Source organism: Haemorhous mexicanus, chromosome 7 (genome assembly GCF_027477595.1).
Source record: "Haemorhous mexicanus isolate bHaeMex1 chromosome 7, bHaeMex1.pri, whole genome shotgun sequence".
Lineage (NCBI taxonomy): Eukaryota > Metazoa > Chordata > Aves > Passeriformes > Fringillidae > Haemorhous > Haemorhous mexicanus.
In genome coordinates, this window is record NC_082347.1 from 38521837 (window position 1) to 38579628 (window position 57792).

General features: G+C 48.9%; 2 protein-coding genes across 38 annotated transcripts; both read left to right on the forward strand.

Annotated features, from left to right (window-relative positions):
• Positions 1–801: 801 nt before the first annotated feature.
• On the forward strand, positions 802–20191 carry LOC132330216 (deleted in malignant brain tumors 1 protein-like). Its single transcript, XM_059852296.1, has 36 exons — positions 802–960; positions 3224–3268; positions 3681–3728; positions 3966–4277; positions 4526–4573; positions 4813–5124; positions 6089–6403; positions 6652–6699; positions 6939–7250; positions 7499–7546; positions 7786–8097; positions 8346–8393; positions 8633–8944; positions 9193–9240; positions 9480–9791; positions 10040–10159; positions 10327–10638; positions 10887–10934; positions 11182–11493; positions 11742–11789; positions 12029–12340; positions 12589–12708; positions 12876–13187; positions 13436–13483; positions 13731–14042; positions 14291–14338; positions 14578–14889; positions 15138–15185; positions 15425–15736; positions 15985–16032; positions 16449–16484; positions 17024–17171; positions 17381–17589; positions 18234–18406; positions 18760–19148; positions 20056–20191. Exons 1-36 carry the CDS (start codon positions 861–863, stop codon positions 20168–20170), a joined length of 6402 nt encoding a protein of 2133 aa, XP_059708279.1. The 5' UTR covers positions 802–860; the 3' UTR covers positions 20171–20191.
• Positions 20192–25263: 5072 nt separating this feature from the next.
• LOC132330144 (deleted in malignant brain tumors 1 protein-like) lies at positions 25264–52456 on the forward strand. 37 transcript variants are annotated; one of them, XM_059852118.1, is made up of 41 exons: positions 25264–25425; positions 27450–27761; positions 28875–29318; positions 29453–29749; positions 30180–30350; positions 30567–30602; positions 30725–31036; positions 31558–31599; positions 32353–32664; positions 33100–33141; positions 33637–33948; positions 34308–34430; positions 35020–35055; positions 35178–35489; positions 35873–35914; positions 36355–36666; positions 37019–37060; positions 37504–37815; positions 38251–38292; positions 38750–39061; positions 39421–39543; positions 40132–40167; positions 40290–40601; positions 40954–40995; positions 41439–41750; positions 42131–42253; positions 42843–42878; positions 43001–43312; positions 43665–43706; positions 44150–44461; positions 44814–44855; positions 45299–45610; positions 45963–46004; positions 46432–46743; positions 47119–47241; positions 47800–47829; positions 48595–48745; positions 49057–49268; positions 49496–49668; positions 50314–50702; positions 51340–52456. In XM_059852118.1, exons 1-41 carry the CDS (start codon positions 25371–25373, stop codon positions 51623–51625), a joined length of 7590 nt encoding a protein of 2529 aa, XP_059708101.1. In that variant the 5' UTR covers positions 25264–25370; the 3' UTR covers positions 51626–52456. The 37 variants fall into 37 exon arrangements, with proteins under 37 accessions (XP_059708101.1, XP_059708102.1, XP_059708104.1 ...); XM_059852119.1 differs by having other exon boundaries at positions 30183–30350; XM_059852121.1 differs by having other exon boundaries at positions 29498–29749.
• The last annotated feature ends 5336 nt before the right edge of the window (positions 52457–57792 follow it).

Sequence of the window (57792 nt, forward strand, 5' to 3'; positions counted from 1 at the left end):
ATGCAATAAAATGACCCCAGCAGACAGGACTTGTCGTGCCCCCAAGTCATCCTAAACTCCATTAAGACTTCACACAGACCAGCCAAGGAAACCAGTTCAACAGGACTTTTGATTTCAGTTCATCCTTCTTTTCTGTTTTATAAACTTTGTGATTGAAGGGATTGAAGGGAGTCCTGCTGGCAGATGCATCTGAGCACCCCAGGTGTAGATTGAGGGAAGACCCTGGTAAAGCAGAGCAAGCTCAACAGAGGCCTGCAGGTGAGGTCCACTTAGGGTGTGTTACAAAAAATGCCATGAATTTACTTTTTATTCCTGACTTAATCCCATTTATGATGTGGGGGTTTTTTGTGGACAAACAGCAGGGAAACAAACCTACAGTTTCAAATGGAGAACTAAAATATAATCATTTATGAGACCAGCACTCTCTGCTGATGAATTTATCAGAAAATCTGCTGTGAATTTGCTGCTTCATCCTGCAATACCTTACAGTCTGCATAATCTAGCAATTACCTATTAAGAATAAATAAATAAAAAAAATTGGGATGGTTGAGGAAAAGAAACACATATATTCACCAGTCTGGATCCAAAGGTAACTCTGGGCCAGCACAATCAGTTGAAGATATTGCATAATAAAGGTCTGGGCTGGCATAGAGTTTCTTTTCTTCCTAGTAACACAAATTATCTAGGAAATGGAAACTTTATCACTCCTATGTAATACTTCTGTAATGAACAGTTAAGCATAAAAAATATTGCATAATAAATCAGACACAGCATGGGCCAGGCTGACCTTGGGACCCCCAGTTTTTAGCAGGGAAGACTATAAAATGTAATGCTCAGTTTTACTGGGATCCCTTGGCAAGATGGGTGCCACCAGGGACTTGCTGTGGTTGTTCCTGCTAAATGCAGCACTCCTGGATGCCATCTCACCTAATCCACACAAAAATTATTCTTCCCAAAAAGGTAGGAAAAAGGGTGTCTTACTTTGCTACTCTGGGTCTATACATGGCACTCACAGGCCAGTTTAACCAACCCTTTGGAAAGATTAGAAAACAGATTGAAATTAGATAACATCAGATTATTTTATTAAAAATATGAACCAATCAATAGCACAATTAAGTATTATTTTTGTTGAAGTGAATTTAGTGTGATGAAATTATCATTTTTTTGCAGTAGTGCCTTTTAGCTAAGTTTGAACTAAACTTAAACTGAAATCTGACAAGAAAGACTGAGAGACCTTGTTCTTATAAATCTATGGCTTCCAGTATGGAATTATGAGGGATTATAGTTTCTTTGGCTGTAATGCATTTCTGCTTTGCAATACTTCAAATTCTACCTTGCAAATGCACATGGAACCACCCAATACTTATTTAGCTTTATATAATTTAATGGGAAATACTAATTTAGTTTTATATAATTTAATGGGACTGCAACAGAAAGACACAGTTGCTGTGCTGTAGGGTGTCAGGAAGCCCCAGGCGTGTGCATTTTACTAACTTGGGACTTTCAGGCAGGTGGAATAAAAATCTGGAGACTGTAACAATCCAGCCTGCATGTGTACAAATACGAAACAGTGTGGGGTTTCCTCAGAAACCAATATTTAGTATTGCCTAGGACTTCTAAGCACTATCAGTATTTTTAAAAAGCTAAAACAACAAAACCCCAACAAATTAATAAAAAACGTATGAGTCTCACTCCTCTTTCACACAAGATATCTGAAGTTCTGTGCTCCTGCTAATAATTTCTTCTTAGACACCTCTTTGTTCACTGTTTTTTGCAGCTATAAATAAGATGAAAACACCAATTATATCCATGGGAATATTGGTGATAGAGTGTGCATTGCTAATTTTGCCCACTGCTTTTCAAAAGACAGTTCAAAATGCTTGAATTATACAAAGAGAAACAGAGAAATGAAAACTAATCCAAGGAAATCAGAATTATCAGTAAGACTTTAATGCTTGGTTTATTGACCTCCCAGCAAATTCTGTCTATTCCTAGCAAATACACATTAACAATTGAAACTAAAAAGTTAAAATATTAGTCAAAAATCCAAATTATTCTCTTTAGTCTGACCAAATATTAATCCAAACATACATGTATGAAAAATAGGTTTGTTAATTGGCAGATTTTACTTCAGTTGTCTTTGTTCACATACTTTCATTAATTGAAAAGATTATTTTGGGAGGCTACCATGCTCTTGTGGAATATGACATTACTAATTATTTCTTATTTCACAGAGACCAGAGTTTTGTCCTGCATCCCAGAAGATGCAGCTCTCTAGGGAAAACATACCTGATATGAATTTGTTTATCAGATGTATTGTCAATTAAGTCACAGAAAGCAGCCATGTACAATAAGAATCTGAAAGTAATGGACTCATGGAGTCACAGAATTATAGAATGATTTGGGTTACTAAGCAATTTTAATAATCTTCTGGCTTAAATCTCCCAAAAGAAGCAGAGACAGTTTAAAACATATGCTCAGAGCCATGTCTGACCTGGAAAGTGGCCAGTGAAGGGAAATCCACAACATCTCCGGGCGACCAAAAGAAAATAGGACTCATTTCATAGGGAAAAAAGTGTTTTGAATACTTGTTCAAAAATTCTTGGTTTCCTTACTCCTTCCACAAAAGATCAGCCTTGAGATTGACACATTGCTCTCCATCTCCAATTGGACAGGGTTGGACCAACATCCCCACCACTGGAAGGAACTTGATCTTGATTCTTCACCCGCCAGGGACTCACCTGCTTCATCTTCCATCTTTCCACATGCCACAACCACTGATACATCCATGTTAATGCCTTTCATTCCTCCAGGTGGATCTGAATCTCTCTGAAATTTCTGGCCAGTGCTTTTGAGGAACCAGTAATTTCTGCAGAGTTTGGGGTTTGGTTACCTCCATGGGACAGCAGAGCCCAGGAAAAGCACGTCATAACTGAAGCCAAGGGTGGCACTCCTGGTGGCCTGAAACTTGTAGACCCATGCCAAGGTGCCAACAAGGGAAGGTGTCTGCTGGTGGTCTTTGCTGGCTGGAATTTGGTGTGTGTTGGTGATGAGAGTTATGTTTCTGGTTGATCCAACCATGAAAAACCACCCTGCTGACATCCCCAAGCTCTCCATCTGCCATGTGACAGGGTGACAGCACCATGCCCAGCACTGGGAGAAACCTTTCCATCCTATTCATCCAACAGGGCCCTAACTGCTTCTTTCCTTTCTTCCCCTGCAGATATCACCAGTGCCACATCCAGCCTCACTGTCTCTGCTCCTTCAGGTGAGTCTGAGTTCTCCCGGGTTTTCTGGCCACTGTTTTCTGCAGAAACAATTAGTGCCTCAGAGTTTGGGGGTTAGTCTTCTCCAAGGCAGAGCCTGGGAAAAGCACAGCAGAATGCAGTTGAGACTGGAAGCTTTGGTAGCTTGAAATTCATAGAGCATTGCCCAGGCCCTGGCAAGGAAAGGCACCTGCTTGTGGTTTTTGTTGGGTGGAATTTGGTGTGTGATGGGAATGAGTGTGGGATTATGGTTTTGGTTGATCCCACAACGAAAGACCACCATGCTGACATCCTCAAGCTCTCCATCTCCCATGTTACACGGTGGCACCAACATCCCCAGTCTTGGGAGTAATCGTGCCATGCTCCTTCATCCACCAGGACCTCACTTGCTACTTCTTCTTTCTTCCCTTACAGATGCCACAGCCAAAGATCCACCCAAGTACAGGATGGCCACTCCTTCAGGTGAGTCTCAAATTGTCCACATTTTTCTGGCAACATCTCTTGGCTGAATAGTCAGTGGAGCAGAGGTTTGTGTTTAGCCTTCTCCCTGAGAGAGAACCCAGGAGAGCAGATTAACACAGCCAAGACTGGGAGACTTGGTGGCCTGAAATTTATAGTCTGATTCCAAGGACCTGGCAAGAGAAAATGCCTTTGTGCTAGAGACTCTTCCCAAGTTTTCCACACCTCCTTCTTTCCCAGATGCCACCATCAGCCTGGTGAACGGCAGGAACCGCTGCGAGGGTCGCGTGGAGATTTCCCACTCTGGGGGCCGGGGCACTGTCTGTGACGATGGCTGGGACCTGAGTGATGCCCAGGTGGTGTGCAGGCAGCTGGGATGTGGAGCTGCTGTTTCTGCAACATCAGAGGCCTCCTTTGGACAAGGCAATGGCAGCATCTACCTGGACGATGTGAACTGTGCGGGATCAGAATCGTCCCTCTTCCAGTGCGGCCACAATGGCTGGGGCAGCCACAATTGTGGCCACCATGAAGATGCTGGTGTTGTGTGCTCAGGTACCACTGCTTTGACTGCTTGCATGCTGGGACTCTTTCAGGAAGTGTCTCCTCTTGGCTGGACATGGGTGTGTGTTGGGGATTATGTTTTCGGTTGGTCCCACCATGAGAGACCATTCTGCTGACACCCCCAGGCTCTCACTGCCCATGTGCCAAGCTGGCAGCAACGTGCCCAGCACTGGGAGAAAGGCAGGCATGGATCTTCATCCAGCAGGCCTCACCTGCCTCTTTCCTTTCCTCCCCTACAGGTGCCACAAGCACAACTACAGACAGCCCCATCGGCTCCGTTCCTTCAGGTGAGTCTGAGTTTCTCCTGGGTTTTCTGGCAACTGCTTTCTACAGAAACAATTCATGCCTCAGAGTTTGGTGTCTGGTTTTCTCCATATGAGAGGAGAAGCCAGGAAAAGCAGTTTAATACAGCCAAGACTGGGAGTTGTGGTGGCTTGAAATTCATAGAGTGATTTCTCTCTGGCAAGAGAAAATGCCTTTGTGCTAGAAGCTCTTCCCAAGTTTTCCACACCTCCTTCTTTCCCAGATGCCACCATCAGCCTGGTGAACGGCAGGAACCGCTGCGAGGGTCGTGTGGAGATTTCCCACTCTGGGGGCCAGGGCACTGTCTGTGACGATGGCTGGGACCTGAGTGATGCCCAGGTGGTGTGCAGGCAGCTGGGATGTGGACCTGCAGTTTCTGCAACATCAAGGGCCTCCTTTGGACAAGGCAATGGCAGCATCTACCTGGACGATGTGAACTGTGCAGGATGGGAGTTGTCCCTCTTCCAGTGCAGCCACCGTGGCTGGGGCAGCCACAATTGCGGCCACCATGAAGATGCTGGTGTTGTGTGCTCAGGTACCACTGCTTTGACTGCCTGCATGCTGGGACTTTTCCAGAAGGTGGTCTCAGTTAGTTGGAATTAGATGATTTGTTGGGGATGACTGCACGGTCATGTTTTTAGTTGGTCCCACCATGAGAGACCATTCTGCTGACACCCCCAGGCTCTCACTGCCCATGTGCCAAGCTGGCAGCAACGTGCCCAGCACTGGGAGAAAGGCAGGCATGGATCTTCATCCAGCAGGCCTCACCTGCCTCTTTCCTTTCCTCTCCTAGAGCTGCCACAAGTACAGGCACAACCACTCCCAGAAACACCTTCTCTGCTCCTACAGTGGGTCTAAATTTCTCTCGGGTTTTCTGGCCACAGCTTTTTGCAGAAAGAATTAGTGCCTCAGAATTTGCTGTTTGGTTTTCTCCCTGGGAGAGAAGAATCCACGAAAAAGCAGTTTAGGACAGCCAAGACTGGGAATTGTGATGGCCTGAAAATCATAGGATTATTCCAAGGCCCCAATTTCATCCTGGCTTTTGTCTTTTTCCCCTTTATATATTCTCTGCATGCTTTACACACGTATTCGTAGCTTTGTAGCTTCTTGTTGTAATTAGCTATAGCATTTTCCTAGGCAGGAAGTCAAAACTCATTCCATGATCCCTATGCTATCATGGTTCTTCCTGGCTAAATAGTCTGAAAAATGGCACTTCAGACATATTTCATGAACAAAGTACAGTCCCATCTGAAGGCAGAGAGGACTTTGAAGGGACTAGGATGGGGGGGACTTGCACCACCACTTGTGGATATTTGGTGGCTTTTGTGGCAATTTTTCCATACCTGCCCTAAAGGCCTGCAATGAAGATCCACTTTTATATTACTTACTATACAAAAATTTACCCAAGAGCTGTATTATTTCATTTCTAGGCTAACAAAGGCACCACCCTGTCAATAAGAGGTGCCTTTGCGCTAGAGAATCTGTATCTCCTTTCCCAGATGCCTCCACCATCAGCCTGGTGAACGGCAGGAACCGCTGCGAGGGTCGCGTGGAGATTTCCCACTCTGGGGGCCGGGGCACTGTCTGTGACGATGGCTGGGACCTGAGTGATGCCCAGGTGGTGTGCAGGCAGCTGGGATGTGGAGCTGCTGTTTCTGCAACATCAGGGGCCTCCTTTGGACAAGGCAATGGCAGCATCTACCTGGACGATGTGAACTGTGCAGGATCAGAATCGTCCCTCTTCCAGTGCGGCCACAATGGCTGGGGCAGCCACAATTGTGGCCACCATGAAGATGCTGGTGTTGTGTGCTCAGGTACCACTGCTTTGACTGCTTGCATGCTGAGACTCTTTCAGGAAGTGTCTCCTCTTGGCTGGACATGGGTGTGTGTTGGGGATTATGTTTTCGGTTGGTCCCACCATGAGAGACCATTCTGCTGACACCCCCAGGCTCTCACTGCCCATGTGCCAAGCTGGCAGCAACGTGCCCAGCACTGGGAGAAAGGCAGGCATGGATCTTCATCCAGCAGGCCTCACCTGCCTCTTTCCTTTCCTCCCCTACAGGTGCCACAAGCACAACTACAGACAGCCCCATCGGCTCCGTTCCTTCAGGTGAGTCTGAGTTTCTCCTGGGTTTTCTGGCAACTGCTTTCTACAGAAACAATTCATGCCTCAGAGTTTGGTGTCTGGTTTTCTCCATATGAGAGGAGAAGCCAGGAAAAGCAGTTTAATACATCCAAGACTGGGAGTTGTGGTGACCTGAAATTCATAGAGTGATTTCTCTCTGGCAAGAGAAAATGCCTTTGTGCTAGAGGCTCTTCCCAAGTTTTCCACACCTCCTTCTTTCCCAGATGCCACCATCAGCCTGGTGAACGGCAGGAACCGCTGCGAGGGTCGCGTGGAGATTTCCCACTCTGGGGGCCAGGGCACTGTCTGTGACGATGGCTGGGACCTGAGTGATGCCCAGGTGGTGTGCAGGCAGCTGGGATGTGGAGCTGCTGTTTCTGCAACATCAGGGGCCTCCTTTGGACAAGGCAATGGCAGCATCTACCTGGACGATGTGAACTGTGCGGGATCAGAATCGTCCCTCTTCCAGTGCGGCCACCGTGGCTGGGGCAGCCACAATTGTGGCCACCATGAAGATGCTGGTGTTGTGTGCTCAGGTACCACTGCTTTGACTGCTTGCATGCTGGGACTCTTTCAGGAAGTGTCTCCTCTTGGCTGGACATGGGTGTGTGTTGGGGATTATGTTTTCGGTTGATCCCACCATGAGAGACCATTCTGCTGACACCCCCAGGCTCTCACTGCCCATGTGCCAAGCTGGCAGCAACGTGCCCAGCACTGGGAGAGAGGCAGGCATGGATCTTCATCCAGCAGGCCTCACCTGCCTCTTTCCTTTCCTCCCCTACAGGTGCCACAAGCACAACTACAGACAGCCCCATCGGCTCCGTTCCTTCAGGTGAGTCTGAGTTTCTCCTGGGTTTTCTGGCCACTGCTTTCTACAGAGACAATTCATGCCTCAGAGTTTGGTGTCTGGGTTTCTCCATATGAGAGCAGAAGCCAGGAAAAGCAGTTTAATAGAGCCAAGAGTGGGAGTTGTGGTGGCCTGAAATTCATAGAGTGATTTCTCTCTGGCAAGAGAAAATGCCTTTGTGCTAGAGGCTCTTCCCAAGTTTTCCACACCTCCTTCTTTCCCAGATGCCACCATCAGCCTGGTGAACGGCAGGAACCGCTGCGAGGGTCGCGTGGAGATTTCCCACTCTGGGGGCCGGGGCACTGTCTGTGACGATGGCTGGGACCTGAGCGATGCCCAGGTGGTGTGCAGGCAGCTGGGATGTGGAGCTGCTGTTTCTGCAACATCAGGGGCCTCCTTTGGACAAGGCAATGGCAGCATCTACCTGGACGATGTGAACTGTGCGGGATCAGAATCGTCCCTCTTCCAGTGCGGCCACCGTGGCTGGGGCAGCCACAATTGTGGCCACCATGAAGATGCTGGTGTTGTGTGCTCAGGTACCACTGCTTTGACTGCTTGCATGCTGGGACTCTTTCAGGAAGTGTCTCCTCTTGGCTGGACATGGGTGTGTGTTGGGGATTATGTTTTCGGTTGGTCCCACCATGAGAGACCATTCTGCTGACACCCCCAGGCTCTCACTGCCCATGTGCCAAGCTGGCAGCAACGTGCCCAGCACTGGGAGAGAGGCAGGCATGGATCTTCATCCAGCAGGCCTCACCTGCCTCTTTCCTTTCCTCCCCTACAGGTGCCACAAGCACAACTACAGACAGCCCCATCGGCTCCGTTCCTTCAGGTGAGTCTGAGTTTCTCCTGGGTTTTCTTGCCACTGCTTTCTACAGAGACAATTCATGCCTCAGAGTTTGGTGTCTGGGTTTCTCCATATGAGAGGAGAAGCCAGGAAAAGCAGTTTAATAGAGCCAAGAGTGGGAGTTGTGGTGGCCTGAAATTCATAGAGTGATTTCTCTCTGGCAAGAGAAAATGCCTTTGTGCTAGAGGCTCTTCCCAAGTTTTCCACACCTCCTTCTTTCCCAGATGCCACCATCAGCCTGGTGAACGGCAGGAACCGCTGCGAGGGTCGCGTGGAGATTTCCCACTCTGGGGGCCGGGGCACTGTCTGTGACGATGGCTGGGACCTGAGTGATGCCCAGGTGGTGTGCAGGCAGCTGGGATGTGGAGCTGCTGTTTCTGCAACATCAGGGGCCTCCTTTGGACAAGGCAATGGCAGCATCTACCTGGACGATGTGAACTGTGCAGGATCAGAATCGTCCCTCTTCCAGTGCAGCCACCGTGGCTGGGGCAGCCACAATTGTGGCCACCATGAAGATGCTGGTGTTGTGTGCTCAGGTACCACTGCTTTGACTGCTTGCATGCTGGGACTCTTTCAGGAAGTGTCTCCTCTTGGCTGGACATGGGTGTGTGTTGGGGATTATGTTTTCGGTTGGTCCCACCATGAGAGACCATTCTGCTGACACCCCCAGGCTCTCACTGCCCATGTGCCAAGCTGGCAGCAACGTGCCCAGCACTGGGAGAAAGGCAGGCATGGATCTTCATCCAGCAGGCCTCACCTGCCTCTTTCCTTTCCTCCCCTACAGGTGCCACAAGCACAACTACAGACAGCCCCATCGGCTCCATTCCTTCAGGTGAGTCTGAGTTTCTCCTGGGTTTTCTGGCCACTGCTTTCTACAGAGACAATTCATGCCTCAGAGTTTGGTGTCTGGGTTTCTCCATATGAGAGGAGAAGCCAGGAAAAGCAGTTTAATACAGCCAAGACTGGGAGTTGTGGTGGCCTGAAATTCATAGAGTGATTTCTCTCTGGCAAGAGAAAATGCCTTTGTGCTAGAGGCTCTTCCCAAGTTTTCCACACCTCCTTCTTTCCCAGATGCCACCATCAGCCTGGCGAACGGCAGGAACCGCTGCGAGGGTCGCGTGGAGATTTCCCACTCTGGGGGCCGGGGCACTGTCTGTGACGATGGCTGGGACCTGAGTGATGCCCAGGTGGTGTGCAGGCAGCTGGGATGTGGAGCTGCTGTTTCTGCAACATCAGGGGCCTCCTTTGGACAAGGCAATGGCAGCATCTACCTGGACGATGTGAACTGTGCAGGATCAGAATCGTCCCTCTTCCAGTGCGGCCACAATGGCTGGGGCAGCCACAATTGTGGCCACCATGAAGATGCTGGTGTTGTGTGCTCAGGTACCACTGCTTTGACTGCTTGCATGCTGGGACTCTTTCAGGAAGTGTCTCCTCTTGGCTGGACATGGGTGTGTGTTGGGGATTATGTTTTCGGTTGGTCCCACCATGAGAGACCATTCTGCTGACACCCCCATGCTCTCACTGCCCATGTGCCAAGCTGGCAGCAACGTGCCCAGCACTGGGAGAGAGGCAGGCACAGATCTTCATCCAGCAGGCCTCACCTGCCTCTTTCCTTTCCTCCCCTACAGGTGCCACAAGCACAACTACAGACAGCCCCATTGGCTCCGTTCCTTCAGGTGAGTCTGAGTTTCTCCTGGGTTTTCTGGCCACTGCTTTCTACAGAGACAATTCATGCCTCAGAGTTTGGTGTCTGGTTTTCTCCATATGAGAGGAGAAGCCAGGAAAAGCAGTTTAATAGAGCCAAGACTGGGAGTTGTGGTGGCCTGAAATTCATAGAGTGATTTCTCTCTGGCAAGAGAAAATGCCTTTGTGCTAGAGGCTCTTCCCAAGTTTTCCACACCTCCTTCTTTCCCAGATGCCACCATCAGCCTGGCGAACGGCAGGAACCGCTGCGAGGGTCGCGTGGAGATTTCCCACTCTGGGGGCCGGGGCACTGTCTGTGACGATGGCTGGGACCTGAGCGATGCCCAGGTGGTGTGCAGGCAGCTGGGATGTGGAGCTGCTGTTTCTGCAACATCAGGGGCCTCCTTTGGACAAGGCAATGGCAGCATCTACCTGGACGATGTGAACTGTGCAGGATCAGAATCGTCCCTCTTCCAGTGCGGCCACCGTGGCTGGGGCAGCCACAATTGTGGCCACCATGAAGATGCTGGTGTTGTGTGCTCAGGTACCACTGCTTTGACTGCTTGCATGCTGGGACTCTTTCAGGAAGTGTCTCCTCTTGGCAGGACACTGGTGTGTGTTGAGGATTATGTTTTCGGTTGGTCCCACCATGAGAGACCATTCTGCTGACACCCCCAGGCTCTCACTGCCCATGTGCCAAGCTGGCAGCAACGTGCCCAGCACTGGGAGAAAGGCAGGCATGGATCTTCATCCAGCAGGCCTCACCTGCCTCTTTCCTTTCCTCCCCTACAGGTGCCACAAGCACAACTACAGACAGCCCCATCGGCTCCGTTCCTTCAGGTGAGTCTGAGTTTCTCCTGGGTTTTCGTGCCACTGCTTTCTACAGAGACAATTCATGCCTCAGAGTTTGGTGTCTGGTTTTCTCCATATGAGAGGAGAAGCCAGGAAAAGCAGTTTAGCAGTTTAATAGAGCCAAGACTGGGAGTTGTGGTGGCCTGAAATTCATAGAGTGATTTCTCTCTGGCAAGAGAAAATGCCTTTGTGCTAGAGGCTCTTCCCAAGTTTTCCACACCTCCTTCTTTCCCAGATGCCACCATCAGCCTGGTGAACGGCAGGAACCGCTGCGAGGGTCGCGTGGAGATTTCCCACTCTGGGGGCCGGGGCACTGTCTGTGACGATGGCTGGGACCTGAGTGATGCCCAGGTGGTGTGCAGGCAGCTGGGATGTGGAGCTGCTGTTTCTGCAACATCAGGGGCCTCCTTTGGACAAGGCAATGGCAGCATCTACCTGGACGATGTGAACTGTGCGGGATCAGAATCGTCCCTCTTCCAGTGCGGCCACCGTGGCTGGGGCAGCCACAATTGTGGCCACCATGAAGATGCTGGTGTTGTGTGCTCAGGTACCACTGCTTTGACTGCTTGCATGCTGGGACTCTTTCAGGAAGTGTCTCCTCTTGGCTGGACATGGGTGTGTGTTGGGGATTATGTTTTCGGTTGGTCCCACCATGAGAGACCATTCTGCTGACACCCCCAGGCTCCCACTGCCCATGTGCCAAGCTGGCAGCAACGTGCCCAGCACTGGGAGAGAGGCAGGCACAGATCTTCATCCAGCAGGCCTCACCTGCCTCTTTCCTTTCCTCCCCTACAGGTGCCACAAGCACAACTACAGACAGCCCCATCGGCTCCGTTCCTTCAGGTGAGTCTGAGTTTCTCCTGGGTTTTCGCGCCACTGCTTTCTACAGAGACAATTCATGCCTCAGAGTTTGGTGTCTGGTTTTCTCCATATGAGAGGAGAAGCCAGGAAAAGCAGTTTAATAGAGCCAAGACTGGGAGTTGTGGTGGCCTGAAATTCATAGAGTGATTTCTCTCTGGCAAGAGAAAATGCCTTTGTGCTAGAGGCTCTTCCCAAGTTTTCCACACCTCCTTCTTTCCCAGATGCCACCATCAGCCTGGCGAACGGCAGGAACCGCTGCGAGGGTCGCGTGGAGATTTCCCACTCTGGGGGCCGGGGCACTGTCTGTGACGATGGCTGGGACCTGAGCGATGCCCAGGTGGTGTGCAGGCAGCTGGGATGTGGAGCTGCTGTTTCTGCAACATCAGGGGCCTCCTTTGGACAAGGCAATGGCAGCATCTACCTGGACGATGTGAACTGTGCGGGATCAGAATCGTCCCTCTTCCAGTGCGGCCACCGTGGCTGGGGCAGCCACAATTGTGGCCACCATGAAGATGCTGGTGTTGTGTGCTCAGGTACCACTGCTTTGACTGCTTGCATGCTGGGACTCTTTCAGGAAGTGTCTCCTCTTGGCTGGACATGGGTGTGTGTTGGGGATTATGTTTTCGGTTGGTCCCACCATGAGAGACCATTCTGCTGACACCCCCAGGCTCTCACTGCCCATGTGCCAAGCTGGCAGCAACGTGCCCAGCACTGGGAGAGAGGCAGGCACAGATCTTCATCCAGCAGGCCTCACCTGCCTCTTTCCTTTCCTCCCCTACAGGTGCCACAAGCACAACTACAGACAGCCCCATTGGCTCCGTTCCTTCAGGTGAGTCTGAGTTTCTCCTGGGTTTTCTGGCCACTGCTTTCTACAGAGACAATTCATGCCTCAGAGTTTGGTGTCTGGTTTTCTCCATATGAGAGGAGAAGCCAGGAAAAGCAGTTTAATAGAGCCAAGACTGGGAGTTGTGGTGGCCTGAAATTCATAGAGTGATTTCTCTCTGGCAAGAGAAAATGCCTTTGTGCTAGAGGCTCTTCCCAAGTTTTCCACACCTCCTTCTTTCCCAGATGCCACCATCAGCCTGGCGAACGGCAGGAACCGCTGCGAGGGTCGCGTGGAGATTTCCCACTCTGGGGGCCGGGGCACTGTCTGTGACGATGGCTGGGACCTGAGCGATGCCCAGGTGGTGTGCAGGCAGCTGGGATGTGGAGCTGCTGTTTCTGCAACATCAGGGGCCTCCTTTGGACAAGGCAATGGCAGCATCTACCTGGACGATGTGAACTGTGCAGGATCAGAATCGTCCCTCTTCCAGTGCGGCCACCGTGGCTGGGGCAGCCACAATTGTGGCCACCATGAAGATGCTGGTGTTGTGTGCTCAGGTACCACTGCTTTGACTGCTTGCATGCTGGGACTCTTTCAGGAAGTGTCTCCTCTTGGCAGGACACTGGTGTGTGTTGAGGATTATGTTTTCGGTTGGTCCCACCATGAGAGACCATTCTGCTGACACCCCCAGGCTCTCACTGCCCATGTGCCAAGCTGGCAGCAACGTGCCCAGCACTGGGAGAAAGGCAGGCATGGATCTTCATCCAGCAGGCCTCACCTGCCTCTTTCCTTTCCTCCCCTACAGGTGCCACAAGCACAACTACAGACAGCCCCATCGGCTCCGTTCCTTCAGGTGAGTCTGAGTTTCTCCTGGGTTTTCGTGCCACTGCTTTCTACAGAGACAATTCATGCCTCAGAGTTTGGTGTCTGGTTTTCTCCATATGAGAGGAGAAGCCAGGAAAAGCAGTTTAGCAGTTTAATAGAGCCAAGACTGGGAGTTGTGGTGGCCTGAAATTCATAGAGTGATTTCTCTCTGGCAAGAGAAAATGCCTTTGTGCTAGAGGCTCTTCCCAAGTTTTCCACACCTCCTTCTTTCCCAGATGCCACCATCAGCCTGGTGAACGGCAGGAACCGCTGCGAGGGTCGCGTGGAGATTTCCCACTCTGGGGGCCGGGGCACTGTCTGTGACGATGGCTGGGACCTGAGTGATGCCCAGGTGGTGTGCAGGCAGCTGGGATGTGGAGCTGCTGTTTCTGCAACATCAGGGGCCTCCTTTGGACAAGGCAATGGCAGCATCTACCTGGACGATGTGAACTGTGCGGGATCAGAATCGTCCCTCTTCCAGTGCGGCCACCGTGGCTGGGGCAGCCACAATTGTGGCCACCATGAAGATGCTGGTGTTGTGTGCTCAGGTACCACTGCTTTGACTGCTTGCATGCTGGGACTCTTTCAGGAAGTGTCTCCTCTTGGCTGGACATGGGTGTGTGTTGGGGATTATGTTTTCGGTTGGTCCCACCATGAGAGACCATTCTGCTGACACCCCCAGGCTCCCACTGCCCATGTGCCAAGCTGGCAGCAACGTGCCCAGCACTGGGAGAGAGGCAGGCATGGATCTTCATCCAGCAGGCCTCACCTGCCTCTTTCCTTTCCTCCCCTACAGGTGCCACAAGCACAACTACAGACAGCCCCATCGGCTCCGTTCCTTCAGGTGAGTCTGAGTTTCTCCTGGGTTTTCGCGCCACTGCTTTCTACAGAGACAATTCATGCCTCAGAGTTTGGTGTCTGGTTTTCTCCATATGAGAGGAGAAGCCAGGAAAAGCAGTTTAATAGAGCCAAGACTGGGAGTTGTGGTGGCCTGAAATTCATAGAGTGATTTCTCTCTGGCAAGAGAAAATGCCTTTGTGCTAGAGGCTCTTCCCAAGTTTTCCACACCTCCTTCTTTCCCAGATGCCACCATCAGCCTGGCGAACGGCAGGAACCGCTGCGAGGGTCGCGTGGAGATTTCCCACTCTGGGGGCCGGGGCACTGTCTGTGACGATGGCTGGGACCTGAGCGATGCCCAGGTGGTGTGCAGGCAGCTGGGATGTGGAGCTGCTGTTTCTGCAACATCAGGGGCCTCCTTTGGACAAGGCAATGGCAGCATCTACCTGGACGATGTGAACTGTGCGGGATCAGAATCGTCCCTCTTCCAGTGCGGCCACAATGGCTGGGGCAGCCACAATTGTGGCCACCATGAAGATGCTGGTGTTGTGTGCTCAGGTACCACTGCTTTGACTGCTTGCATGCTGGGACTCTTTCAGGAAGTGTCTCCTCTTGGCTGGACATGGGTGTGTGTTGGGGATTATGTTTTCGGTTGGTCCCACCATGAGAGACCATTCTGCTGACACCCCCAGGCTCTCACTGCCCATGTGCCAAGCTGGCAGCAACGTGCCCAGCACTGGGAGAGAGGCAGGCATGGATCTTCATCCAGCAGGCCTCACCTGCCTCTTTCCTTTCCTCCCCTACAGGTGCCACAAGCACAACTACAGACAGCCCCATCGGCTCCGTTCCTTCAGGTGAGTCTGAGTTTCTCCTGGGTTTTCTGGCCACTGCTTTCTACAGAGACAATTCATGCCTCAGAGTTTGGTGTCTGGTTTTCTCCATATGAGAGGAGAAGCCAGGAAAAGCAGTTTAATACAGCCAAGACTGGGAGTTGTGGTGGCCTGAAATTCATAGAGTGATTTCTCTCTGGCAAGAGAAAATGCCTTTGTGCTAGAGGCTCTTCCCAAGTTTTCCACACCTCCTTCTTTCCCAGATGCCACCATCAGCCTGGTGAACGGCAGGAACCGCTGCGAGGGTCGCGTGGAGATTTCCCACTCTGGGGGCCGGGGCACTGTCTGTGACGATGGCTGGGACCTGAGCGATGCCCAGGTGGTGTGCAGGCAGCTGGGATGTGGAGCTGCTGTTTCTGCAACATCAGGGGCCTCCTTTGGACAAGGCAATGGCAGCATCTACCTGGACGATGTGAACTGTGCAGGATCAGAATCGTCCCTCTTCCAGTGCGGCCACCGTGGCTGGGGCAGCCACAATTGTGGCCACCATGAAGATGCTGGTGTTGTGTGCTCAGGTACCACTGCTTTGACTGCTTGCATGCTGAGACTCTTTCAGGAAGTGTCTCCTCTTGGCTGGACATGGGTGTGTGTTGGGGATTATGTTTTCGGTTGGTCCCACCATGAGAGACCATTCTGCTGACACCCCCAGGCTCTCACTGCCCATGTGCCAAGCTGGCAGCAACGTGCCCAGCACTGGGAGAGAGGCAGGCATGGATCTTCATCCAGCAGGCCTCACCTGCCTCTTTCCTTTCCTCCCCTACAGGTTCTGAAAGCATTACTACAGAAATCCCCACCATCTCTGCTTCTTCAGGTACGTCTGAGTTTCTCCTGGGTTTTTTGGCTTCTGGTTTTTGCAGAAACAATTTGTGCCTCAACGGTTGGGGTTTAGTCTTCCCCAAGGGAGAGCAGAGTCTGGGAAAAGCACAGCAGAATACCGCTGTGACTGAGACTCGTGGGGCCCTAAAATTCATAGAGCATTGTCAAGGCCCTCTCAAGGGACGATTCCTGCTTGTGGTCTGTTTTGAGTCGACTTCAAATTTTTTTGGGGATGAGTGCGGGATTTTGGTTTTGGTTGATGCACTATGGAAGAGCATTCTGCTGAGACCCCCATGCTCTCCATTTCCCAGTGTCAGGGTGGCACCAACATCCCCAGGGGTGGTAGAAAACCTTATCATGCTCTCTCATCTTTCATCGCCTCACCTGCTTCCTTTTCTTTGTCACATACAGCTGCCACAAGCACAGCCCTTGCTACAAATCCTCCAGGTTTGTATTTCTATATGTTTTTTTCCCATTTCTCCAATCCATTACTCTTGAAGTGTCATAATTACTGTTTTGCAGGTGTGAGCTGTTTCATTTGCATAGTATAATACATTGGGGAAAATCCTTTCTGGTTTTAATTCTTTATATGTTATTCATTAATCTTTTGGCTATTCATTAATCTTTTGTGTTTGAGTGATTCTATGGCTGGGGGTGGATTTCAGGGTATGCTGATTACATGGGACATTTTCTTTTGTTCATTCTCTGATTTTATGGTATTTAGGCCACCACCTTTTACTTTATTTCATAACCATGTGCCTGAAGCCCACAGAGTTAATAACTGCAAGCACAAGTCATAATTCTCTGAAAATTTCATCACTTTTGTAGCCTTAGAGGAGCACAATCATTATGTTTCTTTTGAGATTTAAACTTGTGTTGCCACCGTTTCTGTATATAGAGCATATTTTTATTTGATCAGAAATAAATCTAAATTAATCACTTCTATGCCTTAATTTCTTTTTTTTCCCCTTTCTTTCCTTTTTCAGGTCAAAAAGTTACTTGTGGTGATATACTTTTTAAGTCCTCTGGAACATTCCAGAGTCCTTCTTTGAACCCTTCAGATAAAGCAGATTGTTTGTGGCAAATACATGTAACAGACAATTTCCTCATTGCACTCTCATTTGATAACATTCAGTAAGTAAATAACTTTATGCTTGGGCAATAAAAAAATTCCAAATCTCAACTGCATCCGCAGTTCCTGGGCACATTTCCCATCCTATAAGTGAATGATAAATATACATGGGAAATGTGTGAGTGCAGAATCCTATTACATTGTCTGTTCAGCATTTAAACCCCAAAGTTTAGCAAATGCATTTTTTTATATATTCTCATTTTTTCCTCAGATTGCAAGGTGGATGCCAGAATGAGTATATTGAGATCTATGATGGGCCACCCAAATCTTCTCCTCTACTTGGAAGAATTTGTTCTAGTTCTCATCTCACATACACCTCATCTTCAAACTTCATGTCTGTGAGATTTTACAGTGACTCCAGATATTCCAGTGGAAGTTTTAGGGCTCAGTATCAGTCCTTTCCAGCAGACCAGAACACCAGTAAGTTTCCATTCTATTTGTAATTCTGTTCTCTTTGTAATGTTTTCTTTGCTCAAAAGAAAGCTTTTATACACTGCTTTTTTACTAAATAAGTATTTGTTAATACTGTTGAAGGAATCTCACATAGAAGGTATTCCTGTTTGAGTTTTGTGACTGATTATTGACTGCTCACTTTCAGAAAATAACTAAACTTTCTTCTTTAAAAATATTCAATTTATTTGCCTTTAGATGTTTTCTGTTATTTTCTAAACTCATATTCCTTGTACCACATCATAATTCATATGTATTTTTGTACTTTTCTGGACAAACTTTCAGAGAGTCATAGAAATGTTGGTTAGAAGGGACTTTTGGAGTCTATTCAAAACAGAGCTACAGCCAACACCAGGTCAGATCCATTAAGAACTGGTTTGGCTGAATGTCTGGAAATATTCAAAGGATGAAATATTGAAAGCTACTACTGTGGGTGACCTGTTCCAGTACCGTCCTATTGCTTACTCATATCTAAGTCTCAAGTGTAAAAATCAGTGGTTTGGCTCATGAATTCTCTTCTCTAAATGGCAGCAGTGATTGCATTTGTTGGACTTGCAATATGAAAGCATTATCAAGTACCCAAAATCACTAATAATTCATATTTCCCCCCCCAGCCCTTCTGTGCTTGCCAACCTACATGTATGCAGTGGTAGACAGACACTATCTCCAGTCCCAGGGCTACTCAGTGGAAAGCATCAGCCTGGCAGACCCTGAGTGTAGACCAAAAATTACATCAACCGAGGTTATATTCAACATTTCATACAGCCACTGTGGTACAAGTAGACAGGTTGGTGTCAAGACATTTTGGACAGCTCTGGGCATGGGAATTTAATAGACATTTAGAAAATTGTTGTGGATTCCAAAAGGTGTTGTAGGTCACAGGCATGCAAAACACAGAAAAGGAGCATGTGTTTCTGGAGGGTGAATTGGGTTAAATATTTATATTTATCCTTCCTGGGGTACTTACATCCTTCCCTGTACCTATTTCAGAATGATGTTCTAGAGAACAAAAACAGAGGGGAGAGTTAAGTGAGCAATCCCATCCTGACTGCCAGGACCTGGCACATACAGAAGTTCATAATGCTCACAGGGAGCATGACCAGATGTGGTAATTCAACACTCATTTAATGTGTCAAACAGGGCAACAACGAAACAATCACCTACTCCAACGTGATTAAAGTGCCTGCTCCTGGCAAAGTCATCAAGAGGCAAAAGGATCTTCACTTGCATATCAGCTGCAAAATGCTGCAGAACACCTGGGTTCAGGTCATGTACATTGCTGACGATGTCATTGATGTCAACAAAACCCAGTATGGCAGATACGACGTGAGCCTGACGTTCTACAACTCCTCATCTTTCCAGTGGCCAGTGCATGACTTCCCTTACTATGTTGACATGAATCAGAATTTGTTCCTCCAAGCTTCTCTTCACAGCTCTGATCAAAATCTGACCGTGTTTGTGGACACCTGTGTGGCATCGCCTAATTCTAGTGATTTTAAAACACTGGTCTATGAATTGAGCAAGAGTGGGTAAGAACTTTGTAAAAAATTACTTTAAAAGCATCTCTATGTGTTTTTCTAAAAGAACTTAATTTGTGAAATGAGGGGATTTAGGACCAGTATACATTGGTTGTAATTCTCAGGGCAAATGTTCTTCTAAGAACAACTTTTTGGCAAAGCCTGAGTAAAATTCAGAATGGCAACCAAATGTCAATCAGAAGTTGCAGTCAAGCTCTGAGATTTCACTCAAGGAGTCAGCGAGGAAATGGAGGTCTGACTTTTTCTCTGAAATAGATGTATGAAAAGGAGGGGTGTCCATGGCTCTACATTTCTGTACACCATGAGTTTTTCCGTATTATAACTGGAGTACAAAACTGTCCACTCAAAAAGAAGAGAAATTCCTTAGACTTTTCTTACTATTCTAGAAACCTAAACCACTTTGCTTAAATTTATACCCAAGTACATTGAAGCACTAGAGAATGTTTATTAAAAAAAAAAATTAGAATTAGCTTTATGCTTCCAGAGAAGAAAGGAGAACTTTCTCTTTCTGCAACAACTTTCAAGGGCCTCTTTTTAGACAGTTATTCCTGTTTGCAAATGCAGAACAAGCTCTCACCTGAAACACAGAAACCAGCAGAACCACCAGCCATTTTTCAGCTATTCATGTTTACAGAGAACTTGTTAAGCTACGAAATTTCTGTGCCGTGCACATTTACTAATTTGTTTTCTTTACTAATTTCTCTTCTTTCTAAAAGCACTGGGTTTTTTTAAGCCTTTTGATTTCTCTTTTACTTCCTGGCTTTATACTTAACCTTGAAACTCATTGCAAAGAGAGGGTGTAATAGTGCTTCTGCTCCTGAGAAGCTGTGAGTTAATAGCTAATCTTATTGATTTTATGTTGATTTTATTTCCCAATGTTGATTTTATGTCCTTCCAGGTGTGCTAGTGACCCTAGCTACGCTCTCTTCCCCTCGCCACACAGCGACGTCGCTTGGTTCGGGTTTAACGCAAAGAGAGGCTGTGATAGTGCTTCTGCTCCTGAGAAGCTGTGACTTAATAGCTAATCTGTTGATTTCATGTCCTTCCAGGTGTGCTAGTGACTCTACCTACTCTCTCTTCCCCTCGCCACGGAGCGACGTCGCTCGGTTTGGGTTTAACGCCTTCTCGTTCGCGAACCGATTCCCGTCGGTGTTCCTGCGCTGTGAGCTGCTGGTGTGCAGGTACCATGACTTCCCCTCCCGCTGCTACCAAGGCTGTGTTAGCAGGGTCAAGAGGAATGCAGATTCTTCCCACGAGCAAGTGAATGTTGTTGTTGGACCCGTGCAGCTTCGGGAAGCTCACGCTGAGAGCAGGAACATTGGTAAGTTTAAATATCTTCAATAACGTAAGACTCTGTGTGTTACTGTCTGTTTGCATTTCAGTTCAGACAGGAAATACAGCTCTGAAATGTACTTTTACTGGTTTATTTACAATTCAGCTATAATTCTTATGGGGGATTATTATTTTTTATATATACAAAATAGTTCTATTAGATTTACAAGCGCTTTCCTTTCTATCATAGATTAGATCCATTCTTTGTTCTGCACATATCAAGTGGCAATTGATTAAGCTCTGTGGGAAGAGGGATGATTAATATAATCTGATTTATATTAATTTTCCAAAGCTGTCTGTGTCTAACTTGCATGTCTGTTATTTATTTGCAATCAATCTCTAGGTCCTCTTGGAAATTCTGTTTCTCAGTGTCCTGTAGCTGCTGTTTCCACTACCAGAAAGCAACATCTTGAGGTGTTTGAGTGCAATCATTACAGACTCCCAGTTTCTCTTTAATTTCTTGCCACAATCTTTACTTGTTTTGCGTGGCCACAGAATAATTTGTGAAATAATGTGCAGTTTTCTGATCAGATCCAGATTAGAGCTTTTTAACTCAAATTCTCTAAATTTGCCTAATTATCTTTGCAATTAACTAGCTCAGGGGAAAAAACAAAACAGTAAGTTTCTCTCTGACTCTTTTATGTGCAGAACTGGCCTCTGACATCCAGGCAAAAGGGGAGACTCTGAGCTCAGAGCCTGCTGCCAGCTCCCACGTTCCTCTGGTTGTGACCACCGTGGTGCTGGTAGCTGCTGCTCTCACAGTGGGAGGATTTCTTTGGAAGAGGAAACTGCAGGAGGCCATCCCATACCAGAAAATGTGAGAGGCAGCTCCAGGCATGGAGGTGGAAGGACACTTTCACCAGCCACCTGCTTCGTTATTTCAGTTTGCAATCTCTGCGAAGGGCAGCTCTTACTTGGCTATTCCACCATCCAGATCATGTTCGAAGAATCAAGATTACACCTGATGTTACCATGAACTAAATTTATAAAGCAGCCTGATTTTAAAACCTGAGGTGTAAAGAAGGATTGATTGACCTTCAGTGCTAGACATTTCTAAGCTTTTCTGTTGAACTCCTCATTGAATGTCTACCTGAGAAGACTGAAATATGTGACTTGAGAAACAAGAACTGATTTATTTGGCCCTTGCTGATATACAGATGAAACACCTGTGTAGCTCCATAGATACACTGAGAAGTAGTACAAGAAAAATGTTTCTTCACAGTAAAAAATCTCAATAATGAGCCATAAGCAAATAGGCTCAGGGGCTGCATGTGAAGAATTATTGCTGTACAGCATTCCTGACTTTGGGCAGATTGGTTCTTCCCAAATCCTTATTTCTCTGAATAAATGTAGGCCATTTATACGATTTTGTATGGAGGATGAATGTAATCCCATTACATAAATGTGTAATTAAAAACAACAGGAAAAAAAATGGTATTTGAGCAATACATTTTTTGTGTGTGTACTTGCAAACATCCCACTTGTATGTGTGAACTCGTGGCTAACACACTGCTGGGTTTCAGAATGTGGCTTCTGACAAAGTGACTTTGCCAAGCAATGATTCCTGCTCTTGCTCTGACACATTTCTACACCTGGAATGGGTGGGAAGGAGAGAATGTACATAAGTTTCCATAAGGAAGTGTGATCTCCCTCCTACCCCATGCGAAAACAAAATAAAAAAACAATAAAAAAGGAAGTATTTATTGGAAGAAGCTACTTAATACAGGTGGAAAGGTCACTGGTATTGATTGAGAAATGCCCTTCTTGAGAGGTTCCTGTTTTCCAGCCAGCTGTGAAAGAGGCAAGTTCATTTGGAACTGAGCAGTGTCAGATGTGCAAGGAGAGCCAAGGTGGTGACGTGTGAGGAAGGTGAGCTGGACTCTTGGGTGACATCCTGACCTGACCAGGAGGATGAGGGCAGCTCTGACAGGAACCAGCCCCACAGCCTGTACCATTTGTTCCTTCAAGCTGCCTTCTCCTCGTGGTTCCAGGCAGGGCTCTCATCACCTCTCTGTGATGTAAAGAAGGGATCACACAGGTAGGGACTGGCACTGCACACAGAAAGTGAGAGGTTTTTTCCACCCTTGAGGAACAAGGATTTAGGATCCTCCATCCCCCTCTCCTTGCAGCCACCTTTGGAAGGCAGAGCACCTCAGAAGGCTGGCCTGCCTTCCCCTGTTCTCTGGACCAGAGATTGTCTGGGCTCAGAGGAATCCAGCCATCTGCTCAGCACAGCAAGGACTCTGCTGGACCTGGGCTTTCCTAACTCTGTAGCACAGGACCTTCCCCTGTGCTCTTCCCAGACCTGCTGTATTCCCCTTCCCCTGTCCCTGCTGCTGTGGTGTTGCTACCACACCATCTTGCAGGGTACAGCCTGGTGGTACTTTTTTACACTTCTCCTATTCTCTCAATATTATTTTTCACAGACAAGCAGAAAGACCCCAGGCCTAGATCCTGGTGTCTCCAATCCTCACCATCCCTGTGCTGTTCAGAGCTGTTTTCCCATAGCATGTCTGTGCCAGGGCTCCCAGATGGAGAAATACCAAAGCTGGATAAAAATGCAAGGTAGAATTACCAAGTTCACTGGTTTCCATATTAAATATTGCTACAGAAAGCATTGCCAAACTGCTCAGGTGGTAGATGTTTCAGAGTCCTCCTCATTTCTTGCTATCTCCCTTGATCCACGAGCATTATAGAAATGCAGGATTCAAGAAAACTGGGTATGATGATGAGGAAAGGGTCATGTGCTTGGGAAATGATCTCTCTGCCATAAAACCTTCCTGCCTGGATTCAGACTATCACTCCTTTGTGGAGAAGGCTGTGGATATCCTTATTCCAGTGGAGATACTTTCCTACAGTAATGGGTGAAAGCTGATTAATCTTCTTTGTCCTTTCACTGGTTTCCATGCTTACCTTTAAAAACCCAGTACGTCTGCAAAGTGCCCTCACAATTGTCAGCAGAAGAAAAGGTGTTTTCAAGGCTCAGTTTAGCTTCATTCAGAGTGATGTGCTGGGAAATACCTCAAGCTGCCAGAAGAAGACCTTGAGACCAAAACTATGTTACTGCAAGAGATTTATCTAGCCAGTGGGAAGGGTGAAATACTGTATGGTATTTGCATTAACTAACTAAGGTGAATTAAAACAAATTATTTATCTATTTCCATTGTGCAGAGATTGTCTGATAATCAAGATCTCTAGAAATAGCTAGATTTTTGAAATTCATAATTTATTTATGAAGAAGGTAGTGAAGAACTAATCAATCAATCAATCAATCTTGATCTTTTACCGGGGCAGCTTAAGACTTTTTTTTACACTTGAACCACCTGGGAATCCCTTTTGTGTTCCTTCTCACCCTTTATCAGTTATTACAAGGGTTTGGAGAAGAACTGTGATCCATCACTCACTCTTGTTTCACTGCTTGCAGTGTTTGATTGGCCAGTCAAATAAACTGGATTTTTCATTCTTGTCAGGGTGTCAAAACCAGAATATGAAAAGTGAATAGGTGTTGTGTACATATCCTCATTCATGTGCAAATGTGGTTGTTTGGATAAAGAAGAAACATATTTACCATTCTGAATGTTCACTTTCAAGCCTTCCAAAGTTATCTTTGGCCTCTTATATTTTTCACTTCCTTCTTCCATTCCAATGATATTGGCCTGTGTGGAAAGATGTTTTAGATCATTCTCTTTTCCCCCTGGGCTTTGGTCTTCCTGCTTGATGGCTGTCCCTGGAGGCAATAAATTCATATGTGGCAACAATTTTAACTGGTGATAATTCCATGCAAGACATGATGGCTGTGGAGGTAGGGATGAGATGGAGAACAATGTTCTGACTCTTCAGTGTTAGGATGATCATCAAAGTTTCTTGTTAACTTGTTAGAAACACAGAAACAGAGGAAAGTAACCACTCTGGCAAGAGAGTGCTGAATGAGAATTAAGCATTATTTCATATTGTGGAAAAACCTTGGATTCATTCTTCAAAGAATGATACAACTGTTATTGTCACTGTGGAAAATTAAACAAGACATTTTCTTAATCTGAAGAAATCGAGACTTTTTTTCCTCAATTTGTTGGTTCAAAGGATCAAATTAAATTTTAGAACAAAATTAGTTCCAATCTATGTGATTTCCTTCACTATGCATAAAATCCACTGATTTTTTCCACAGTGTTTGCACAAAAAGTTATCAGTTGACCCTGATTCTCTGACATTTCCTTGCAATCTGTCTGTCAGTGAATTTTGACTGGAATTCTGGCTTGTACTTAAATGTGCTCCAAAATAACTGGTTTATACTGGGGCTGGAGCTGTTGACTTCAGCTGCAAGTTTCTTCAGAGACCTCCCCCCCCAGTCAGACTTAAACAGGGCCACCAGGTCTGATCTCATTTTATTTAAAGTCTGCTTTAGGACATTTATGGCTCCCCAAGAAGACCTTCTGCCACGTTAGTTGGCAAAAGTCTCTTGTTATTTTGCTGGAAGAAACCCATTTAAGTTTCAAGATTCCACTGCCAACCCAATACCTGACCAGGAACCTCCTCTTGAAAGAAATATGCTGAGATGCATCAGCCAGAATTGAAAGGTATCTTTGGACAGGAGCTCTCTTTTTTTTGGTACAATGAGATGATTGTGAAACCTATGGTAGCATAAATAATTCCTTCCAGGCAATGGAAAATGTTACTCTTGAGGTATTGTCTTTTTGCAAAACCCAGGAAGTTACAAAATATTAAATACCAAATCAAGCACATGTTTGTTTCAGATTAGAGGGCTGTGGTTGTTTTATTGTTCTGTTGAAGAAAAAGAGACCTGGAGAGCCACTCCCCTTCAGAAATAGAGTATATATTGTGAGGTCCTCCTTACCAACAACACCTGGTGAGGTGGGTACCACCATGATTTTGGCATGGCTTCTCTTGTTGGGTCCAGCAATTCTGGAGGCCAAAACAGGTAAAAGACTTAGACTTGTTCCAGGGCACATAAAAAAAATTATAAAGACTGCTTGGATTCCAAGAGCAGAAATTAAATTCAGGCTGGTATTGGTTTGGGCAAAAGATTAGGAATTGGATGAAAGAGCAGAGTTTTGTTCTACTGAAATTATGAACTAATCAGAGTGGATGATAAAAATTATTTGAACCATTTTGTGGAGCTCATTTTGCTGCTACAGGGTCCTACTCATCTTAGTGCCTTATATCATTGCAAGAATTGTGTCTGTGAGTAAGCCGTGTAGGAGGTATTCTTCCAGTTCCAGAAATCTGACTTAAAAATCATGGAAAGATTTATTTCTTTACTTATTTTCCATGTGTATTTTATTCCAGAGTATACGTGTGCACACATATGCTATATATTTAATATTGCTTGTATTATTTGGTTATTCTTGGTATTATGCACAATTTAACAAAATATAATATGAAGTTAGGTTTTCACATTCTAGCACTGTGGTTAAATTATGGACATCTAAAAGTTATAAGAGATTAAATACTTTTAGTTCAACTTCTTTTATGATTGTAGAATTTTTCCTTCCATGATTACTTTCTATCTCCTGAGTGGTTTGGGTGACTTTGAGTTAACAGTTCTGTGTATATCTTTAGAATAATTGCTGATGACTTTTCTAATGAGTTATTTAAGCTTCGTGATGATAATTTACATTGCCACTATTCACCTCATCAATTCTCTCCATCTGTCTCCTGCTTTTCTGGTGATAACTCATCTCACTCTGGCTGCTCTAGCTCTGCTCTCTGCCTCTGTGTCCCAAGCAGAGCATTTGCTGTATTTGTATAATCACAGGCTTTTGTCTTTTTGATACCTTTGAAGTGTGAGGAAGGATTCAGCCTATCCAATTTCATCCCCAGCTGATGGTTATGCTCTCACAGTGATGACAGCCCTTGAATGAAAGCAAATAAAACTGGCTTAGGTTGGCTTTAATTTCCTAATCCCACTCTGACTTTTTGCCAGGTTTGCTGTTTCACCTCTCAAAAACCCTGTGAGTAGGGTTCAAAAATGTGCATGTTCAAGTAGATATTTGAAGAAACAAGTCAGATATAAGTCAAGGGGCACTTTTACAGCTTTGCCCTTTGAAAGTCATACAAATCAGGGCAAATTTAGTTTGGTCACCATCTTGACTGTACTTCTGGATCAATAGCAAAGAATTAGGTGCAGTGAAGAAATCCTGGAGGTGTTAACTTCTGAAATTTGTTTTGCTTTGGATGACTTAGTGTTTAATAATAAGGTAAATATATACTTGGCAGCAATATAAAATATAACAAGTGCAGCTGTACATTTTGATTTCCAGAGTGTAAATACTGCAAATCCAAAGTTAAAACATTTATTTGCTTGCTTACACTTGATAGTAAAGCTTTTAATAAACTTCTTCACCAAAAATGGATCTCTAAAGTCAGGATTTTCATGCTGGTCACACCACAATGTCTAAACAAGACATATAAAACTGAAAAGCAGATGGGCTTTACCTGAATGAATGCAGTAACCAGCTGTATACAGGATAGGTTATTTCTTTACTTCAAAATGTAATAAATTTTACTGGTACATAAGAAACAAAGCCACTGAACTCCTATTGAAATCTTTATAATCCTGTTGAGACCATCATCCATTCTGTAGAACATTTGGTGGAATTCTTCCACTAAAGTTACTCTTATAAGCTATAGGATTTGGTGATGTGTGGACTTTACGTCCTTAAACTTGTCCCAAAAATTTCTTTTCTTGCTTAAACCGCTTATGCTTAGCCTGCTGCCTAACTTTACTGCAGGGATCTTGCATAAAACACACGTGGCTGATTTGGAGAACTGGAAGAGAGGAATAAAAAATGAACAAATCACCTCTCTCCTCACAGACACTTAGTACTGGGCTGGGCAACACCTTCTAGGGACAAAAGGGGAAGAAGCCAGAACAGATGCTCCTCCCAGTCCCTTCCAGCCTATCTCCCTGACTGTTTTGTGCCTATGCCCTCTCTCCCAAAGCTCCCTACGTCCATCTGGTGAACGGCAGGCACCGGTGTGAAGGTCGCGTTGAGATCTACTACCGGGGACGGTCGGGGACAGTTTGTGATGACTTCTGGGACCTCGCTGACGCCCAGGTTGTGTGCAGGCAGCTGGGGTGTGGCAGGGCCATTGCAGCTCTGGGAAGTGCCTACTTCGGGCAAGGCTCAGGTGACATCGTGCTGGACAATGTGAGGTGCAGCGGAAATGAGGTGTCCTTGCTGCGCTGCAATCACACAGGGTGGAGGATCCACAACTGTGGCCACTATGAAGATGCTTCTGTTGTCTGTTCAGGTACTCCCACATTTTTTTTCTCCCCCCCCAATCCTGTCCTTTCATTCCATTGACCCTGCAGAACCAGCATGGATTTGTGTTGTCATCTTATTGCAGGGGTTCCATACTGTTGTCTCCTTATCACAAAAGCTTCACGCCTTCTTGGTGTTTTCTCGTGGGCAGCTCCTCAGAGCACTGCCTCTTTTTTCTTCACAAAGAGCCAGCAGGCTCCAGTTCCCTTTTCAACCAGCCAGCCCACTCTTCTCATTGGTTACAGCTGTGGCTGTTAAAGTCAGGCCTATTTCTAATCTTTGATAATTGGCCCAGCTGCAACTCCTTAGGGGTAAAATTACTTTCTATACTATCTTTATTTTCTTATATTCTATCCCCCCACTGATTTGTGTTTTTTCTCATTATGTAAAAACTGCACTTGCTCATCCATGCAAAGCAATTAAAAACCCCAAGGATCAGATATACATTGCAGATATGCAGGACAATTGTTCCATCTAATCACCTGGCAGTGGCAAATAAGGAAACAGTTCAAAATTAGTGACAAAGCTATGTCTGATAGGCAATGTTTATCAAGGAAGCATGGGGTTAGGTGAATTCTTAATGGATTTCTTATGGGCAATAATAATTTCACAATCACAGCTCAGATTGTCATAGCTCACAATTCACTTTGGATTGTTTCTATATTTTTCAAGTCTTCCTTTGTTTAGGTCCATTAATGCCTTTTTCCTTTGCAAATATCCATCCATTTTGAGTACTCTTTCACCTTGCTGTGTTCATTTTACTTTACCATTATCTTTTAGGAGATTGTGGGTTATTTGTATCTTATTTTCTCATGTATTAACAGCTGATCATCATGAGCTGAGCATTGCTGAGGACAACAGACTGTTCAGGTGTTTTGTATCAATATTGCAGTTTTCCACATTTCCTTCCAATAAAAATTTTAAATTGGCTGTTACCCACCTCCATTCTCTCCATTGACCCCAGATAAGAAGGACTATCCCATCAGAGTAATTGCTCTTGATTTCAGTTCATCCTTGAGGATCTGGGTTTGTAGCTACCACACAGACATATCCATTGCACAGTGCTCATGTGGGGGGTGTTTTTCTTCTTTTTTTTTCACAGAGGAGTCTGATTCAAAACAAGCAGAGCCAACAACAACATATACAACAGATTCAGCACTGGAGACAACATCCACAGGAGGGACAACACCCACAGAATCAATGATGTCTCTAGGAGAGACATCGATGCCAGCATCAACAGTCTTCACAGAGGAGATGGCATCCCCATGGGAGATGGCCACAACTGGATTAACAACCAACACAGAGGAGAAGACAACCCCATGGCAGACAACCTCCATGGTGCCACCAACCTCCAATGCAGAGACATCCTTCCTAGCAGAGAGGGCAACCACAGTGCCAATGACAACCCTAGAAGTCACATCCAACCCACGGCAAACGACCATGAGAGAGATGTCAACTTTACCAGAAATAGAAGTGTCATCCTCTGCCCTACCACTGCTGTACTCACTGCCTGATATGGTCAACCCAGTGGAGGAGAGCACAACAGGTAACCCTGTCCACTGTCACTCAGTGTCCTCTTTAGCGCCCCTGGACTTCCTTCCCAGACCTGACTGCACTGCAGACAGACTCCCAAAATGACATGAGAGCGTTCCATGCTCTCTTCCCCCATTATTTGTCCAGCTCTGCTTTTCATGTCCATTGCTACTGCACTAATGACCTCCTTAGCAGGAGCATCCAGCCCAGCATACCCGACCAGCACAGCGCTACACGCTAGCATGCCAGAGACATCCACCTCAGCAGAGATGACCACCCCAGTGCTACCCAGTAGCATACCAGAGATGTCCACCTCAGCAGTGACGTCCAGACCAGCAGAGATGACAACCTCACCAGAGACAACCACATTCGCAAGGATGATAACCTCATCATTGTTGGGCACCTCAGAGAAACCAGCTATGAGAGCAGAGAAGAGCACACCAGGTAAACCTGTCATCTCTCACTCACTGGTCTCCTAAATGCTCCTGATCCCTTTATTGAGTGACCCTAACCTCTGGCACATGTCCCACTGGTGGATTTTGGTGCCCTCCCTTGGAAGCAGCCATGCTGACCTCTCTTGGAACATGTGGGGCAAAGCAGCAACATTGGTGCTTTCTGTCGCTTGGTGAGCTGAGCATGTGCCAAGAAATAGTCCTGTTTGCACAAAGAGAGCACAGCAGACTCTCCTGGCCTGAAGGAAAAGGGTTTCAGAAGAGTGACAGAGCTGGGAGGCTGGGGAAGGACTCAGGGCACTTTGAGTTGGTGTCTCTATGGGAAAAGACTGGACAGAGCTTCACCCTCTCTACAAGCATTAATCATCCATTCTTGCCTATCATACCAAATGCTGTGGTCACTGTAAGAATTACCTCCCTAGCAGGGATGCCCATGATAGAGCAGAAGATAAAGGAAACAACCTTCATAGCACAGATGACAGCCTCAGCAGAGACAACAGCCTCAGCAGAGACAGCCACCTCAGCAGTGACAACCACCTCAGCAGAGATGGAGACTACAGCAGGGATTGCAAGAGAGGAAAGGAGCACACCAGGTAACCCTGTCCACTCTCACTCACTGTTCAGTGTGTGAAACAGCAAAGTCAAGACGGTCATTTCAGATGAGTGAAAGAGATGAGAGATCCTCTGCAGGATGCTGTAGGAATCATAGGACAGGGGCTCCTAGAAATGGGCTACATTCATCTGCATGACATGTGCCGATCTGTTTGGAACCTTTGTCACTGACACCACATTTCTCTTTACATCCACAGCTCCAGCACCCACCACATCCAGGCCATACTCCACAGGTAATTCCAGCCCCCCCAGCCCCATGCCTGGCCATGCAGCAGCCCTGTTGCAGTGGCCCATGTGGGCAGAGCAGAGTGCGGGGCTGGTGTGAGCTTGTCCTTGTCCCTGTGCGGCGTGGCAGGGCCCAGCGTGCGGCTGTCGGGCGGCAGGAACGGCTGCGAGGGCCGCGTGGAGCTGTACGACGGCAGCACCTGGGGCACGGTGTGTGACGACCAGTGGGACCTGCAGGATGCCCGGGTGGTGTGCCAGCAGCTGGGCTGTGGAGAGCCCCTGGCTGCACTGGACACTGCTCACTTTGGCCCGGGCTCCGGCCACATCTTCCTGGACGACGTGCAGTGCCGCGGGGATGAGCCCTCCCTCCAGATGTGCCGGCACAGTGGCTGGGGCGTGCACAACTGCAGGCATGTGGAGGATGCCAGTGTCATCTGTGCAGGTGGGTAGCCAGCAGAGACCATCAGCTCTCCAGCAGCTCACACTGGATGGGTTCTGGTGTCCTCCATGGGAAGCAGCCATGCAGAGCCAGGGCAGAGAGGAGAGCCTGGGGTTTTCTGCTGTCTGGTGCTGAAATACGTGTCATGCAAAATCCTGATTTTTGCACAGAGAGGTCAGAACAGGCTCTCCAGTCTCACAGGTGTAGGTGCTCCATGTGGTTGCAAAGAGTAGGTTGGTGGGATCACGGCATAGGCTGTACTGGGGACGTGTCAGGCTGGTGTCTGGATAAGTCAGTGGCAGGAGTTCCATGCCCTTTCATCCCTTTATTCCTTGAGCCTGGCATTTCCAAGTCCCTGTCCATATCCATGCCCACATCCATGCCATGTCCGTGTCTGTGTCCATGTCCGTGTCCGTGTCTGGGTCCATGTCCATGTCCATGTCCATGTCCTCGTCCGGGTCCATCCACTGCCACAAGTTTGCTGCCTTTAGTACTCTTTCATTCACTCCCTTTTTTCCTTGCAGCTGCCAATCCAACCCCTCCTGCTCAAGGGCCGTACACAACAGGTAATTCCTTCCCACCCAGCATATTTCCAGTTTTATAGCGAGCCCCACCCCAGACCAAGAGGAGAAGAGAGGGGGCCTGCTATGTTGAGCCTGCTCACTGCAATGCTGCTGGTCCCTTCTTCCCATGGCAAAGGGTCTGGTCATTTGAGGGCTTCTGCCAGGGAGGATCTGAGCCTCAGCAGAGCAGCAGCTGCAGTGGTGCTGAGTCCAAGCCCTGGTCTGCCAGACACTCCATGGCTCCTGGCTGTGGGGCAGCAAGTACCAAGAGGATGGGGGCAATCCCTACCCTCAAGCCCATGTGCTTGCCAGTCCAGCCCAAGACACAGGTATCTGTCCTGATGCCAGGACTGTTGCGGGTCAGTCATCAAGCAGAGGCGGCCAGTTCCTTGTGGATGCCCTGCCAGGGCCCATAGCCTCAAACCTCTGCAAGGAGTATGAGTGGTGTGGGGGGATGTCACATGATCTTAGTGTGCAAAAATGGCTTTATGGCAAATGCCCCCATGCCCCCAGCAGCTCCCAGGACCCCCAGGCCATTCTCATGGGATTCCCCAGCAGACCCTTGCTCATTATGCATCAGCCTTCCATGCACCTGAGGCCTTTGCTCTCTCACTCCCCTTCCTTGGTCCCTTCAGGTTTCCACCACCTCAAATCGAAGTCACTGTGACCAAATCTCCAAAACAATAAGGGAGGTGGTAAGGACTGTGGATGCTGCGGTGTTGGAACCCTGATGTTGTGTCTTGTGCCATGTGGCAGGGCCCAGCGTGCGGCTGTCAGGCGGCAGGAACGGCTGCGAGGGCCGCGTGGAGCTGTACGACGGCAGCACCTGGGGCACGGTGTGTGACGACCAGTGGGACCTGCAGGATGCCCAGGTGGTGTGCCAGCAGCTGGGCTGTGGAGAGCCCCTGGATGCCCCACAAAATGCACACTTTGGCCCGGGCTCCGGCCACATCTTCCTGGACGACGTGCAGTGCCGCGGGGATGAGCCCTTCCTCCAGATGTGCCGGCACAGCGGCTGGGGTGTGCACAACTGCGGGCATGTGGAGGATGCCAGTGTCATCTGTGCAGGTGAGTGGCCTTTTGCACACACCCTAAGTGTGTTCTGGGTTCTCTGGGAACAGCCAAGCTGAGCTACCCTGGTAGGGCCTGGGCAGAGGCTGCCACCAGGGGTCTTTTGACACTAGTGGCTGAATCCTCTGCAATGCAAAAGACACATTTTTACACAGAGAGGGCACACTGGGTATTCCATACTTCCTGCTTTAGAGGCTAAATGAGGGGGCAAAGAGCAGGACGGTGGAATTGTCCTTTGGGGAGGATGGGGCAGGACTGGGAACAGGTCCGGCTAGTAGAGGAACAAGAGAAGAGGCAGGACCCAAGCTCTCTTCTCCCTTAGTCCTACAGCCTGAATTTTCATGTCCATGTTCATGACCATGTCCACATCCAAGTCCATACACTGCCACGAGCCTCACTATGATTTTTTTCACTCCCTCTTCTTCTTTGCAGCCGCCAATCCAACCACTCCTTCTCAATGGCCACTCACAACAGGTAGGTCCTGCTCACCCAACTTATACCCAGTTTCTAAGTGAGGCCCAGCCAGGCACAAGATGAGAAAAGGGGAGTCCAACAGTGCTGATCCTGCTCAGTGAGAAAAGGGGAGTCCAACAGTGCTGACCCTGCTCAGTGCAAGGCTGCTGACCTCCTTGGCCTGTGACAACCCCAGAGTGCTTGAAGGGTCCCCACTGGGGTTGGTTTGCTCCCAAGGGTTGCAAAGAGTTTTTCTGGAAATGCCTCAGTGAATCCATGACTTCTGCAACCAGGCAGCTCCAAGAAGACACCAACAGGTCCCTGGACAGGGCTAGACTGCTGTCTCTATGCCTAGAGTCTATCCTCGGTCACAAATCTCCCGAGCACCTTTGGCTCTGCACTACTCCACACCAGGGCCACTGTGGCAATATCTGAAAAGCAGTTGGGAAGTTCGGGGCTACAGGTACAGAGCTGGTGGAAAACTGTCCTTCTCCTTGTCCCTGTGCGGCGTGGCAGGGCCCAGCGTGCGCCTGTCGGGCGGCAGGAACGGCTGCGAGGGCCGCGTGGAGCTGTACGACGGCAGCACCTGGGGCACGGTGTGTGATGACCAGTGGGACCTGCGGGATGCCCGGGTGGTGTGCCAGCAGCTGGGCTGTGGCCAGCCCCTGGGAGCCCCACGCAATGCTCGCTTTGGCCCGGGCTCCGGCCGCATCTTCCTGGACGACGTGCAGTGCCGCGGGGATGAGCCCTCCCTCCAGATGTGCCAGCACAGCGGCTGGGGCGTGCACAACTGCGGGCACGTGGAGGATGCCAGTGTCATCTGTGCAGGTGCGTAGCCAGCAGGGAACTCAGGGTTCTTTGCAGGGTTTTGGGTTGGGCCAGGGCAGAGGTGAGGCTGAGCTCTTCTCCTGCATGGGACTCAAGCCCATGCCATCCAAAATCCCAATTCTTGCACAGACAGGGAACAGCAGGATCTCCACAATTCCTGCTGTTGGCATCCACTGATAGGGCAATGATGTGGACTGAGGGATCATTCTTCATGGACGATGGGGCAGGTCTGGGGACAGGTCTGGCTGGTGCCAGGATGGGGGAAAGGAGGGAAAGAGCTCCACCCTCTCCTGGCATTAGGCCTCCAGCTCTGTTTTCATGACCATTGCCATTGAACTCATCACCTCCCCAACTTACAGAGACATCCACCCTTCTGGAACTGAACAGCACAGCACCAGCCCCTGCCACAACTGAGGAGTCCAGCCCTGCACTGCTGACCACCACTAGCACAGTGGCTAGCACAGCAAAGAGCAGCACACCAGGTAACCCTGTCCACTCTCACTCACTGCCCTCCCCACTGCTCCTCATCTCCCTTGCCAGAGCAGATTGCACTGCAGGCAGTCTCCCAGCCCTGGGCCTCTCCTGTTCGGCCACCCCAAACTCAAGTGGGGATGCAAACAGAGCATGGGGAAGAGCTGGCAAATGGGACAGCTGTGCTTTGAGTCCAGGAACTCTGCAGCTGCTGCTGGTTTAATGAAACTCTGCAGAGGGATTGCCTCTCATTGCAACCAAGAGCAAAAAATTCATTCTGCCTTAACTGCCTCATGTCCTGCATAGGTAGTACCAGAACTATTTCCTAGACATGCTCTGGCACCAGGGGTGTGGGAGGAGGAAAGGAAGATGCTGCCTTAAATATTTTGACATTCAGGAGAGGTCTCTGTGTACATGGGGGTCCTGTGTGAAACAGCAAAGTCAGGATGGTGATCTGAGATGAGTGAAAGAGCTCTCCAAGATGTTGTAGGAATCACAGGACAGGGCTCCTAGAAATGGGCTACACTCATCTGTATGATATTGTGATGACTCTGTATGATACCTTTGTCATTGACTCCAAATTCTTCCTTACATCCACAGCTCCAGCACCCACCACATCCAGGCCATACTCCACAGGTAATTCCAGCCCCCCCAGCCCCATGCCTGGCCATGCAGCAGCCCTGTTGCAGTGGCCCATGTGGGCAGAGCAGAGTGCCGGGCTGGTGTGAGCTCGTCCTTGTCCCTGTGCGGCGTGGCAGGGCCCAGCGTGCGGCTGTCGGGCGGCAGGAACGGCTGCGAGGGCCGCGTGGAGCTGTACGACGGCAGCACCTGGGGCACGGTGTGTGACGACCAGTGGGACCTGCGGGATGCCCGGGTGGTGTGCCAGCAGCTGGGCTGTGGCCAGCCTCTGGGAGCCCCAGGCAACGCTCGCTTTGGCCCGGGCTCCGGCCGCATCTTCCTGGACGACGTGCAGTGCCGAGGGGATGAGCCCTCCCTCCAGATGTGCCGGCACAGCGGCTGGGGCGTGCACAACTGCAGGCACGTGGAGGATGCCAGTGTCATCTGTGCAGGTGAGTGGCCAGCAGAATCCTTCTGAAGGGTTCCTCCACTGAAGGCAGGCATGCTGACTTCTCTTGGCAGAACTAGGACTGCGTGACAGGGTGGCAAAAAGCAGGTCGATAGATTGTGGAGTGGGAAAGATGGAACAGGATTGGGAGAATGTCACACTTGTATCTAGATGGGGGAAAGCTGAAAAGGACTCCATGTTCGATTCCCTTTTAGTCATACAGCCTGAGTTTTCACATCCATATCCACATGCACATGCATATCCATGTCCATGTCCACATCCATATCCACATCTTCGTCCATGCCCATGTCCATGTCCATGTCAATCCATTGTTATAATCCAGCTGAATTCACTGTCCATTTGTTCACTCTCTGTTCTTTGTTGCAGCCCCTGAGCCAAACCTTCCTCCTCAATGGCAACTCACAACAGGTAAGTCCAGCTCACCCAGCTTAGGACCAATTTTAAAGCCAGCCCGAATATGGCACAATAGGAGAAGTGAGTTCAACGGCTTCGATCCTGGTCGGTGCAATGCTGCTGTTCCCTTATTCCCATGTCATCTCCAGGCTGCAAGAATCTCCCGCTCTGTCAGTGGGCCACATGCATGGCAGGCAGAGGGCTTTTCTGCACATGACACAGGGTCTTGACCACCTCTGTCCCCAGGCAGATCCAGTAGGTCACTGGACAGGGCACATGTGCCATCTCCATACCCTGGGCCTTTCCTCAGCCACTGTCCCTTCTTAGTCTTCGGAGTCTGCACCACCACAGATCATGGTCACTGTGACCAAATCTCCAAAATAGTAGGGAAGGTAGTGGGAGCTGTGGATGCTGGGGTGGAGGGACTCAAACCAATGCCTTGTGCGGCGTGGCAGGGCCCAGTGTGCGGCTGTCGGGCGGCAGGAACGGCTGCGAGGGCCGCGTGGAGCTGTACGACGGCAGCACCTGGGGCACGGTGTGTGACGACCAGTGGGACCTGCGGGATGCCCAGGTGGTGTGCCAGCAGCTGGGCTGTGGCCAGCCTCTGGGAGCCCCAGGCAGCGCTCGCTTTGGCCCGGGCTCCGGCCGCATCTTCCTGGATGACGTGCAGTGCCGCGGGGATGAGCCCTCCCTCCAGATGTGCCGGCACAGCGGCTGGGGCGTGCACAACTGCGGGCATGTGGAGGATGCCAGTGTCATCTGTGCAGGTGAGTGGCCAGCAGAATCCAACTGGAGTGTTTTGGGCTCCTCCACTGAAGGTAGGCATGCTGACTTCTCATGGCAGAGAGCTTGGGCTGAGTGACAAGGTGGCAAAAAGCAGAAGGAGAAATTGTGGAGTGGGAAAGATTGAGCAGGACTAGGAGCACATCAGGCTGGTGTCTGGATGTGGGAAAGGCTGGACAGAAGTCCATGCTCATGTCCCCTTTTCATCGTACAGCCTCGATTTTCATGTCCATGTCCACATCCATGTCCATGTCAGTGTCCATGTTGATGTCAATCCATTGTTACAATCCAGCTGAATTCACTGCCCATTCGTTCACTCTCTGTTCTTTGTTGCAGCCCCTGAGCCAAACCCTCCTCCTCAATGGCAAGTCACAACAGGTAAGTCCAGCTCACCCATCCTTGGCCCAATTTTAAAGCCAGCCTAAATCTGGCACAATACGGGAAGAGGGGAGTTCAACGGGTGTGATCCTGGTCGGTGCAATGCTACTGTTCCCCTATTCCCCGGTCATCTCCAGGCTGCAAGAATCTCCCCCTCTATCAGTGGGCCACATGCACGGCAGGCAGAGGGCTTTTCTGCACACGACACAGGGTCTTGACCATCTCTGTCCCCAGGCAGATCCAGTAGGTCACTGGACAGTGCACATGAGCCATCCCCATACCCTGGGCCTTTCCTCAGCCACTGTCCCTTCTTAGTCTTCGGAGTCTGCACCACCACAGACCATGGTCACTGTGACCAATCCTCCAAAACAGTAGGGGAGGTGGTGGGAGCTGTGGATGCTGGGGTGGAGGGACTCAAACCAATGCCTTGTGCTGCGTGGCAGGGCCCAGCGTGCGGCTGTCGGGCGGCAGGAATGGCTGCGAGGGCCGCGTGGAGCTGTACGACGGCAGCACCTGGGGCACGGTGTGTGACGACCAGTGGGACCTGCAGGATGCCCGTGTGGTGTGCCAGCAGCTGGGCTGTGGAGAGCCCCTGGATGCCCCACAAAATGCACACTTTGGCCCGGGCTCCGGCCACATCTTCCTGGACGACGTGCAGTGCCGAGGGGATGAGCCCTTCCTCCAGATGTGCCGGCACAGTGGCTGGGGCGTGCACAACTGCGGGCATGTGGAGGATGCCAGTGTCATCTGTGCAGGTGCGTGGCCTTTTGCACACACCCTAAGTGTGTTCTGGGTTCTCTGGGAACAGCCAAGCTGAGCTACCCTGGTAGGGCCTGGGCAGAGGCTGCCACCAGGGGTCTTTTGACACTAGTGGCTGAATCCTCTGCAATGCAAAAGACACATTTTTACACAGAGAGGGCACACTGGGTATTCCATACTTCCTGCTTTAGAGGCTAAATGAGGGGGCAAAGAGCAGGACGGTGGAATTGTTCTTTGGGGAGGATGGGGCAGGACTGGGAACAGGTCCGGCTAGTAGAGGAACAAGAGAAGAGGCAGGACCCAAGCTCTCTTCTCCCTTAGTCCTACAGCCTGAATTTTCATGTCCATGTTCATGACCATGTCCACAACCAAGTCCATACACTGCCACGAGCCTCACTATGATTTTTTTCACTCCCTCTTCTTCTTTGCAGCCGCCAATCCAACCACTCCTTCTCAATGGCCACTCACAACAGGTAGGTCCTGCTCACCCAACTTATACCCAGTTTCTAAGTGAGGCCCAGCCAGGCACAAGATGAGAAAAGGGGAGTCCAACAGTGCTGACCCTGCTCAGTGCAAGGCTGCTGACCTCCTTGGCCTGTGACAACCCCAGAGTGCTTGAAGGGTCCCCACTGGGGTTGGTTTGCTCCCAAGGGTTGCAAAGAGTTTTTCTGGAAATGCCTCAGTGAATCCATGACTTCTGCAACCAGGCAGCTCCAAGAAGACACCAACAGGTCCCTGGACAGGGCTAGACTGCTGTCTCTATGCCTAGAGTCTATCCTCGGTCACAAATCTCCTGAGCACCTTTGGCTCTGCACTACTCCACACCAGGGCCACTGTGGCAATATCTGAAAAGCAGTTGGGAAGTTCGGGGCTACAGGTACAGAGCTGGTGGAAAACTGTCCTTCTCCTTGTCCCTGTGCGGCGTGGCAGGGCCCAGCGTGCGCCTGTCGGGCGGCAGGAACGGCTGCGAGGGCCGCGTGGAGCTGTACGACGGCAGCACCTGGGGCACGGTGTGTGATGACCAGTGGGACCTGCGGGATGCCCAGGTGGTGTGCCAGCAGCTGGGCTGTGGCCAGCCTCTGGGAGCCCCAGGCAACGCTCGCTTTGGCCCGGGCTCCGGCCGCATCTTCCTGGACGACGTGCAGTGCCGCGGGGATGAGCCCTCCCTCCAGATGTGCCAGCACAGCGGCTGGGGCGTGCACAACTGCGGGCACGTGGAGGATGCCAGTGTCATCTGTGCAGGTGCGTAGCCAGCAGGGAACTCAGGGTTCTTTGCAGGGTTTTGGGTTGGGCCAGGGCAGAGGTGAGGCTGAGCTCTTCTCCTGCATGGGACTCAAGCCCATGCCATCCAAAATCCCAATTCTTGCACAGACAGGGAACAGCAGGATCTCCACAATTCCTGCTGTTGGTATCCACTGATAGGGCAATGATGTGGATTGAGGGATCATTCTTCATGGAGGATGGGGCAGGTCTGGGGACAGGTCTGGCTGGTGCCAGGATGGGGGAAAGGAGGGAAAGAGCTCCACCCTCTCCTGGCATTAGGCCTCCAGCTCTGTTTTCATGACCATTGCCATTGAACTCATCACCTCCCCAACTTACAGAGACATCCACCCTTCTGGAACTGAACAGCACAGCACCAGCCCCTGCCACAACTGAGGAGTCCAGCCCAGCACTGCTGACCACCACTAGCACAGTGGCTAGCACAGCAGAGAGCAGCACACCAGGTAACCCTGTCCACTCTCACTCACTGCCCTCCCCACTGCTCCTCATCTCCCTTGCCAGAGCAGATTGCACTGCAGGCAGTCTCCCAGCCCTGGGCCTCTCCTGTTAGGCCACCCCAAACTCAAGTGGGGATGCAAACAGAGCATGGGGAAGAGCTGGCAAATGGGACAGCTGTGCTTTGAGTCCAGGAACTCTGCAGCCGCAGCTGGTTTAATGAAACTCTGCAGAGGGATTGCCTCTCATTTCAACCAGGAGCAAAAAATTAATTCTGCCTTAACGGCCTCATGTCCTGCATAGGTAGTACCAGAACTATTTCCTAGACATGCTCTAGCACCAGGGGTATGGGAGGAGGAAAGGAAGATGCTGCCTTAAATATTTTGACATTCAGGAGAGGTCTCTGTGTACATGGGGGTCCTGCGTGAAACAGCAAAGTCAGGATGGTGATTTGAGATGAGTGAAAGAGCTCTCCAAGATGTTGTAGGAATCACAGGACAGGGCTCCTAGAAATGGGCTACACCCATCTGCTTAACATTGTGATGACTCCATATGGAACCTTTGTCATTGACACCAATTCTTCCTTACATCCACAGCTCCAGCACCCACCACATCCAGGCCATACTCCACAGGTAATTCCAGCCCCCCCAGCCCCATGCCTGGCCATGCAGCAGCCCTGTTGCAGTGGCCCATGTGGGCAGTGCAGAGTGCCGGGCTGGTGTGAGCTCGTCCTTGTCCCTGTGCGGCGTGGCAGGGCCCAGCGTGCGGCTGTCGGGCGGCAGGAACGGCTGCGAGGGCCGCGTGGAGCTGTACGATGGCAGCACCTGGGGCACGGTGTGTGACGACCAGTGGGACCTGCAGGATGTCCGGGTGGTGTGCCAGCAGCTGGGCTGTGGCCAGCCCCTGGGAGCCCCAGGCAACGCTCGCTTTGGCCCGGGCTCCGGCCGCATCTTCCTGGACGACGTGCAGTGCCGAGGGGATGAGCCCTCCCTCCAGATGTGCCGGCACAGCGGCTGGGGCGTGCACAACTGCGGGCACGTGGAGGATGCCAGTGTCATCTGTGCAGGTGAGTGGCCAGCAGAATCCAACTGGAGTGTTTTGGGCTCCTCCACTGAAGGTAGGCATGCTGACTTCTCATGGCAGAGAGCTTGGGCTGAGTGACAAGGTGGCAAAAAACAGAAGGAGAGATTGTGGAGTGAGAAAGATTGAGCAGGACTAGGAGCACATCAGGCTGGTGTCTGGATGTGGGAAAGGCTGGACAGAAGTCAATGCTCATGTCCCCTTTTCATCCTACAGACTCGATTTTCGTGTCCATGTCCACATCCATGTCCATGTCAGTGTCCATGTCGATGTCAATTCATTGTTACAATCCAGCTGCATTCACTGCCCATTTGTTCACTCTCTGTTCTTTGTTGCAGCCCCTGAGCCAAACCCTCCTCCTCAATGGCAACTCACAACAGGTAAGTCCAGCTCACCCATCCTTGGCCCAATTTTAAAGCCAGCCCGATTCTGGCACAAGACGGGAAGAGGGGAGTTCAACGGGTTTGATCCTGTTTGGTGCAATGCTACTGTTCCCCTATTCCCCGGTCATCTCCAGGCTGCATGAATCTCCCCCTCTCTCAGTGGGCCACATGAACGGCAGGCAAAGGGCTTTTCTGCACATGACACAGGGTCTTGACCATCTCTGTCCTAAGGCAGATCCAGTAGGTCACTGGACAGTGCACATGAGCCATCCCCATACCCTGGGTCTTTCCTCAGCCACTGTCCTCGCGTAGTCTTCAGAGTCTGCACCACCACAGACCATGGTCACTGTGACCAAATCTACAAAACAGTAGGGGAGGTGGTGGGAGATGTGGATGCTGGGGTGGAAGGACTCAAACCAATGCCTTGTGCTGCGTGGCAGGGCCCAGCGTGCGGCTGTCGGGCGGCAGGAACGGCTGCGAGGGCCGCGTGGAGCTGTACGACGGCAGCACCTGGGGCACGGTGTGTGACGACCAGTGGGACCTGCGGGATGCCCAGGTGGTGTGCCAGCAGCTCGGCTGTGGCCAGCCCCTGGGAGCCCCAGGCAGCGCTCGCTTTGGCCCGGGATCCGGCCGCATCTTCCTGGACGACGTGCAGTGCCGCGGGGATGAGCCCTCCCTCCAGATGTGCCGGCACAGCGGCTGGGGCGTGCACAACTGTGGGCACGTGGAGGATGCCAGTGTCATCTGTGCAGGTGAGTGGCCAGCAGGGAACTCTGGCTTTTTTACATATCATTCTAAGATGATTTAGGGTTGGGCCAGGGCAGAGGTGAGGCTGGGCTCTTCTGCTGCCTGGGACTCAAGCCCATGCCATCCAAAATCCCCATTGCTGCAAACACAGGGAACAGCAGGATCTCCACAATTCCTGCTGTTGGCATCCACTGATGGCACACCACCCAATGCTGTGGATTGAGGGATTGCTCTTTGGGGAGGATGGGGCAGGATTGGGGACAAGTCCGGCTGGTGCCAGGATGGGAGAAAGGAGGGAAAGAGCTCCACCCTCTCCTGGCATTAGGCCTCTAGCTCTGCTTTTCATGGCCACTGCCATTGAACTCATCACCTCCCCAATTTACAGAGACATCCACCCTTCTGGAACTGAACAGCACAGCACCAGCCCCTGCCACAACTGAGGAGTCCAGCCCAGCACTGCTGACCACCACTAGCACAGTGGCTAGCACAGCAAAGAGCAGCACACCAGGTAACCCTGTCCACTCTCACTCCCTGCCCTCCCCACTGCTCCTCATCTCCCTTGCCAGAGCAGATTGCACTGCAGGCAGTCTCCCAGCCCTGGGCCTCTCCTGTTAGGCCACCCCAAACTCAAGTGGGGATGCAAACAGAGCATGGGGAAGAGCTGGCAAATGGGACAGCTGTGCTTTGAGTCCAGGAACTCTGCAGCTGCTGCTGGTTTAATGAAACTCTGCAGAGGGATTGCCTCTCATTGCAACCAGGAGCAAAAAATTCATTCTGCCTTAACTGCCTCATGTCCTGCATAGGTAGTACCAGAACTATTTCCTAGACATGCTCTGGCACCAGGGGTGTGGGAGGAGGAAAGGAAGATGCTGCCTTAAATATTTTGACATTCAGGAGAGGTCTCTGTGTACATGGGGGTCCTGTGTGAAACAGCATAGTCAGGAGGGTGATTTGAGATGAGTGAAAGAGCTCTCCAAGATGTTGTAGGAATCACAGGACAGGGCTCCTAGAAATGGGCTACACTCATCTGTATGATATTGTGATGACTCTGTATGATACCTTTGTCATTGACTCCAAATTCTTCCTTACATCCGCAGCTCCAGCACCCACCACATCCAGGCCATACTCCACAGGTAATGCCAGCCCCCCCAGCCCCATGCCTGGCCATGCAGCAGCCCTGTTGCAATGGCCCATGTGGGCAGAGCAGAGTGCCGGGCTGGTGTGAGCTCGTCCTTGTCCCTGTGCGGCGTGGCAGGGCCCAGCGTGCGGCTGTCGGGCGGCAGGAACGGCTGCGAGGGCCGCGTGGAGCTGTACGACGGCAGCACCTGGGGCACGGTGTGTGACGACCAGTGGGACCTGCGGGATGCCCAGGTGGTGTGCCAGCAGCTGGGCTGTGGAGAGCCCCTGGGAGCCCCAGGCAACGCTCGCTTTGGCCCGGGCTCCGGCCGCATCTTCCTGGACGACGTGCAGTGCCGCGGGGATGAGCCCTCCCTCCAGATGTGCCGGCACAGCGGCTGGGGCGTGCACAACTGCGGGCACGTGGAGGATGCCAGTGTCATCTGTGCAGGTGAGTGGCCAGCAGAATCCAACTGGAGGGTTTTGGGCTCCTGCACTGAATGTAGGCATGCAGACTTCTCATGGCAGAGAGCTTGGGCTGAGTGACAAGGTGGCAAAAAACAGAAGGAGAGATTGTGGAATGGGAAAGATGGAGCAGGACTAGGAGCACATCAGGCTGGTGTCTGGATGTGGGAAAGGCTGGACAGAAGTCAATGCTCGTATCCCCTTTTCATCCTACAGCCTCGATTTTCGTGTCCATGTCCACATCCATGTCCATGTCAGTGTCCATGTCGATGTCAATCCATTGTTACAATCCAGCTGAATTCACTGCCCATTTGTTCACTCTCTGTTCTTTGTTGCAGCCCCTGAGCCAAACCCTCCTCCTCAATGGCAACTCACAACAGGTAAGTGAAGCTCACTCATCCTTGGCCCACTTTTCAAGCCAGCCCAAATCTGGCACAATACGGGAAGAGGGGAGTTCAACGGGTTTGATGCTGGTCTGTGCAATGCTACTGTTCCCCTATTCCCCGGTCATCTCCAGGCTGCAAGAATCTCCCCCTCTCTCAGTGGGCCACATGCATGGCAGGCAGAGGGCTTTTCTGCACATGACACAGGGTCTTGACCATCTCTGTCCCCAGGCAGATCCAGTAGGTCACTGGACAGTGCACATGTGCCATCTCCATACCCTGGGTCTTTCCTCAGCCACTGTCCTCGCGTAGTCTTCAGAGTCTGCACCACCACAGACCATGGTCACTGTGACCAAATCTCCAAAACAGTAGGAGAGGTAGTGGGAGCTGTGGATGCTGGGGTGGAGGGACTCAAACCAATGCCTTGTGCTGCGTGGCAGGGCCCAGCGTGCGGCTGTCGGGCGGCAGGAACGGCTGCGAGGGCCGCGTGGAGCTGTACGATGGCAGCACCTGGGGCACGGTGTGTGACGACCAGTGGGACCTGCAGGATGCCCGGGTGGTGTGCCAGCAGCTGGGCTGTGGCCAGCCCCTGGGAGCCCCAGGCAACGCTCGCTTTGGCCCGGGCACCGGCCGCATCTTCCTGGACGACGTGCAGTGCCGCGGGGATGAGCCTTCCCTCCAGATGTGCCGGCACAGCGGCTGGGGCGTGCACAACTGCGGGCACGTGGAGGATGCCAGTGTCATCTGTGCAGGTGAGTGGCCAGCAGAATCCAACTGGAGTGTTTTGGGCTCCTCCACTGAAGGTAGGCATGCTGACTTCGCATGGCAGAGAGCTTGGGCTGAGTGACAAGGTGGCAAAAAACAGAAGGAGAGATTGTGGAGTGAGAAAGATTGAGCAGGACTAGGAGCACATCAGGCTGGTGTCTGGATGTGGGAAAGGCTGGACAGAAGTCAATGCTCATGTCCCCTTTTCATCCTACAGACTCGATTTTCGTGTCCATGTCCACATCCATGTCCATGTCAGTGTCCATGTCGATGTCAATTCATTGTTACAATCCAGCTACATTCACTGCCCATTTGTTCACTCTCTGTTCTTTGTTGCAGCCCCTGAGCCAAACCCTCCTCCTCAATGGCAACTCACAACAGGTAAATCCAGCTCACCCATCCTTGGCCCAATTTTAAAGCCAGCCCAAATCTGGCACAATACGGGAAGAGGGGAGTTCAACGGGTTTGATCCTGGTTGGTGCAATGCTACTGTTCCCCTATTCCCCGGTCATCTCCAGGCTGCAAGAATCTCCCCCTCTCTCAGTGGGCCACATGCATGGCAGGCAGAGGGCTTTTCTGCACATGACACAGGGTCTTGACCATCTCTGTCCTAAGGCAGATCCAGTAGGTCACTGGACAGTGCACATGAGCCATCCCCATACCCTGGGTCTTTCCTCAGCCACTGTCCTCGCGTAGTCTTCAGAGTCTGCACCACCACAGACCATGGTCACTGTGACCAAATCTCCAAAACAGTAGAAGAGGTAGTGGGAGCTGTGGATGCTGGGGTGGAGGGACTCAAACCAATGCCTTGTGCTGCGTGGCAGGGCCCAGCGTGCGGCTGTCGGGCGGCAGGAACGGCTGCGAGGGCCGCGTGGAGCTGTACGACGGCAGCACCTGGGGCACGGTGTGTGACGACCAGTGGGACCTGCAGGATGCCCAGGTGGTGTGCCAGCAGCTCGGCTGTGGCCAGCCCCTGGGAGCCCCAGGCAACGCTCGCTTTGGCCCGGGCTCCGGCCGCATCTTCCTGGATGACGTGCAGTGCCACGGGGATGAGCCTTCCCTCCAGATGTGCCGGCACAGCGGCTGGGGCGTGCACAACTGCGGGCACGTGGAGGATGCCAGTGTCATCTGTGCAGGTGAGTGGCCAGCAGAATCCAACTGGAGGGTTTTGGGCTCCTCCACTGAAGGTAGGCATGCTGACTTCGCATGGCAGAGAGCTTGGGCTGAGTGACAAGGTGGCAAAAAGCAGAAGGAGAGATTGTGGAGTGGGAAAGATTGAGCAGGACTAGGAGCACATCAGGCTGGTGTCTGGATGTGGGAAAGGCTGGACAGAAGTCAATGCTCGTATCCCCTTTTCATCCTACAGCCTCGATTTTCACATCCATGTCCACATCTTCGTCCATGTCAGTGTCCATGTCGATGTCAATTCATTGTTACAATCCAGCTGAATTCACTGCCCATTTGTTCACTCCTTGTTCTTTGTTGCAGCCCCTGAGCCAAACCCTCCTACTCAATGGCAACTCACAACAGGTAAGTCCAGCTCACCCATCCTTGGCCCAATTTTAAAGCCAGCCCAAATCTGGCACAATACGGGAAGAGGGGAGTTCAACGGGTTTGATCCTGGTTGGTGCAATGCTACTGTTCCCCTATTCCCCGGTCATCTCCAGGCTGCAAGAATCTCCCCCTCTCTCAGTGGGCCACATGCACGGCAGGCAGAGGGCTTTTCTGCACATGACACAGGGTCTTGACCATCTCTGTCTCCAGGCAGATCCAGTAGGTCACTGGACAGGGCACCTGTGCCATCTCCATACCCTGGGCCTTTCCTCAGCCACTGTCCCCTTAGTCTTCACAGTCTGTATCACCACAGATCATGGTCTCCAAAACAGTAGGGGAGGTGGTGGGAGCTGTGGATGCTGGGGTGGAGGGACTCAAACCAATGCCTTGTGCTGCGTGGCAGGGCCCAGTGTGCGGCTGTCGGGCGGCAGGAACGGCTGCGAGGGCCGCGTGGAGCTGTACGACGGCAGCACCTGGGGCACGGTGTGTGACGACCAGTGGGACCTGCGGGATGCCCAGGTGGTGTGCCAGCAGCTGGGATGTGGCCAGCCCCTGGGAGCCCCAGGCAACGCTCGCTTTGGCCCGGGCACCGGCCGCATCTTCCTGGACGACGTGCAGTGCCGCGGGGATGAGCCCTCCCTCCAGATGTGCCGGCACAGCGGCTGGGGCGTGCACAACTGCAGGCACGTGGAGGATGCCAGTGTCATCTGTGCAGGTGAGTGGCCAGCAGGGAACTCAGGCTTTTTTACATATCATTCTAAGATGATTTAGTGTTGGGCCAGGGCAGAGGTGAGGCTGGGCTCTTCTGCTGCCTGGGACTCAAGCCCATGCCATCCAAAATCCCCATTGCTGCAAACACAGGGAACAGCAGGATCTCCACAATTCCTGCTGTTGGCATCCACTGATAGGGCAATGATGTGGATTGAGGGATTGCTCTTTGGGGATGATGGGGCAGGATTGGGGACAAGTCCAGCTGGTGCCAGGATGGGAGAAAGGAGGGAAAGAGCTCCACCCTATTTCCTGGCATTAGGCCTCTAGCTCTGCTTTTCATGGCCACTGCCATTGAACTCATCACCTCCCCAACTTACAGAGACATCCACCCTTCTGGAACTGAACAGCACAGTACCAGCCCCTGCCACAACTGAGGAATCCAGCCCAGCACTGCTGACCACCACTAGCACAGTGGCTAGCACAGCAAAGAGCAGCACACCAGGTAACCCTGTCCACTCTCACACACTGCCCTCCCCACTGTTCCTCATCTCCCTTGCCAGAGCAGATTGCACTGCAGGCAGTCTCCCAGCCCTGGGCCTCTCCTGTTAGGTCACCCCAAACTCAAGTGGGGATGCAAACAGAGCATGGGGAAGAGCTGGCAAATGGGACAGCTGTGCTTTGAGTCCAGGAACTCTGCAGCCGCTGCTGGTTTAATGAAACTCTGCAGAGGGATTGTTTCCCACTGCAACCAGGAGTATCAGGCCCAGGGATCAATCCCTTCACTTCTTGCATTGCTCGTACCAGCGTTGTTTTCTAGATGCACTCTGGTGTTTGGGATATGATCAGAAGAATTGAGAATATGGTCATTTGCAGTGCTTGCAACTGGGTCTCCCATAGAGCTCCTGGCCCTCTGTGCCTCATCCCCTGTTTCCACTTCCCTGCCTCTCTCTGATCCCCATTTTGTCACTCTGTGCCTCAAGGTGAGGCCATGTCCTGGCCCCAGTTCCTTTCTCATGAATTGCATGTCTCACATGTGTCTCTTCTTCCTTCATACCCACAGCTCCAGTGGCCACCTCAACACCTCCACCAGGTAATGCTCTGCTGTGGCTCTTCTCACCTTGCTAATTTGTGGTCTGTCTCCCTGCTGCACATTTCTGTAAATTTGTCTTTTGTCTCTATGACGATATTGCTGCAAGTGTGAGTGATCTTTTTCAAGCAGAATATAAAATGGGTTTTCATCTTTAAATGTCACATCTTGAAGCATTTATATTCAAAGGTTGTGCTCACCTTCCTACAAAGACACTTTTAGGATTACTGTGGCAAGAATTATGTCATTCATGTTGGCAGGAATACTAAAGCTTTTTGCAGCTTTGTACTTGGGACTTCTTGCAGCAGCCTGAAGTGCTTATTTCAGTCTGAGACCAGAAAATTGCAGTTTTCTAGAAAACTTGCAACTTAATTACCCTCCAAAGACCTTAAGGGAGTAAAGAGAAGCAGCAGAGTAACTGATGAGAGGCTGTCTGTTGAGCAAAGTGCTTCCATTTCAAGTGTCATGACACCTCCCAGAATGGACCACAACTCTAAAAAGGGGCAGAAAGCATCCAGGTGTTACCAGCCCAGCCTGAAGAGGGTAGTCTGACACCACGGATGGAAATCCACCCCTGAGGGAATTCCAAACCCAACATGAAAGCAAACCTAAAGCAAAAACAAATATTAGTTTTGACTCAGCTCCTATAGTACCACCTGCAGTCAGCAGGGGACCTGTTTTTCAATAGCAGTGGATGAGGCACGCACAGCTCAAGTACACTTTTGCAGAGGTTACTGTGAGTAAATTCTTTCCCATTTCTTTCTGCAGCACCTTATTTTTGTGGTGGCTCAGTCTCAGATCCCTCTGGGGTGCTGCAGAGTCCCAACTATCCTGGAAATTATCCAAATGACGCCGACTGCGCGTGGGAAATACAAGTGGAGAACAATTTCCGTGTAACGCTCACATTTAGAGATATTGTGTAAGTAAAACCTTGATTCCCTGGGCAAATATCAAAGTCAAAACTTACTTGAGAACTTTGAGATCTTATCTGAAACAAGCAACCTTCCCAGTTTTAAAGATACTTCCAGTAACATCCACAGTTGGAAGACCAGATCAAAATCTGGATTGATGCTGCACTTTTTACTCACCAGTTTCTGCTAGAGCTGCATAAAAGCCAAATTAAATTTGTGCTGAGAAAACTTTACATGCTGAAAGACTTTATCACATGTTAGGCAGTGAAATCAGAGTTTCTGAAATGGATTTGACAAGGTGCTGATGTTTTTCTAACAGGATGCAAAGTGGGACATGCCAACACGACTACATTGAAGTTTATGATGGACCTCTCCACTCTTCCCCTCTTCTTGGGAGATTCTGTTCTGGTTCCTTTCCCACATATGTGTCCTCTTCAAACATGATGAGTGTTCGCTTCCACAGCGATTCCAGATACTCCTTCAGAGGTTTTCAGGCTTACTACTCCTCCATTCCAGCAGGTCACAACACCAGTAAGTTCCTGGCCAGTGTTTCCCAACAGACAAGCCTATTTATTGCTGTTGTGTGCAGAATAAATATCTGTGTCAATTTAAAGATTGTTGTGAAAACTGAATGATGTGCGTGAAATAGAGTGGGTTGGGGTGGGAACTGCCTGACTTCTAAATTCAGAAAAAACCTGCCTCTAATCATGACCAAATACCTAAAGTCCCAAATATATTGTACCTTCCTCTTCCACCAGCCATTCAGTGCTTGCCAGACTACATGCACGTAGTGGTCAGCAGAGGCTACCTCCAGTCTCAGGGCTACTCAGCACAGAGGGTCACCCTGAAGGACAGTCGCTGCAGACCCACAGTCACCTCACAGGAGGTGGTATTCAACATTCCCTACAATGGCTGTGGGACCATGCAAGAGGTAAACTCCCTGTTTTGGGCACTCAATTGCATAGTTAAGCTTGGCAAAACTTGGATGGAACGTGACTGTGGTGTTTGTGAGGGGTCCCCAACTTGAGGTGAGAGATGAGGAATCTGACTCCATGTTCTCAGAAGGCTGATCTATTCTATTCTATTCTATTCTATTCTATTCTATTCTATTCTATTCTATTCTATTCTATTCTATTCTATTCTATTCTATTCTATTCTACTCTACTCTACTATACTATACTATACTATACTATACTATACTATACTATACTATACTATACTATACTATACTATACTATGCCATACTATGCCATACTATGCCACACTATGCCATACTAAAACTATACTAAAGAAAGAGAAGGATACAGTCAGAAGGCTTAACAAGAATGAATAATAAAAACTCACAACTGATTCCTCAGAGTCCAACACAGGTGATGGTGATTGGTCATTAAGTAAAAACAATTCATGTGTTTGGGTAAACAATCTGCAACCACATTCCAGAGCAGCATGCACAGGAGAAGCTGAGGCTTCTCATATTCCCAGGAGAAGAAATCCTGGCGAAGGGATTTTTCAGGAAATATCACAGTGACACGTGACAAAAGCACAATTCCTGATTTTAAATTGCATGGTTCAACAGGAGAACAACGACACGATCAACTACTCCAACACCATCAGGGTCGCATCTTCCGGGTACATAATCAGGAGGAAGAAGAACATCAACCTGCACGTCAGCTGCAAAATGCTGAGGAAGAGCTGGCAGCAGGTGGTGTATGCTGCTGAGGACACCGTGGATGTGGACGAGTACCAGTTTGGAAGATACAACATGAACATCACCTTCTACGAGTCCCCGGCGTTCCGGCGCCAAGTGCGCGGCTCCCCCTACTACATCGACCTCAACCAAAACCTCTACCTGCAAGCCTGTCTTCACAGCTCAGACCCAAACCTGAAGGTGGTTGTGGACACGTGTGTGGCATCACCTGACCCTCGTGATTTTAACACGCTGGCCTATTACCTAGTCAGGAACAGGTAGGAGCTGTCTTCAAAGCTAGAAGCACACCTGTCATCCACATTTATTTTAAATAATACAGCCAATCTGAATGGGGTTAGAACTCCCTGTCAACAGGCTGGGAAAAGTGGTCTTTGATTTTTTTTTATTTGTGCAGTATGAGCTTGGAAATAAGAAATTATATTTGGACCTTGCTTTCATTTCATTTCTTTGTCCTGTGAAAAATATTTGAAGTAGTGGCAGAAAAGTAGATGACACACTGAAAACTGGCAGTAGGAATTGTCATCCTAGGAGGTGAATATTTTTGTAAAACATCAAGCATCACACTAATTTTTATGCCTTGTATAACACTGACATTACAAACAATCTGTTTGTTCCCTCTTCATCACTTAAAGTGTCCTTATCTTGGAAAAAGAAGAAGAGTTGCCAACCCTCCAGCTGCTTCATAGTAATTTAAAAAGTCTATATTTTTTAATTTCATACTGTGCTATGAAGGTTACATTTTTATCCCACTGCTTTCCTAGTACCTGACTATGACATAATTCAGTTTTAATCTGGAATTCATCATAACAAATGGAATAATTTGAATTTTAATTTTGCAGGAATGAGCATGTGTGCATCTGTGAAGACTAATCCCCTTCTTTTACTCCTTTCTAGGTGTCCTAGAGATTCTTCCTATGCCACCTACTACTCCCCTTCCAGCCACTTTGCTCGGTTCAAGTTTAACGCCTTCGAGTTCATGAGCCGGCACCCGTCGGTGTACCTCAAGTGCCAGATGCTGGTCTGCAGGCTCGGGGACTACTCCTCCCACTGCTACCAGGGCTGCAGCTCCAGGGCCAAGAGAGACACCAGCCCTGCTGAGGAACAAGTGGATGTGGTGGTTGGGCCCCTTCAGCTCCGAGGAGGGGATGCTCCCAGTGGGAGCACCGGGAAAGATGAATAAATTTCTCTCACGTTTGCTCCAGGGTGACCAACGGGCTCCAGGAAAAGCCACAGCTCTGTCGCCTCTCACTGAAATCTGCTTTTGTCAACTTTGCCATGAAAAGGAAGAGATCGACACCTTACAAGCTTCTGCTTTCACCCACATTTTAAAAAGTGTAACTTCTCTGGCTGTCCTGAAGGACAGTTCCCTGTAATCCTTTTTAGTACTCCTTGATTTGTGCTAATTAGCTCCAGTCTGATTGTGGATTTGATGGCACTTGGGGATATGGTTTATTGGTGGACTTATCTCTGCTAGTTTAATGGTAGGACTCAATAACCTTAAAGATCTTTTCTAACTTAAATGATCCCATGATTCCATGACACCCAGCTGGGAGCAAATTCCCCGACTTCTTGAGAGATATTTCATTCCCTCAGTTGTGTTCTGCTTATGAAGTTTGTTTAGTTGAGTTGTTGTCCCTGCTAATATGAAGCCTATCCAAATAGTTGAAAGCAATGAATCTGTGAGTTTGCTTATTTCTGACTTTGATCTGGGAGCCATCCCTTTAAAACTGGAGATCTTTGTGCCTTGACCTTCAATACACTGAGATCAAACCCCAAAAAATTTCACTCATAGGGTTGGGCTCTTCTAGCAACAAGAATTATAGCTATACAATATTCTAATTACTGAGTATTGCTTTTAGTGCTACATTTCTCATTGAAACAATGATGGGTCTGCACTTATTTATAAAATGCAGAGATTTCCAAGCTAAAATGAATCTGTTCTGTGAGCAGTGTAATTTATAATCAAAGGAAGGAATGTTTACAAAGCAATAAATCTATTTTGTCTCTCCAATTAATGTCTGTGCTTAAAATACAAATGTTTTACTGTGTTGAAGAGTACATCTGTTTGATATAATAAATTCTGCTACAATGCCTTAGAACAGCTTTGTAGTCCTAACACCTCTTAAAGGATTAAGAAACAATTTCAACTTTCATGCCATAAGTTGTTTAGCACAATTATTTTATCATTTTTCTCCTCTTTGATTCTTCTCTCACATCATTCTAAAACCATTCATCTAATGCCTCAAAATTTTGTGAGCTGAAGTGAAAATGTGAGTGAGGCACCAAGAAATATTTCAAGGTTCATTGAAAGGAAGGAAGATTTAATTTGGTGAGAATGGATCATCTCTGGAAAGGAAATGTTAAAATTTACCTCACCATAGCACTGGATTTGTGGCTATACAATATTCTAATTATTTTGAGCATTGATTAATATCTTTTCCATTAAGTTTTCTCTAGATTGAATAAATCCAAATTCAAAATACACTGAGCTGTTAAAGATATTTTGTTTGCAATCTTTAAGGCTGAAATACACAATCTATTCTAAAGGCTTGTTATATCAATTTTTAGCCTTCCATCCCATACATCCTAAACCAGGCAAAACAAATGTCATCCAAGAGATTGAATCTCAGCCAAGAGACTTTTCAGCTCTCACCCAAATGTCAAGAGCTGAAAGATATTTCATATCTGCTTTCCAGAAGGAAGAGCTTTGTTCAATTTTTATTACTTTTGGTTGCTGATCACAAAACTATTGAATTTTTCCTTCTCTCCGTGGTTGGATGCTTTGCAGTTGTAAGGAGTTTGGCTTCTCAGGACTTACCCAGCCTTTCAGAATGTCTTGTGCACATTTAAAAATCAGACTGAAATATGCTGGAAATGCAAACAGCCAAATGCCACATAAACATTTATCACTGATGCATGAAAACATGAAAAGCAAGACCTGGGATTTCTTGCCTTTCATGTCCTAGTTAAAAAATACAAAGAATTAAAGCCAAAATGTAAGCTAAAATTGTTTATTTGGCCTTTTGTTTTGGTTTTTTGTTTGGTTTGTAGGGGATCAGTTATGCCAATCTCCCAGTGAAGGCTGGTGCCTGCAAACACAAGGGTGTCAAGAACCAGGAGCACGTGCAGGACACTTCTTTTGCTCTTTTAAATGAGCTTTCTGGGGGCTGCTTATTTTTGTCACCTGCTCTGCCCTCAGACAAGACACACCAGCTTCTTCCTTTGAACAACTGTCTGACTTTGGTATTGGGTTATTTTATTTCCTCCTGGTGTGTCTGTCATGACTCAGCCATGTGCTTGTTCACTCAGCACTCACCATACCAGCAACAATGATGAATATTTTGTTTGCAGCACCATGAGAAAATCCCTTAGAAGTGTCAACCCAATGACAGAATCACACCCTGCACTGCTTCTGGCTAGGGTAGGTAATTTTCTCCCTAGCAGCTGGTAAAGTGCCCTGTTTGGATTTAGGATGAGAATAATGCTGAGATGGTTCTGAGCAACACTCAGTCAAGGATTTGTCAGCTCCTCATGCTGCCCTGCCAGTGAGAAGCCCTCGGGGGCTCAAGACATTTTATTTATTTTATTATTTTATTTTATTTTATTTTATTTTATTTTATTTTATTTTATTTTATTTTATTTTATTTTATTTTATTTTATTTTATTTTATTTTATTTTTTATTTTTCCTCAATTCTCTCCCCCATCCCACTGGGAGAGGGGAACAAGCAAACAGCTGAAGGTGCTCAGAACTCTGATAAAACTGCACATCCCTGAGAAGCTCTCCTCAAGGCTTCTTTAATGGGAAGAGAAGGGATCAAAAGCAATTTGATTTAAAATACATGTGTATTTTTTAGAAAATAATTGCATGGGGTCTGTAGGTTCCTGACTTCATGCTGTTCCCAGAGCTACCAAGGCACCTACTTGGCCAGAAATGGGGTTGAAGCAAAGCTCAGAGACAAAAGCCTTGTTAGCTTGTTTGTATGCTGGATTTCCTGTCCTGTTTATCCCTCCATTCTAATTTTGGAGAATGAAGCAGATCATTCAGCTCTGCAGTTCTCCTTCCCAGGAGTTACAAAAATATTTATAACTGGGTATAAATAAATATTGTTTTGTTTCTGCATCTCATAGCCAGCAAGTAGATTTAAATTTTAATTTGTTAATAACAAATCCTCATGTAGATTGAGATTTCAAAAAGCCAGTTAGGGTTTGCAGGGTATGGGTAAGAAACACCACTTTTCTGGTTTTCATTACTTTCTCCCCATGCTTTCCCATGGAATCCCACAGACATGCATTGAGCACAACCTTCTGCTCCCAGTTCTGGCCATGGGGTCCTTTAATGCACAAGCCCCACTGCTTGCACCAAATTCCAATTACATAACTAAGGGAATATACTCTGGAGATCATCAATTCACTCCACTGATTATTTTATTTTCTTAATTAACTCCATCAGACTCACCAAGTCACAACCAAGCTTTTTTAACAGGATTGCACTAGAATCTCCCCATGGTATTTTTAAAATTTTGGCTGTTTTTATCTAGATGGCAAAAGCTAAGGAGACACTAAAATTCACACAGCAGCTTGTGAATGTTAGGAGATCTTCTCTCTCAGACTCAGGACACAAGAAATCTATTTTAATGAAACTTCTTCTGGCTGAGGAAACTCATCAGTGACCTGGCTGTGTCACTGGAGTGAGAGCTGTTTCCATTTCCTAGAATAACACTTGGAGCACCTCTTTTGCCCTGAATCACCTGGTACTCATCCAACCAAATTTTCTCTTTTTTTTTTTTTCTGAAATAAGTGGATTAGCCACAGGCTGTAATGTAGACATTAATTGTACTGCTGCTGTTCTAGAGAGCCTGCCAAGTCTCAATGACTGTCACTTTTTTTTTTTTTCCTGTATTTTTTCCATCATTTCAGAGAGGTGGGTTCTCTGTTTCCTCCCAGTGGCTGACTAGTGATGTTGAGATGTTTTGGAGGCATTTGGCATTAGTTGCCACCTTCTGTTGCTAAGGCTGGATTCAAGCAGGGCTTTGTTGCACGAGGTATGATGAGAATCGAGCTGTGCTCATGAGAGGGCTCTGTGCCTCCACACAGAGGTGTTCCTTTCCCAACACCAGTCATTCCATGACTCTGTTTGGCAAAGCCAAACCTTGTATCCCAAATGCTGGATGTTGATATCCCCAGTCCAGGCTCAGAAATCCAAAGGTGCAGCCCCAGCTGCAGAACCTGCTGCTTCAGTTTCCCTTGGAGGTCCTGGGCAGCGTTGGTTTGAGAGCAGCACTCTGTGCAAGCAGAGCAAACACTTGATCTGAGCCTTGCCAGCCTGAGACAAGCCCTCTTTGTTCCAGGAGTCAGTGGATTTTGCTAAGGAATGCATTGTTGGGGAAGACAAGAGGGCTGCTCCCTGCCAGCACTGCAAGGATTCATCCGGGCGTCACAGGAGGTGCTGCCCAAAGGCAGCAGTGTCACAGCTGGGGTGACAGAAATCAAGCTGGGAATTAACTGTTTGAAACACAGGCTAGAATTTGGACAGTCTTGAGAGGTTCCTGGTACTGCATTTTGGAAAAAACAGAAAAAAAAATAGCATTTTGTTGACTGCTGATAAGACAGTCCACTGCCATGGGAATGTTTTCTGCCTGGCTCCTCTTGGGCCAGTGGCTGCTGTGGGCTGTCCAAGGGGAGGGGTTAACCACTGCTCCCACAGAAGAGAAGGGCTTCAAATGAGTATTGAGGTACCCAAAAAATGAAGCTATTAGAAAGGAACTCCTGCAAAAAAAATTTACTGAAATATTTTAGAAATTAAATGTATCTCCACTCTATGAAATTACATTGGCTATTGCTGCTCTCTCAGTTTCTTGCCTTCCACAGAACTTCCTCTGTAGTATCAAACCCTATCATATCAAATCCCTTAGTTTTACTTTGGTTTGCCTTGGATTTTTATTTTAGTGACCACATAGTTTCATTTATACAACCTTTTTACTACTAACACTTTAAAAATTCGTATTTTCCCCTATAGTCATAAACTAATGCATTTCAAGACTGGTCTGCCTTCTGTTGTAGACCTGTGTAATAGTCCTGGAACAAGGTTTATTAATCTGCTTCTTATTGTTCCAACAATATCTTCAGCACCCTGTGCAATACCCCATTTCCTTGCTAGATGTAGTTGTTACTGCAGTGACTCAAACTCCACCTAGAAGTGACTGACTTTTTTCATTCACAGCTGGCACAGGATCTGAAGGAAGAGGCAAACTCCTTACATTTGTGTAATTGCATCTAATGTCATGCTCTGATGTTTCAGAACTGAATGTGTACAGAGCAGAACCCTGGGGGTATTCAGTGCTCTTACAGACACGACCCAGAAGAGCCTGCCTCAAGCAGCATAATCCAACTTGCATAAATCTCTGATTCTGTCCTTCCATGAAACATCCAGGTTCAGGGAAATTCTCTTTTGCCTTTCAAATAAATGTCAGTGACGGTGGTGAATGGTGGAACCAGTGCTAAGGGCAGGCTGAAATATTTTGCAAAAGAGCCTATGGGAGCATTTGTGGTGATTTCTGGGATTAAAGTGATTCAGCAGCTGCGTGCAACCAGCAGGTTTGTGGACATCAGGCCATCACTGTGCATGTGGACATGCTGCATCCCCTTCAGGAGATGTGACTTTTGCTCACAGCCCAAGAAAAATTGTCATGGATGATGTGCAGTGCAGGGGGAATGAGAAATACCTGTGGGAGTGTTCTCACAGGGGGTGGTGTGGGGAGAAGTGTGACAGCCACTGCGATGCCAGGGCCATTTGCTTGTGTACAATACCTTTGCTTGCTCAAGAGGAGCCACAGTGAATTTTTAATTTTGTCAAATTCAAAAGTGCTCCCCTGAACTATAAAACACATTTCTCAACAGCATTATGCCTCTCTTAATACCCACACTGCCAACAAATCTCTGTCCTATGCAGTGCTTCCCTCCTTTTTCTTTATTTTTAATCCATATTTGACATGGCAAACTTCCATCCAACTAAAATTCAAAACCTTTTAGAGCATTTTAAGCAGAGTCACTCAGAATCCATCCTGTTACATCACTCCCACACTTTTTTAGTCACCTGTAACCTCCTTTAACCAACTCTATTTGCTCTCTACCAGGGCTTGGGAGGAGCAACAAAATCAATCCCGAGGCACATTCTGCCCTCACAGAACCAACAAACTTTCAGACAGGAGACTTTTCCTGAGTTTAAAGTGCTAATCCCACATATCTCCTCTTGACAAAGCTTTTATTGAACACCTGAGGATCATTTATTTGAGTGAGATAGCCAGGATAAACCAAAAGCAAAGGTTCAGAGTCACAACTCCTCTGCA

Coding starts and splice junctions, on each gene's coding strand:
- LOC132330216 (XM_059852296.1), top strand. CDS start 861: ATGGGTGCCACCAGGGACTTGCTGTGGTTGTTCCTGCTAAATGCAGCA. Junction 14,890..15,137: donor TGCTGGTGTTGTGTGCTCAG/GTACCACTGCTT, acceptor CCTCCCCTACAG/GTGCCACAAGCACAACTACA. Junction 16,033..16,448: donor CACCATCTCTGCTTCTTCAG/GTACGTCTGAGT, acceptor TGTCACATACAG/CTGCCACAAGCACAGCCCTT.
- LOC132330144 (XM_059852118.1), top strand. CDS start 25,371: ATGATTTTGGCATGGCTTCTCTTGTTGGGTCCAGCAATTCTGGAGGCC. Junction 29,750..30,179: donor AGCAGAGAAGAGCACACCAG/GTAAACCTGTCA, acceptor TTACCTCCCTAG/CAGGGATGCCCATGATAGAG. Junction 47,830..48,594: donor CACCTCAACACCTCCACCAG/GTAATGCTCTGC, acceptor TTCTTTCTGCAG/CACCTTATTTTTGTGGTGGC.